Source organism: Moschus berezovskii, chromosome 16, assembly GCF_049115385.1.
Source record: "Moschus berezovskii isolate FMDL1 chromosome 16, NW_MosBer_1.0, whole genome shotgun sequence".
NCBI lineage: Eukaryota > Metazoa > Chordata > Mammalia > Artiodactyla > Moschidae > Moschus > Moschus berezovskii.
In genome coordinates this window covers 68,884,388-68,956,476 of record NC_142475.1, presented here as the reverse complement: position 1 = coordinate 68,956,476, position 72,089 = coordinate 68,884,388, and the positions used below count along the sequence as shown (strand labels likewise).

At 39.0% G+C, this 72,089-nt stretch overlaps 1 protein-coding gene across 3 annotated transcripts; it reads right to left on the bottom strand.

Annotated features, from left to right (window-relative positions):
* Nucleotides 1-26,100: 26,100 nt before the first annotated feature.
* Nucleotides 26,101-63,751, bottom strand: MYBL1 (MYB proto-oncogene like 1). Of its 3 annotated transcripts, XM_088844446.1 has the most exons (17): nt 63,454-63,751; nt 54,320-54,425; nt 53,923-53,994; nt 52,395-52,487; nt 49,232-49,452; nt 46,850-47,024; nt 44,471-44,545; nt 43,763-43,867; nt 40,417-40,650; nt 38,836-39,204; nt 35,145-35,287; nt 34,430-34,544; nt 30,797-30,913; nt 30,603-30,707; nt 29,983-30,162; nt 28,606-28,730; nt 26,101-27,389 (listed from the first exon to the last, which is right to left on the bottom strand). In XM_088844446.1, exons 1-17 carry the CDS (start codon nt 63,471-63,473, stop codon nt 27,329-27,331), a joined length of 2,316 nt encoding a protein of 771 aa, XP_088700572.1. In that variant the 5' UTR covers nt 63,474-63,751; the 3' UTR covers nt 26,101-27,328. The 3 variants fall into 3 exon arrangements, with proteins under 3 accessions (XP_088700572.1, XP_055288486.2, XP_088700571.1); XM_055432511.2 differs by having other exon boundaries at nt 26,101-28,730; XM_088844445.1 differs by lacking the exon at nt 29,983-30,162 and having other exon boundaries at nt 26,101-28,730; nt 63,454-63,750.
* Between the last annotated feature and the right edge of the window lie 8,338 nt (nt 63,752-72,089).

The following is a 72,089-nucleotide window of genomic DNA, read 5'->3' as shown; positions in this document are numbered from 1 at the left end:
AGAGACAATACTCCGGATGACAATGCTCTTCGTGAGGGCATATAACCACTGTGTCATCACTATTGACTTTCTGTCAGCTACTGCCTGCCTTGATGACCTGATGCACCCCTGGTCCCCAGCTTAGCCCCAATCCCTATGTCAGAGAAATTCTGGAGATAAGCATGGAGGTGAGGTTCTGGGACTGAATAGACTGCCAAGGATGAAGCTCTTAGTCTTTATTTATTCTTTATTATTGTTTTAAACATTTATTTATTTGGCTGCGCTGAGTCTCAGCTATGGCATGCTGGACCTTTTGTTGCTGCATGTGGGAATCTAGTTCCCTGACTAGGAATCGAACCCAGAGTCTCTGTATTGGGAGCAAGGAGATCCACTGGACCACCAGGGAAGTCCCTCTTTCTCTTGCTTTATTTGGTAAGAAAACAACTAAAAAATAAGAGATTTTTAAGGCTTTTTCTAGGCTTCATTTTAAAGCCTGTATCAAATATACTTGCATCAAAACAACAGTGTCAAAATGCCAAGTGCCCTCCCGCACTTAATAGGATCCTGGTACACCCGTGGCTCCAAGGAGAGGAAATGAAGTAGGCACAGGTGGAAGGACCATTCGGTGCCACCTGTCCACTGCGGCTCCCACAGTGCATGTCTTATCCTACACAAACCGATTTCCTTGGATTAAATACGTTCCACCCAAACACAGCCAATTCATTCATTTTGTATTCCCTATATAGACCATCAGAATGTCTGAATTTTCTAAATCAATGCCAGATAGCAATATCAGAATTATCAGAATGAATCTTCTTGCTTGCTTCTAGTCACAGCCTGTGATTTAAAACTGTGGTGCTGTAATTCTAGCATCTCCATGGTCTTCCTTCCAAAACACATGGCAGTCCACCACCTCCAGGCTTAAAAGGTGTGGGTATAGGGACTTCCCTGGTGGTCCAGTGGTTAAGACTCTGGACTTTCAATTCAAGGGGCGCAGGATCAAAGCAGGGATACTGGTTCTCCATAGCACCTTTCGTTAGTAAATTTTCTGAATTAAGAAAAGCAGCTGAGTCACCCTGAAGTCAATGCTTATAAAAATCACCTGATGAGTTTGTCTCTCTCAAAAGTTACATCTCCTTTCTTGATACTCACCCAAAATGTAATGCCCCTCAGCCAGAGATTATCCTAGGTTAGGAAGGGGCATTAAAACAAAAACAAACAGGGGATTCCGATGCGAATGGTCTAAAAGCCTCACTGAGTGAGTTTCAGTCATTTTTATTTTTACCTTTTTTCTCTGTGGTCCACATTTTTTTGGAGAAGAAACAGAATTCCATAAGGGCAATCTTATTCAAATATTCAGATACATCGCTGACTGCTTGTAATGTATACACAACCTGTTTCCAGAATTGCTGAAGCACTTCAGTACCTGAGCAGATTTCAATGAGAAAGAAGTGCTGGGGAAAACTAAATGACCTGAGACCCTAGGTCCCGCAAACATTTGTGAGCGGCTACTATAGACTAAGCCACTAAACATACCCTATAGGCTCTGGGCTTCCCAGATGGCTCAGTAGTAAAGAGTCCATCTGCCAACCCAGGAAACTCAAGTTCAAGGAGGGCATGGTAACCCACTCCAGTTTTCTTGCCTGGAGAATCCCAAAGACAGAGGAGCCTGGCCAGCTACAGTCCACGGGGTCGCAAAGAGTCAGACATGACTAAACAACAACTTTAGGCTCAGCACCTGTTTTCACAAATGCATGCTCTCAGCTATCCCCCCAGGAACCTCATTTTCTAAATGAGGAAGTGGCGGCTCAGAGAGCTTGTCCAAGGTCACATAGATACTAAGTATGTGTTGCATCAATCGTAGATTAATCAATTACCCACAGATGCAATAGGTTTAAAGAGTGAAACAAGCAAACATGAAATCACCTGTCTTTACATTCAATGGCAAAAAAAAAACCTCTTGAAAATGTTTTGAAATGGTGGCTCTGTGATTATGACCCACAATAACCTCTCCTGAGAGGGGGAAATAACTTGGCTACTTGTGGTTAGAAAATGCTGCCCCACCCTCAAATTCATGCCTACCAAGTCAGTGAGCTCCCTTGCTTACCGTGCCCACCTCCTGAGTCATATTAATGTACCAGGGGCAGGAAGGAAGGGGAATTCCTTTCCACACTGAAGTCTTATTTCAGGAATGAGTGACTCAGATGACATTGACAGACTTCCTACCCAACAAACAGCCTTATTAAGGAGCCATAGTCTTTCAGCACATACTTATGGGACTTGGGCTTCCAGAACCCCAATTTTTAGCATATGGCTAAATTCTGGGTCCCAAGTCTGCAAACAAAATCACCAGAAAACTCTGGGGAATCGCTTCTCGGCCTTTTGGCTAAGATCAAGTGTAGAAAACTCTGGGGACAGAGATTTAGCTTCCCTGATCCTAGGCATTTCTGTGAATAAAATAAGGATATTAACACCTACCATGTAGAGAAGTTGTGAAGAAGAAATCAGACAGGAGGTCAAGAAGTTGACACCAGCAGTTCCGGGATTGATGGGAATTCCTGCTGGACGGCCAGGAGAAAGGAAAGGGGATTGTCATGAACTGTTGTTGTCTGGTAATGTTTGGCTCTTTTGCGACCCCATAGACTGTAATCTGCCAGGCTCCTGTGTCCTTGAGATTTTTCAGGCAAGAATACTGGAGTGCATAGCCATTTCCTCCTCCAGGGGATCTTTCTGACCCAGGGATCAAATTTGAGTCTTCTGCATTGGTAGGCAGATTCTGTACTGCTGAGCCACCTTAGAAGTACTTTATCATCAATAGCAATAGCTAAAGTGCTGTCCCGGTGACTGCATTTCTTCAAGGAGCTTGAACTGGGTGCCCACAGTGGGCTGGAGATGCCAAGGAGAAGGCAGGTGTCCAGAGTAGGGCTCCAAGGACAATGCAATGGGATAAACGAAGAAACGGAGGAGCAGCAAAGAGGCTGGGCCCCCAGAAGACTGACTTGTTCTTTTTGGAGTTTGAGGAGGATCCCAGGGGAAGGTGGGATTGGGTGATTGGATAGGAGCGAGGAGAAGGAGAGGTTGCCAGGTGGAGAGATGGCATTTTAGGCAAAATGAACAGCATAAGCAAACACACGGAGCCTAAGAATGTGCTTAGGGGTTGGAAAATAGTCCAGTTGGAGAGTATGGTGGAAAAGGAGGAAAGATAAAGCTGGGGAAAGGGCACAAGGTGGGCAGCTAAGGGCTCAGCAGGTATCTTGATTCTGGTTGGCAGTGGGGAAGCAAGAGACGAGGAAGGTGAGGGCTCTGGAGAGAGCTCTGTTACAGAAAGCGCTCACTAACGGCTCAGCATATGACATGATGAATAGTGCCAAGATGTTGAAAAGAAACAAGGAGGGAGGACCTCCCTGGCAGCTCAGTGGTAAAGAATCTGCCTGTCAGTGCAGGAGACATGAGTTCGATCCCTGAGCCAGGAAGATCCCACGTGCCAAGAAGCAACTAAACCCCTGCCCCATGACTACCGAAGCCCCCATGCCTCAGAGCCTGTGCTCTGCAACAAGAGAAGCCAGCACAGTGAGAAGCCCATGCGCCACTAGAGAAAATGCCTATGCAGCAATGAAGACCCCGCACAGCCAAAAATAAAATATTTTTTTTAAAAAAGGAGGAAAAAGCAAAAAAGGCTATAAGCCTGGATACTATAATCAGCATTTGAATAATGACACAGATTATAGTGAGAAGTTCCCAGAGGTTCTTCATACTAAAACCCAGTGTATGGTGACTGCCATATGCTAGATGGTGTCTCCTTCCTAGCAGCACATTCCAAAGTGTGACTGGGAGCCTATGGCATCCAAAATGCATATAGTTCAGTCAGTTCACAAAGGTCCCTCTCTCTAAGCAATGAGGTCAGCTCCTGAGAGACGTCAGTTCCCATAGAATACCTTGATTTCTTTTCTTGGACTCAGCTTTCTCTGAAGGGCACAACTGTGCACTTGAAAATAGTTTTATAGTTTTGCTTTGCCCATTCACTCACTTACAAAACATTTGTGAAGACTTACTATGTGCTGCTAGTAGTAGGAGTAGGTTAGTCGCTAAGTTGTGTCCGATTCTTGTACCCTCATAGACTGAAGCCTGCTAGACTCCTCTGTTCATGGGATTCGCTAGGCAAGAATACTGGAGTGGGTTGCCATTTTCTTTAGAAAGGTTATAAAATATGGAGATAACAGAAAGAGACGGCTTCTACCTTCATGCAATGGATCCTAATGTATACATAGCTATAATAAAATGAAATCTGCTAACTAGGATGAACCAGAGGGATGGGATGGGGAGGGAGGTGGGAGGGGGGTTCAAGATGAGGAACACATGTACACCTGGGGCAGATTCATGTCAATGTATGGCACAACCAATACAATAATGTAAAGTAATTAGTCTCCAATTAAAATAAATAATTAAAAAATAAAAATAAGTTTAAAAAATTAAAAAAAGAAAATTAAAAAACATTACTGAAAAAAGTAAAAAAAAAAGAAGTAGATATAATATTTTCATGGTAAAAATTCATGATTATAAAGATGTAATTTTGACAATTTTAATAAAGAACAGAGTGAGAGAAAATAAAATAAATGGGCCTTAAGAATGGCAACAAAAAATTTATAATAGCCAACACATGGAAGCAACTTAGATGTCCATCATGAGATGAATGGATGTCCAACTTAGATGTCCATTGATAGATGAATGGATGAAGATACACACATACATATATATATTCCACTATATATATATATATATATATATATATATAATGGAGTATTACTTAGCCATGAAAAAGAATGAGGACTTCCCTGGTGGCCCAGTGGTTAAGACTCCACACTTCCAACACACAGAGTGTGCGTTTGATCCCTGGTCGAGGAGCCAAGATCCCACATGTCATGTGGCATGGCCAAAAAATAAAAATAAAATAACAATAATAAAATCATTTTTTTAAAGAAATCATTTAAAAAAGAATGAAATAATGCCATTTGCAGCAACATGGATGGACCTAGAGATTATCATACTAAGTGAAGAAAGTCGGATACAGGAAGATAAATATATGATGGAATATGTGTGGAATCTTTAAAAAATGAAAAAGTGAACTTATTTACAAAACAGAAACAAACTCACAGACTTCAAAAACAACTTTATGGTTACCAAAGAGGAAATGTGGGTGGGGAGGGATAAATTAGGAGTTTGGGATTAACAAATATATATTCAGTTCAATTCAGTTCAGTTCAGTCTCTCAGTCGTGTCTGACTCTTTGCGACCCCATGAATCACAGCACGCCAGGCCTCCCTGTCCATCACCAACTCCCGGAGTACACTCAAACTCATGTCCATCGAGTCGGTGATGCCATCCAGCCATCTCATTCTCTGTTGTCCCCGTCTCCTCCCACCCCCAATCCCTCCTAGCATCAGACTCTTTTCCAGTGAGGCAACTCGTCGCATGAGGTGGCCAAACTATTGGAATTTCAGCTTTAGCATCAGTCCTTCCAATGACCACCCAGGATTGATCTCCTCTAGAATGAACTGGTTGGATCTCCTTGCAGTCCAAGGGACTCTCAAGAGTCTTCTCCAGCACCACAGTACAAAAGCATCAATTCTTCAGCGATCAGCTTTCTTCACAGTCCAACTCTCACATCCATACATGACCACGGGAAAAACCATAGCCTTGACTAGACGGACCTTGGTTGGCAAAGTAATGTCTCTGCTTTTTAATATGCTATGTAGGTTGGCCATAACTTTCCTTCCAAGGAGTAAGCGTCTTTTAATTTCATGGCTGCAATCAGCATCTGCAGTGATTTTGGAGCCCCCAAAAATAAAGTCTGACACTGTTTCCACTGTTTCCCCATCTATTTCCCATGAAGTGATGGGACCAGATGCCATGATCTTCGTTTTCTGAATGTGGAGCTTTAAGCCAACTTTTTCATTCTCCTCTTTCACTTTCATCAAGAGGCTTTTGAGTTCCTCTTCACTTTCTGCCATAAGGGTGGTGTCATCTGCATATCTGAGATTATTGATATTTCTCCTGGCAATCTTGATTCCAGCTTGTGTTTCTTCCAGCCCAGCGTTCCTCATGATGTACTCTGCATATAAGTTAAATAAGCAGGGTGACAATATACAACCTTGACGTACTCCTTTTCCTATTTGGAACCAGTCTGTTGTTCCATGTCCAGTTCTAACTGTTGCTTCCTGACCTGCATACAGGTTTCTGAAGAGGCAGGTCAGGTGGTCTGGTATTCCCATCTCTTTCAGAATGTTCCACAGTTTATTGTGATCCACACAGTTAAAGGCTTTGGCATAGTCAATGAAGCAGAGATAGATGTTTTTCTGGAACTCTCTTGCTTTCTCCATGATCCAGCGGATGTTGGCTATTTGATCTCTGGTTCCTCTGCCTTTTCTAAAACCTGCTTGAACATCTGGGAGTTCACGGTTCACATATTGCTGAAGCCTGGCTTGGAGAATTTTGAGCATGACTTTACTAGCGTGTGAGATGAGTGCAATCGTGTGGTAGTTTGAGCATTCTTTGGCATTGCCTTTCTTTGGGATTGGAATGAAGACTGACCTTTTCCAGTCCTGTGGCCACTGATGAGTTTTCCAAATTTGCTGGCATATTGAGTGCAGCACTTTCACAGCATCATCTTTCAGGATTTGAAATAGCTCAATTGGAATTCCATCACCTACACTAGCTTTGTTCGTAGTGATGCTCTCTAAGGCCCACTTGACTTCACATTCCAAGATGTCTGGCTCCAGGTGAGTGATCACACCATCGTGATTATCTTCATCGTGAAGATCTTTTTTGTACAGTTCTGTGTATTCTTGCCACCTCTTCTTAATATCTTCTGCTTCTATTAGGTCCATACCATTTCTGTCCTTTATCGAGCTCATCTTTGCATGAAATGTTCCCTTGATATCTTTAATTTTCTTGAAAAGATCTCTTTTTTTTCCTATCCTGTTTTTTTACTCTATTTCTTTGCATTGATCACTGAGGAAGGCTTTCTTATCTTTCCTTGTTATTCTTTGGAACTCTGCATTCAGATGCTTATATCTTTCCTTTTCTCCTTTGCTTTTCACTTCTCTTCTTTTCACAGCTATTTGTAAGGCCTCCTCAGACAGCCATTTTTCTTTTTTGCATTTCTTTTTCCATGGGGATGGTCTTGGTCCCTGTCTCCTGTACAATGTCACGAACCTCCGTCCAAAGTTCATCAGGCACTCTGTCAGATCTAGTCCCTTAAATCTATTTCTCACTTCCACTGTATAATCATAAGGGATTTGATTTAGGTCATATCTGAATGGTCTAGTGGTTTTCCCTACTTCCTTCAATTTAAGTCTGAATTTGGCAATACGGAGTTCATGATCTGAGCCACAGTCAGCTCCTGGTCTTGTTTTTGCTGACTGTATAGAGCTGCTCCATCTTTGGCTGCAAAGAATATAATCAATCTGATTTCGGTGTTGACCATCTGGTGATGTCCATGTGTAGAGTCTTCTCTTGTGTTGTTGGAAGAGGGTGTTTGCTAGTGACCAGTGCGTTCTCTTGGCAAAACTCTATTAGCCTTTGCCCTGCTTCATTTCGTGATCCAAGGCCAAATTTGCCTGTTACTCCAGGTGTTTCTTCACTTCCTACTTTTGCATTCCAGTCCCCTATAATGAAAAGGACATCTTTTTTGGGTGTTAGTTCTAAAAGGTCTTGTAGGTCTTTATAGAACCGTTCAACTTCGGCTTCTTCAGCGTTACTGGTTGGGGCGTAGGCTTGGATTACTGTAATACTGAATGGTTTGCCTTGGAAACGAACAGAGATCATTCTATCGTTTTTGAGATTGCATCCACGTACTGCATTTCGGACTCTTTTGTTGACCATAATGGCTACTCCATTTCTTCTAAGGGACTCCTGCCCACAGTAGTAGATATAATGGTCATCTGAGTTAAATTCACGCATTCCAGTCCATTTTAGTTCACTGATTCCTAGAATGTCGACGTTCACTCTTGTCATCTCCTGTTTGACCACTTGCAATTTGCCTTGATTCATGGACCTACCATTCCAGGTTCCTATGCAATATTGCTCTTTACAGCATCAGACCTTACTTCTATCACCAGTCACATCCACAAGTGGGTATTGGTTTTGCTTTGGCTCCATCCCTTCATTCTTTCTGGAGTTATTTCTCCACTGATCTCCAGTAGCATACTGGGCACCTACCAACCTGGGGAATTCCTCATTCAGTATCCTATCATTTTGCCTTTTGATACTGTTCGTGGGGTTCTCAAGGCAAGTATACTGAAGTGGTTTGCCATTCCCTTCTCCAGTGGACCACATTCTGTCAGACCTCTCCACCATGACCCGTCCGTCTTGGGTGGCCCCACACAGCATGGCTTAGTTTCATTGAGTTAGACAGGGCTGTGGTCCGTATGATCAGATCAAAGTTTTCTGTGATTATGATTTCAGTGTGTCTGCCCTCTGATGCCCCCTCGCGAAACCTACCATCTTATTTGTGTTTCTCAACAAATATATATATATATATACTACTATATATAAAATAGATAATCAGCAAGGACCTACTGTATAGCACAGGGAACTCTACTCAATATTCTGTAATAACCTATCTGGGAAAAGAATCTGAAAAAGAATGGAGATATATATACACACACACACACACACACACATATAAATCATTTTGCTGTACACCTGAAAATAACAACTATACTGTAATACAAAATATAATTTTTTAAAAAGATCAGCATCAAGAAGATATTATAAGGGCTCAAAGTGGAAAAGGTGATTTGAAAAACTTAGTTACTGCACATAATTTGAAAATCGTGCATAAATCCTTCCTTCTCAAGGTGTAGTCCACAGAACCAAAGCACAGGTGTCACCTGGGAGCTTGTTAGAATTGTAAAGATGATAAACTCTGCTCAGACCTTCTACAATTTTCTTTTTTGACCCTGCCGCATGATTGCAGGATCTAATTCCCTGACCAGGGTTAGAACCCATGCCCGGTGAAATGGCAGCATGAAGCTCTAACTACTGGAGCCAGGCAGTAGTTAGAGCCAGTCAGGTTCTGCATTTTAGTGAATCCTCTGAGGGGGTGTTTGCTCATCCAAGCATGGAAGATACTGGCTTAGTGCCCACAAGGTCCTAAAGCTTGTTTTAAATATGATGGATGTCTTTATTTTTTTTAAGCAAATGATAAGCAGAAAGTGATCAAAACTAAACTCCTGGGATTCTAAGATTAACCTAACCACAACATAATCTTTCAAAATTAGTACTTCTTTTATTTAAGCGTGTCTTTTATTTCCAATTCTTCCTTTATTCTATATGAGAGGGATGCAGGTGCCTGGATCTCAAAGAAGAAAAGAAAAGGTTTTGGGTGGAGGGGCAGAAATCAGTCCCCTCTGGGAGGCAGAGAGGGCCGGCAAGCTGCCAGCAGATTCTGTTCTGGAAAATAGAGCCTGTGTGCTTTGAGGTGGTCTGAGGCCATTTGCTCTTAGATCTTTGCCTCACCTGGCCTGGCAGCTGTCCTGCCGCACTGCTACATCAGCATCAATACATGGACTTTCTTTTGCCAGTTTCATTTTATATGTGGTCCAAGAAACATCTTTTCAGCACCTAGTAAGGGCATGTTGCCAAGTTGCTTCAGTCGTGTCCGACTCTGTGCGACCCCATAGATGGCAGCCCACCAGGCTCCGCCACCCCGGGGATTCTCCAGGCAAGAACACTGGAGTGGGTTGCCATTGCCCTCTCCAATGCATGAAAGTGAAAAGTGAAAGTGAAGTCGCTCAGTCATGTCCGACTCTTAGCGACCCCATGGACTGCAGCCCACCAGGCTCCTCCGTCCCTGGGATTTTCCAGGCAAGAGTACTGGAGTGGGGTGCCATCATCTTCTCTGAGTAAGGGCATAGCATGAGCTAAATAGCATAGCATGAGTTAAATAGCAAGAGCTAAGGTCTACCCCGGTGTGGTCAAAGATGTAGAAATAATTAGAAGAATAGATAAAAACAAGTTGTACCAAAAGAGAGATACGAACTGAAAACACTGAAGACTATGACTGCTCAGATAAGTGAGAGTGGTGGGGGATGGAGAATTTCCAGCTTAGGGAATCCGGGAAGGCTTCAAGAAGGAGGAAGCCAAACCAGTTGGGCCTTGAATGATGACAATTTCAAGAGGCAGATCTGGGGTTAGAGCTTTTTTTTTTTTTTTAAAGATTCTGATGATTTTTTTATGTGGACAAATTCATTTTTTAATGAATTTGTTACAATATTGCTTTTGCTTTTATGTTTTGGGGTGAGGCATGTGGGGTCCTAGCTCCCTCACCAGGAATCTAACCTGCACCCTCTGCATTGGAAAGTGAAGGCTTCACCACTGGACCACCAGGGAAACCCCTGGGATTGGAGCTTTTGAGAAAGAGTATCTAGTCCAGAAAAAGTAAGGCGGTAGGAAGATGAAGAGTTTCTCTGAGGATGCGTGTCGGAGAGAAAGCTGGAAAGAAGGCTTGGGATTAGCCATGCTGCTTGCTAAGCAGTGCTCAGTCACTCAGTTTTGTCCAACTCTTTGCAACCCCATGGACCACACCCTGCCAGGCTCCTCTGTCCATGGAATTTTCCAGGCAAGAATACTGGAGTGGGTTGCCATTTCCTGCTCCAGGGCATCTTCTCAACCCAGGGATTGAACACATGTCTCCTACATCTGCTGCATTGGCGGGTGGATTCTTTACCACTGAGCCACCTGGGAAGCGCCTGGAGTTAGTCATAAATGGCCTCAAATGCCCAAATGTGGGCAGTAGGGAGCCAAACAAGAATTTTTGAGAGGAGTAATGACATGACCCTATCTGTGCTTTGGACATTTTATATACTAGGCATTCTTTTCTGGGGAGGGAGGGAGGAAGAATTTATGAGACACTCCTATTGCTTCCCAAATTCCCAGCTGAAGACAGAGTTATCATCCTCTTCTTTTCTGTCTTTCCATCTCCCCACAGCAGCACCACCCTTGCCTTCCTGCAAACCATGCAGTTAACAGATGCTCAGCATCTCAAAGTTACCGGGGGCTGGATAAGACTCCAGCCCCCTGGAGGCCTGGCCTGTGGCTTGGGAAGCGGCACCAGCCGGGTGCCCAGGAAGACCGGCATGGAGCATGGGTGTGCTCTGATGACAAGTGTTAAAACCACCTATTTATCAAAGTCTGAGGTTAGAATGATTATCACTGGACATGTTCGCGGAGAGTCAGACACGACTGAGCGACTGAACTGAACTGAACTGAAACTGAACCATCAGAAAGGAGAGGCTGATCAGATAAGAAGCCCCATTTGACAGCAATCTGTACTTGTTTCTGGGTACTTATTGTTCTAAGAAGAAATGCTCAGGTTTTTTTTTTCTGTGAACCTGGTTCCTCTAAGCCAGATGTTTCCTCTTTCTCCTAACAGCATCACAAAACTTGGGGGCTGGATGGAACTGGAGACTCCATCTTGCCAGTCCCCTTACTTAGTGTGAAGACTGAATGACTTGTCCAATTGATCTCTGCAAAGCCAGAGGAGAGACTTTTTAAATATATATCAAATGTAAGAGCTAGAGTGCTTAGTCGCTCATTCACGTCAGACTCTTTCCTACTCCATATACTGCAGCATGCCAGGCTCCTCTGTCCATGGGATTTTCCAGGCAAGAATACTGCAGTGGGTTGTCACTTCCTACTCCAGGGATCCCTCACATCCCCCCACCCTTGTTGGAAGCAAGGACTTGTCTGTGAACCATGTCCCCAAGGCTGTTTTTTTGTGCAGGAACAGCCAGCTCCAGCCTCATTCTGGACCACAAGAGGGGCCTCCCACGAGGCGCAGGGGTGGCAGCACCTCTGACGGCAGAAGCAGGCCGCCCATCTGCGGGACCCAGCTTGGACATCTCGACCCCGCAACCGAACCCTCAGTCCAGTGAGTGTTCTGAGAGCCTGTTTTCACTCAGAAAAACAGAAATGTAATGGAATTTTTAAACTGTCTAGAAGACAATTTTAAACTAAGAAAACAGAACTGAGTCTGCTTGGCCGAGGCCAAAGTACACAGAAGTTGGTGTGAAGTCATTTCCGCGGTGGGAACTCAGTGAGACACGCTCGGTGGCTTCCCGGAGGAGGTGAGAAGGAGGGATTCTCCATCGTCTGCGTCCTTGTGGAGAATCACTGTATGTAGGGGGTACAGCCCCTCCCCATGAAGTGCTCAGAGTGGATAAGGATTATTTCTGAGAAATGCAGGGTTAGGTGGGAAGGTGGGCTCACCCTGGGCAAATCCTCTCTTGGCCCCCTCCCCTGTCCCCCTCCCCTCCCCAGTAGAGACCTGGTCTGCCTGTCCTTTCATCCTCCCCCCAGGCCTCTCCCAGCTCATCTGGGCTGCAGACACAGCTCTCTGCTTGAGTGATAGGTGTGCGGTGTGCTGGACCCCACTGTGGGCACAGCAGGGGCCTCTGCAGGGACAGAGACCTGGAGAGGGCGAGGCCGTGGAGCAGACGGTCACAAGACAGAGAGGGGTCTTCACGCAGCGTCCCTCCCTGCTTGTCTACTGACTCAGGACAGTGGTGTGCTAGATCTCAGCGCTCCTTTCAGACCCAAACAACGGGGCCTTTGCCACTTCACCTAAGCAGTACTCAAGCCTCAGGCCTGAGTAAGTCACATTTATTCTAGTTAGAAAGGGGCACCCAGGTGGTGGAGGCCCCGGGGTCTGTGGCTGCAGGTAGAGGAAGAAGGCTCCGTTCCACCTCCCACTACCCGCTGCTCATCTCACACACACACACACACACACCCCCTGCCCCATCTTCTCGTGAACTCTGGATTAAGATGTAAATCGGGGGATCCGCCCTGGGGGTCCCGTGTCCCTCCCTCTTCACCACAATCTTTTTTCTCTGCCGGTGCACACCCCCTGGATCCCGCACAAACCCGCTCCTTGCTTGACATCCTGTGCATTGAGTCCTCCTAACAACGGCCAGCCGTGCTCACCCGAGCGCAAACATCGCTCGGCTCCCCGAAAGGCCAGATGGAACCGCCCCCCGCCCCATTTGCGGATCCACATCTGACAGCGCACAAGGCTTTTATCTCAGAAGGAAAGAGCCGGGTTCTGAGCGGCAGCCCCGCCCCCAAGCACACACGGAGTCAGACATTTGTCCACAGGGCCCATCACAGGGAAAACTTTTGTTCTTTTTTTTAAAAAAGAATTTTCTCTTCCCGCCAAAATGCCTGTCCCCGATGCAGCAGCAGCAGCAGGTCTGTGGAAAGCCTGCCATCTGACCTGCTCGCACGTCCCTCGCCTCCTCGCGTCCCATCTGGTGTCTGGTGCGCACAAAGGCCCCCGGCCGCCTCGCCCAGGCCTTTCTGCAGCCGCCACCGGCCTTCAGGTCCCTGCGGCCCTCCCCGCGCGAGGGTCTGGTCCCCGGGCGCCCCGCGGCCCGAAGACCAACAGGTGATGTCAGCGGGTGTCCGAACTCTGGGACCCACCAGGCGCCGGCACTCTCCGATTCACACGTGCGCGCGCCTCTGACTCAGCAGTTTCCAGCGGCCGGGACTGCAATTCACAAGGAAGGACCCGGGCCACGACTGCTAAGGAGCCGCAGCACCACCTTTCTGCACAACAGCAGAGAACTGGAAACAACTCCAGATTACCTCGATCATGGAAATAGCCACACTATTTAAAAAACAACAACAACACACACAACTGTGTGGCGACTGAAGACAATGTTGGAGACCTGTGTCTTTTGGCATCAAAGGCTATCCACAAAAACATTCTTAAATATAAATAGCAAGTTTCCAAGTAATATATATAATGTGATTCTACTTTGCTGTATAAAATATATATACATTTATACATACGTTTATATAATGTACATAGAAAATGTATGTATACCAAGATGTTAACTCATTATTTCTGGATATTGAGTTTATGACTGACTTTATCTTCCTATTTTTGATTATATTTTCTTATTTTCACATATTTTCTATAATTGTATAGTAAAAAAAATTTTTTTAATGAATGCTGGAGACAACTTTCTCATTTACTTATAGATATTATTTAAAGCTATGAACTGCTGCTGCTGCTAAGTCACTTCAGTCGTGTCCGACTCTGTGTGACCCCATAGAAGGCAGCCCACCAGGCTCCCCCATTCCTGGGATTCTCCAGGCAAGAACACTGGAGTGGGTTGCCATTTCCTTCTCCAATGCATGAAAGTGAAAAGTGAAAGTTAAGTTATTCAGTCCTGTTTGATGCTTAGCGACCCCATGGACTGCAGCTCACCAGGCTCCTCCGTCCATGGGATTTCCCAGGCAAGAATACTGGAGTGGGCTGCCATTGCCTTCTCCAAAAGCCATGAACTAGACGAGGGGAAATATACAGAAGAGAAGGGGGTCCCGGGCTGAGGCCTGGGGACTACAGTATTTAGAAATTGGACAAAGGAGGAGACAGGAAAGCAATCTGAGAAGGAGTAGCCAGTAAGAAGGGAGGAAAAACCAGAAGGATCCCAGAGGCCAAGAGAAAGAACTGGCTCAGGCTCTGCCGCGTGTCCCTAAGAGGTCAGGAAAAGAAGATTAGGACAGCAAATGGGGCAAGGTGAAAAACTGTCAGGTAAGAGGGAGAGCGAGGAATTGGAGTTCTGCAAAGAAACGGGAGATGGAGGGCCGTGTTTTCTCAGACATGGAAATATTTCAACTTTGTTGTAGGATGATGAGAACGATCGGGTTAACGAGGGAGTCAGTGATCCAGCAGCCAGAGATGATGGGCAGAGGAGGATCTGCAAGCCCAGCCAGCTAGGGTGGCTATTCAGCTCCTAGGACAGCCCGCCCCCAACATGGAGAAAGAAAGCAGAGTTTAGGTGAGCACCAATGCAGGAAGCATGGTAGGTGTGGCAAGGGGAGATGAGTTATTTCTAGGATGTGTAGCAGCTGCTTGAGGTGGGTGACATCGATGGACATTTTACAGAAGATCAGTTGGCACCGTTGTGTGTTTGCTTGTACGTCCCTATCTCCTTCATTTGTATGATGGCCTAGGGAAATAATTCTCTTTGCCACTCTTTCTCCATCAGCAAATCTTTATCAGTACATCGTGAAGAGTTACAGCAAAAGAAACTCAAAAGACTCAAAACCACACAAATAAGTTCTTACGAGATCTACAGGGCTCAGCCATTGCAGGAAGTATAGATGTTATCATTCATTTATGTCTCCCTGGTGACATCATACACTTTCTCCTTAAGAAAGTGAACTGTAAACCAATATGAAAGTATAAATTACATTTACTACTTTATACGAGCTAACTGATGTTTATCAACCACGCGCTGTCATGTTGCCCTTCCTGGGTCCTGGGAGGGAACAGACATGAATGTGATGTGGAGGAAGATGAGCTGTGGACCCAGAGCACAGGACTTTCAAGCCCAAAGATGGGGGCTTGGATAAGAGCAAAAGTTTTACATTATTACAATTACAATTCTCGTATCCAGCTTTTTTTTTTTAACTTGATGTTCTGTTTATAATTTTCTGTTTCTACATGGTCTGAAAATAGAACAGGCTTTGGAATCAGAAGTTCAAAATATAGTTCTACCTCTCATCGCCTATCTTCAAAGGCAGACATAGGTCTTAAGGGGCCCAAAGCTTAGGGGCTTCTCTTTAAGAACACAAACTTGAGAGCAGAATTGAATATTTCTTTGGAATGAAGAAGGAAATCACAACACATTTCCGGAGATTTCAATCTTGCCTTCTGAGATCTCTTAAGACAATTTATCAGAAACATTTATGCAGAGATGCTCTCTGATTACAATCTGTTTCCACCCCACCCCACTGGGGTCCTGACCCCCCAACAATGTGACTACCACACTTCTGAGGCCCTTGCAAGTGGGAGCCCTGAAGTTCATTTACTTTACAGTAAGTCTACCTCTGTCTGTATGATCTGGGGCAGGTCAGACTTCTCTGATCCTCAGTTTGCTCATCTACAAAATGGAATCATAATAGCTACCCACAAAGGTTGCTGTGAGGACCAAGTGAAATAGTTCAGAAATCAGGGCTGGAACCTATGGGGATTGCACACCCTGATTCTTATTCCTCTAATGCCAGTGACTGGGAGATGGAGGCGAGGTACGGGACACTGTACTGTGCTGGCTCTTCAGAGACCAGTTTCCTTCCAGTTAGTTTACAGTCATTTTTTAACAATCGCGACCTGCCTTTCTTATGCCACTTGTAATGGATTTTTAGACTAATAGATTTTGTGAGCTTTTATAAACTCCTCCAGCAATTTAGAGTTAAAGGAGGAACTAGGTAAAGCCACCATTTATCTGGCTCATCCCCCTTAATTACTTCTTCTAAAATCAATGGCCAAATTAAAAAAAAAAAAATTTTTTTTTTTGATGCATTGACGCAATTAGAAAAATGTTAAAGGACTCAAGAGATTCAACGGCTCTGGCCTGTGAGCAGACGGACCATTCATAAGTTTGTAGTTTCTAATTCAGAGCAGTCTCAGATGAATTTCCTGCCCAAGCTGGTCTGCTTAGGGAACAAAAGCCTGGAGATGTGTCTGCTTCACGCCCCACTGGCAGTGCACACTGCCAGGACTGGCCTCTCTGGTGGCCCATACTCATCAGAGGGACCCGCCGCCCTTAGTGATTCGGCTTTTACAAATCACTGCAGGGAAATCCAGTTTGGACAACACAGAAGCGCGTCCCTTCATACCTGTGGGACTTCGCCACAGTCCTTTATGTCTTGTAAGTAACTCACAAAGGGTTCAGTGAACTATTTCCAATTCTTGTAGCCTCATCAAGAAAAGTACCCCCTTCTGGGGCCAACTTTCCCAAGATGCTAAAGTCTCAAGGTGACCACAAAAGTAGTCCCTCAGCGACTGATTTCACACTTTATAACATAGATCCCACCAAGGATCAGTTTCATGCAGCTGTATTTCACCTGATAGCCTCTGGCTTTGATAAACAGGGATTAATTAGGCATCTGTGAAATAAAACACAACCTGGGCACCCCACCAGGCAAGAGATTCTAAATGTCTCATTTTAAACGACTCACCTCGGTTTTAGTTCTGCCTTTAATGAGAGAAAGAAAAAAAAAAGCTTCTGCAGTTACATCTTCTCCAGTCTGAAGAACTTCTCCAGTTCTTATATAAGTTATGTAAGAACTTCTCCAGTTCTTATATAACCCTGTCTTGTATAACAAAGTAAGAAGGAATGGAGCCAGAAGACTACACGCTGGGTGGGAAAGATGAACAGATGATCTTAACTAGGAGGCTTAGCCCCATCTTCCAAGCAGATCAAACTAATGGGAGGGAGGATGGGAGAGATACCACCTCAGTGCTGGAGAGAGGAGACAATAAACCAGTTCACTGATTTTAAAGAGTAGGTGGTGAGGTGTAACTATCACTTCCCAGGATTTTTCTAAGACTACAGTTTTCTCTTTCATAATGAAAAAAAGAAGAGTATGTTTTTAAAATATTTGGAGATAACTGAATACTTATAAGCAAATGTCCTTAAATACGGAAAGAAAATGCCTGGTAACGGCGCCTTCTGTTAGAGAGAAAATTGACCTCAAATTTTAAATTAAATTTTCCAAAAGCTTCAACCCAGGTTTCTTCCCCACATCTTGAATTTTGGCTTTCATATTCTTCAAACGTTAGGCTGACCTGATTTTTTCTTTCCGGTTACATCAGTGTTACTTGATGAATAGTGATTCCTAATAAGGAGAGTGTGCCCAACCTTGTAAAAAAAAAAAAAAAGTTAAGAAAGAAACTAAAATACCATAACAGAAAAAAGAGCATTTAAGATAAAGTCCAAATAAAATTTTTAAAGATAAAATTTATCTTATAAGGGGCTATCTGGATAGCTTCTTTTCATTGACTACAATTTCTGAGCATTGTGTGATTTATATATTTACTCCATTATTAAAAATTTGTCCATGGCTACATATTTGCTACAAATGCAACAGTTCACACTGTTATAGCAGCCTAATGACTGACCCCCCGCCAATACATCGATGTGCAAATCCCCAGAACCTGTAAACATGTTACCTTACATGGTGAAACAGACTTGGCAGATGTCATCAAATTAAGGGTCTTGACTTGGGGAGATCAGCCTGGATTATCCAGATGGACCCAATGTAATCACAAAGGAGACAGAGGGAGATTTTGTCCAGATAGAGGAATGTCTAAGGGATGTAGCAAGAGGATGATTCTACCAATCACTCCTGGTTTTGAAGATGGAAGAAGGGGCTGTGCACCAAGGAATGCAGGCTGCCTCTTGGAGCTAAAAAATGCAAGGGAATAGATTTCCTCCTAGAGCCTCCAGAAGCAGTGTAGGCTTGCTGACACCTTGACTTTAGTCCATTGACACTGACTTCAAATTTCTGACTTCAAGACTGTAAGATAATAAATCTGCATTATTTTAAGCGACTAAATGTGTATTTGTTACAGCAGCAATAAGAAATTAATACACAGAGTATAGTATATTAATTCCCATTTTACAGAGAGAGATCTAAGATCTTCCAAACTTCCATGATCCAAAACGGTTAGCACAGTGACTTGAATGAGCTGATATTGTTACCAAAGTAGGTCTGTTGGCCAATGCACAGCAAACCAAAGACTGAGATGTCAAGTTTCCCAGACAAGAAAGAATTTATTACAAGGCAGCCAAATGAAGAGCTGGGAGAACAAGTCTCAGCTTCACCTCTCTGAAGTCAAGGGAGCTGGGATATTTATGAGATAAGCAGGGAGGTCTCAGGTGTGGGGAGAAGTGATTGGAGGCAGGGGGAAAGACACCGGTATATTTGGGTTACATATTTCTGCACATCCAAAAATGAAGGCACTTAGCAGGATCTTAGAATGGAGTTTCCCAATCCTCTGATGGTAAAAGACCATTCATCAGGCACCTACAGAGGCCCAGTGTTAGGGTCAGTGGTCCCAACCAGTCTTAGCCAGTTGGCACTGGACAAGAGCTAACTCCATATTCCTGTAAAACAACTATTCTATGTGAACCTAGGAAGGCATAAAATTAAAGAGAGGGAAAAAAGAAGAAAATAGAACAAAAATGAGCTTAAGCAGGGAAGGCAGTTTACAAGCAGAGGAGTTTTAATAAGCCATTTCCCTAACTGTAGCTCTGTAGGACAAACTCAAATCCTGGTAGCCACCAGCTTCCATTCACTCTCTGGGGTGTGGTTTCAATATTTCTTGAGCAGGAATGACAAGATTATGGGCAAGAGCCAGGTGGGTGATAAAAACCAACCAACTTAGAAGTTAAAATTGTCTAAAAAAATAATCCATAAACATAATCCAATGAGACCCTTCACTTATTATTACATTGGGTATTAGTGGGTTTTTTTTCACATTGTTTTTAACAAAAGAATTTACCCAATAACTCTTTTTGTCTTTCAAGTCATTTGAAAAAAAAACCACACTATTTCAATAAACTCTAGAGTTCTATGGGAATTAATGATAATAGTAAACACAATATGTTGACAATTAAAATAACTGATAAGGCCCTAATAGTATATGTTGGGCTTGATTTTTCTAGATTCAATATAGAGTGACCAACTGTACTTGTTGGGAAGGAACGTTCTGCCAGAAGCAGCTAGAGTTGGTAACTGAGAACCAGGAAAGTCAAAGAACTTTCCTGGGAGGTGGCATTCCTTCTTCCAACACTCCCCAACCAGGTGACCTCCTGAAACTTTGAAAGATGTTGAGGTCACGTTCAGGCATGCACCTTAAACATCCTGTAGTCGTGGCCTCTGATCTTAGAATGCAGTGTTTCAGTGGATGCAATAGAAGCCGCCAGAGCCTGCCTGCTGAGGGGGAGTGCAGACTAGAGGTGTGTTCAACATGGAGCCTGTATAGCAAATGCCAGCCAATAAATAATTTTAGCCTCATTCTGTTCATATTCTTATATTTTATCTCCCTATTTCTCTCAGGAGAGATTCTGCTCAAACCTCATTTCCTTGGGGAAATCTCCTCTGCCTGACCACCCATCTAGTCAGATCCCTTCATTAGAGACATTCATAAAACACTGCATTCCTTTTCCTCAGAATGTTCCTCATGGTTTGTGGTCATATACTCTTTAGGTGGTTATTTGCTTAGTGTGTCTCTCTCCCCACTAAGCGTTAAATCCTGAAAGATTGGAACCAGGTCCAATCTGTCCCTACTAGGTCACGGTTATGATTTAACATCTGTTGAGTGAATGAATGCAGAGAAGGCAATGGCACCCCACTCCAGTACTCTTGCCTAGAAAATCCCATGGATGGAGGAGCCTGGTAGGCTGCAGTCCGTGGGGTCGCTCAGGGTCGGACACGACTGAGTAACTTCACTTTCACTTTTCACTTTCACACATTGGAGAAGGAAATGGCCACCCACTCCAGTGTTCTTGCCTGGAGAACCCCAGCGACGGGGGAGCCTGGTGGGCTGCCGTCTATGGGGTCACACAGAGTCGGACACGACTGAAGCGACTTAGCAGCAGCAGCAGCAGAGTGAATGAAAGAATGAGGAGCCTGCAGTGTGGATCCAGGCTCCCCTCCTCAGCTCCCAACAAACATTTGGCTAACCTATAACGCAGTCAGCGTAGGTGAGGCAAAATAAAACCAGAAGACAACACTAGAACAGGGAGTCCCCAACCTCGGGGATCCACTGCCTGATGACCAGAGGTGGAGCTGATGTAATAATAACAGATATATAGTGCACAAGAAATGTAATGCACTTAAATCATCCAAAAACCATCCTCCCCCTCCCCAGTCTGTGGAAAAATTGTCTTCCATGAAACCGGTCCCCAAAAGGTTGGGGACTGCTGCTCTAGAACATTTAGAAAATATTTGTTGAGGGCTCAGTGGGAGCTGGAACTCTTCAGAGAGCTGTAAATACAGGAGAGGAATTGAAGCACACATAAAAAGCTATGCCAAAAAACAGAAATGACAACCACCAGGGAGGGGCAATGAGGACTCGGAAGAGGCAAAGTGAGTTCCAGCGGACGTCATCCTGCCTAGTTCACGAACCACCTTTCTTGATAGCATTCCATACTCCCTTGCCCCTCGGTCCTTCAGCCGCACCCATTTGGCAGATGGACGTGCTGTGGTCTTCCTCTGCTGCTGCACCCGATCACCCTGCCTCAGTGCCGGGCAGGGCAGACTCACATCACGTCTTGGTGCAGAGCCCTGCCTGTGGCCATGCACTCAGCCCAGGGGATGAACACAAAAGATCACGACCATGACCCACCTAGCCCAAGGGCCTGGACTCACACCTGCCAACCTGAAACAAGTCCTCGAAGCTGCCCAGCAGTTCTGCTGGGTGCCCCTGATCAAATCCCTTCCCCAGTCTTCTCAAGGATTGTTTCAGAAACCCTTTATTCTCCTAAGACTTCTGATGGTGCCTCACCATTCCTCTTTTTCGCTCTAGGCAGAAGACTTCGACTCTTGTTCTGCAAAGAAACTGAAGTCAAAGAATGTCCTCTGCTGAGGTGAATCCTGGCCCAAGGCAGGCCCCCTTCCTGGGTAGCCCATTTCTGGTGACAGGCCTGAGAAGACCTGGGTTCCGCTCCAGAGGAGCCTCAGAGGTCCCCATGGAGATGGCAAGGCCTGCATCTCCCTCTGCCCAACCCTGCCTTCTTCCCTGCCTCCTTCAGGCGTTAGGGAGAAGAGCACCCCCTAGTTCATGGCCTGCCTGCCAACCTCCACTGTGGTCCGCTTCCCAGGGAATTCGGGTTCTCCCCACTCTCCCCTCTTCCTCAGGAGCCTTCTCTGCATAGTCTCTTCCTCCCTGCATCTCACCTTCAGCCCCTCTGGCCTTGGAGTCTGCATGTGGACTCTAGCTCCCTTGGTGGGGCTTTAACCCACAGGTCCTCGCTCTTCTTTACCTGATTACCTCATGCCTATCCATCTGCCGAGCTTCCCAGGTAGTGCTAGTGGTAAAGAACCCCACCTGCCAATGCAGGAGACACAAAAGACGTGGGTTCAATCCCTGGGTCTGGAAGATTCCCTGGAGGCAGGCATGGCAGCTCACTCCAGCGAAGAGTCGGACACGACTGAAGTGACTTAGCACTCACGCACACACTTTCTATCTGCCAGGTCTCCCTTCAAACATAACTTTCTGCTCAGGAAAACAGATCAGTTTCCTTTGTCACAGCCTCCCATGGAAGGTGTTTCTCTCCTTCTGAAGTCATTCTGCTGTGGCCTAAAATAGGTAGTGTTTCTTCTGAATTACAAAACATTTTTTTCTGTAAATTCCTAGTGATTGAGAACTGCACTGCTTAGTGTGGTAGCCACTGACCACATATGACTAACTGAGCCCTTGAAATGTGGCTGGCTGGGGCTTAGTTGTGTGTGGATTTCAAAGACTCAGAATAGAAAAAAAATGCAAAATACCTCACGAATAATGTATATTAATCATGTTAAAATGATAATATTTTGGACATATTGGGTTAGATAAAATCTTATTGAACTTTTTTAACATGTAGTAGAAGCCCTCTTAGCTGACATCATTTGCATGCATTGTTAATCAAGTAAAAGTGTTAAATAACCTGGAGAAGGCCTGTGTGGGGAATTTGGAAGGAAGGATGTGGGTCAATTAGATGGGTGAATTACGTGAATGCTTCCTTATAGAACATAACAAATAAACAAGGTAACAACACATTGTGCTATCAAGAGATGCAATTGACAGAGTTAACTAACTAGTGGACTACATTAGACAGAGCTGTAATTCGTTGAATATGGAAATTTCAGTGGGGTGGGAGTAAAAGCTTGAACTTTAAGGTGGAGGCTAGGTTCAACTGTGGGCTTTTATGAGGGATTATAACAAGAGTATTCATTCAGTGGAGTAGAGAAAGCTCTTACACGTAAACTTTTGGTATATTTGCTATATACAGACCAAAGAATTAGTCCATACAGTTCACTTATTCCATGCAAAATTTAACAAAAATTTACCAGAAGAAATGGGCCCAACATAATGCTGGAGGATAACAGTGAGACACCCATAATAAGGCTAGTGTTGTAGATGCTTAAAAGTACAGAAATCATAGGAACAGGCAAGGAATAATTCATTATATTTGTATTTTTCTCTACTATCCAAACTAGGATTTTTTTTAATGTGTTATTGAAGTACAATGTATATAAACACAGAAAAGTGCACATGTAATAGTACAGCTTGACTCCATCCATCAAATCAGCACCCAGAGAATTCCCTGGCGGTCCAGTGGTTAAGACTCCACACTTCCAGTGCCAAGACCCGGGTTCAATCCCTGGTTGGGGAACTAAGAGTCTACAAACCATGGGGTATGGTCCTTCCTCTTCCTCCCCACCCCCCCAAAAAAAAACCCAGCATCCAGAACAAGAAATGGAGCATGGTAGCACTCCAGGTGCCCCCCCTCCCAGGCTCCCTTCAACAACCCCTCAACCCTACTATACACTAGTTTTGTCTGTTTTTATACTTTTATAGGAATAGAAATACATATATATTAAGCCCTGTACTTAAACAATCAACCCAAATCTCCGATGTCTGAATGAATCTCAGCTTAGCATTGTACTGAGTTTGGACAAGTCTCTTAATCCAAGCCTGCTTCCAAATTCACAGAAGTGTATTATAAAATGTTTACCTAATAGTTGTTGGTAGGATTAAATGAGGTCATGTATGTTACTGGCATATGGTTGTAACTGTTACTTATACTAAAACTTTTAGCCTGTGAACTTCCTGGGGTAGAAGGCACCTGGACGCAATTCTCCACAGTTTAAAGGGAAAATCCACACTATCTGGGCAATGACCCGCCATTCCCTTATTCTCAAACAAAACTTGGCTACTTGATCTGTCTCACTTTTGGCCAAAGGGAGTAGAGATGCCATTTGTTACATACTTATTCATCTCCCCTTCTAAAACATCAGCTTCCTCAAGGGAAGGATCATGTCCTATTTACCACAGTTCACCTAGTGCCAGGTACTGTAAGCTTGCAGGTAAGCACTGGTTGCTAGTTGAACAAATAAGTGCTAACTGTATTGAGTCTTAGGAAATTATGTCAGAATGTTATCCAAACTTTTGAGCTATGGTTGGCAAAATTACAGTAGTAAAACCAGAGTAGTCAATCTCCCTCCTTCTTTCCCTGTGCTGGCCAAAAAAATCTACTCAAAGCACATTCTGTACTTGGAACTTGAATAAGCACACCAGATCTGAGGCCTTTGAAATTAAGGGCAGGAGAGTACACTGCTTTTAACATGGAGTTTGCTCAAACTCAATGTACTGATGCCAAGATTATTAAAGTTTTCAAAAACACTCTCTTCCCAACATGTCAGCCATGAATAATTTTTTTTTCCTGCTATACTTTATCTTGGTTTTCTACCAATATTTTTAACATCTTCTTGACCGTGTTTAAAATAAAAAACAGCCAGGGAAGGGGAAGTAATGCTCCCCTTCCCTGCTCTTATGGAACTGCACTTGGTTTGTTTTATCCTCCACTACCTAATTAAAAATAACTTTTCACTTCTCACAGAGTCACAGAGTGGGAAGTACCTCTTCAAAACCTTCCATATGTTTTATATTACAATTAAAAGTCTGATTGGCTGGCAAGCCTACTGCTCAATAACTAGATAAATTAGGCAGGGAAATCACATGGTTATAAAAGGACCTCAAAAGATTTTTAACAATAGTTGACTATAAAGCAAAACTAAGAAACCCAAGCTATTCACAACCCATGTGTAAAACAAATACGGTTAACATTTCCTGAGTCATGACTATTTTTTAACATTCTTTTAACACTTCCTGAGACTTCTCAAGCACCACACTAGATGCAGAAGTTATAAAGAGCAATTCCTACTCTTCAAAACATAAAGTCTAGTGGGAAAGTTTTATGGAGGCACCAGGATAATCAGGAAATGACACATACCTGTACCCTGAAGGCTGCGTAGGAGTCTAACAGGTAGGGAGACAAAGAGAAGCAGCAATGAGAGGAGGCATGAAGGCAGAAGCATGCATACACTGTTCTTGAAAGATCCAGGTTGCCAGGTCCAGATTAGGAAGTGAAGGAGAATTTTTGTTATTTATGCAACAGACAACTGTGGGTCTGTGAACAGGAGAGGTGATCAAATCTCTGTGTGTTTTCATATGTTTCTTTACCCTCACCAGAGAAGGAAATGGCAACCCACTCCAGTATTCTTGCCTAGAGAATCCTGTGGACAGAGGAGCCTGGTGGGCTGCTATCCATAGGGTCGCACAGAGTCGGACATGACTGAAGCTATTTAGCATGCACACATGCATTGGAGAAGGAAATGGCAACCCCCTCCAGTATTCTTGCCTGGAGAATTGCAGGGACAGAGGAGCCTGGTGGGCTGATATCTATGGGGTCGCACAGAGTCGGACATGACTGAAGTGACTTAGCAGCAGCAGCAGCAGCTTTACGCTCACATGTAAGCAGTTGTCTTTCCTCTCAAGACTTACATTTCACACTGTAAATTAAGTTTTCTGAGTTCATGTGTCAGTCTCACTCACTTGATACAGACATTCCAGTGAGGGGTAAACTCATTTTAGTCTCTTAATCTGATGGGTTAATCCATCAGATTTCTGAGCCTAGAAGGCTAATGGTAAAATCTGGATGGTGACCTTGACTAAGGCGATATAACACTGCACAAACCTGTCTGGGTGACCGGTTGGCCATGCCTAGGTGACACCCTGATGTCACAAAAATTTCTTGATACTTCTGGAGAATGGAGAGCAGAGTGATAAGTCAAATAATCTAAGTCAGAGATGAAGGAATGGAATTAGAGCTGAGCCTTTCAGTGGGCTGAGATTTTAAAACAGATTTCAACGTGGAAGGTTAGGGAGAGGCGCAAGGTTTGTCAGTGAGCGATCAAGGGAAAGTAACACCACTAAGAGAACAGAGGGGCAGGTTCAAGCTGGAGAAAAGGAGAGCATCCTACATTTAAGGTGTTGACGGAAGAGTCATTGGAAATCTCTAAAGGCAGTTGAAAATACGGCTCTAAATGAGGCTCAAGAAATGGAAATGTATTTTCATTTCTTGAGTAAAGAGGTCAAGTTGTGTTAACGGATGAAATCACCTGAAAGGAGAAAAATGGTCTAAGAACAGAATATTGGGTTAAGTCCTTCTAGGGTCAGTCAAAATACAAAATCTGAGTGAAATGAGCAATGCCATGTCAGCTTGTACACAGATGCTTTATTTTGGATGTTAACAGTCAATATTGTATGCAAGATTCTCTTACAATGGAAAGTTTTTTCCCATACATCAAAAAACTCAATTTAGTCAGGGTAATGGCTGTATTAATGCAAAAACCTTACAACAAAATGCAGTATTATATGTGTAGTCAGTTTCCATGCAAGTATGGCTGCTACATGTTATGTCTGGCATTTTTAACATACTGAAAGAAATTCAAATTGAACACAACAGTATAAAAAGTGATTTAAGATGTCTGACATGTTTAAGATTAAAAAATCTTCTTGCAAAAAGCAACAAAGCAGTTAACTGGAGGATTCAACCAATACCAACCGAAATATGTACTATGTCCAAAAATCCCAAGCTTATCTGCAATATATTACATGTGGGATAATTTAATGCTCAAGAAAAACTATGCTTTAAAAAAATATAGCTCTTCCAAGATATTATACTTTGGTAACTGGAGACTATGTACATCCAAACCAGCCAGGGGCTACATTAAAAAAAAAAGAAAAGATAAAAGGGAACCATTATGTGCTATTAGTTCAAGGTAACTGAAATTGAAATGATCCAGTATGATTTTGCTACAATCATTGGTTTTACAAAGTGAAATTTCTGTGAGAAGTTCACTAATTAGAAAGCAATCAACATACTTAACAAACATGCTAGGAAGATTCAAATTGGTTCATCTGTTATCAACAAGGCATAATCTTAGTACCACACATTTTCTTCACTTCTCACTACATATAATATGCAAAAATGAGCAAGTAGATTTAAATAGCTTAAAATCCTTTTAGGTCTACTGTTCAAAAGCTAGGCATTAAAATACTTTGTATTTCCATTTCCATCAACAGAGAATCTTAAGCTGTTTTTGTTTTAAGGCAGAGCATTTTGGTATTTGCAAGAATTTGCCTGGTAATGGTTGATTCCATTAAGTTAACTTGAGAACTTGCCATCATCATACTTTTTATGTTTTCACACAGTGCAAGTGGTGGTCGCTCTTTCCTTCTCTCATAGCAGCAAGCCGATTCTGCTATTTTCTATAGCAGCATACTTCAGGAGTGGAGAGGGAGAGAGTGTGTCAATTACAAATAATTACAACTACAGTGTACAATTCTATTTACCTGTCAGTGTTTAAGTTGACAGCATACCATTATATGTTTCAAAAAATTACATAAAATCTCTACACAAAAGCAAATAAAGACATTCTTTCAAGAAGAAATAAAGTAAGTGCAAACACCTAAAACAGGCAACTGAAGCAACTGTTGTAACCTGTAGAGAAACACAAAACATTTATAAAAGGACAAATATTTTTATAAATAAAAGATAATGTTCTCTACTTCTTAAACATTGAGTAAATATAATAAACTTCTAAGTGCAGGCTGTTTTTAGGGACCAAAGTACCATATTATTTTTTTAAACAAAATGCAAAAATTTCAAACACATACACAAATCACCAGATTAATTTATATGACCCCCCCATATAATTTAAAAAGAAAATATTAAATTATTATTTAGTACATTTTTAGAACTACTTTATAACCAACATGATTTAAAGGACATAGTGCAATATTTAGGTAGATGTGACATACAGTATAGATACTGAATTCTTTGCAGCTATAACTTACTACTGTTTCATAAAGTCAAAATTGTTCTTTACTATGTTATCTGTAATAACAGGAAACAACATTGGCTTCTAGACACCCTGTATAGGTATAAATATCTACATTTAAGCTTTAAAAATGAAAATAAATTATAAAAACAGACTTCTTTCCAATTTACAAAGTTTTCCTGCTCCTACATACTGTACAATACATTCAACAAAACTCTCAGCTCTTCTGAGATTTATGGAGAAAATACTGACTCTTTACCAATAAGGAAAAAACATTTTTGCAATGCCTTCTGTTTTGAGGACTATGCTCAAATAAATACATTTAACACTGTAGTTAATTTTACTATTTTTTGAAAAATACCAAAAATTAGTAGTGCAACTTTCATTCTTTTAAATGCCTTCCCACTGTGTTTCTCTGTAAATGGTAGCCTAAGTAAATCAGAAGATAGGCAAAAGTACTTCATAAGGCCATGTGTGCTTTCTGTATAGAGACTAACTTCAGAAATCACACATACTCATAAGACCTATCTATAACAAAACTGCAGCATCAGGAGAGTAGTAACATATATCTTCTGAAGAAAAGATGTGAGAATTTACTTTCAGAATATCCTTGAACATTCTAATATGATTTCTCCATCTTGTTCTTTAAAAAGAATTTTTAAAAATCTCATGTCTTAAAAAAATAAACTATGAAATTGCCTACCCCTTACTTAAGTGCCTAGCTTTCTGCTTGCCCAATATGAAAAAGGATGCAAACCGTTCTAGGGCTGTTTTAAAACTTTAAAAACAATCAACAAAAACATTTCATTGCAGCCTAACTTAGTACAGAATCTAGTAAGGGAGTGGGGGCATTTCATCAGTCTTAGTAACAATCACAGTATGAGAGCTCTTGAAGTGCTGCCTGTAGCTGTATAAGTACTCAAATATCTTCTTGCTTGTTCAGTCATGATAAGTTGGTCTTCTGTCTTCCCATAAACCACTGTTTCCCATTCACAAGTTGACTAGGAAGGAAATATTAATAGTGATATGAAAACTACTAAGAAAATTTTCCATTCTACTTCACAATTAAGACTTTTAAAAAATCAATTAATTGACTGGATATTTGATAAATAATTACTATAAAATGTTTTTGACAATGGCATTGTGATTCTTTTTAAATAACGATGTTTCAAAATCATATACTAAAATGTTTATGATCAATTGTTAAGTCAATGTTTTAGCCACATATAGGCCTATGAAGGCAGTTTAAAAGTTCTATTTCCACAACTGCCCCTCAAATCAACTCTGGTTTATTTTTAAATTGGAGTATATAGTTGTTTTACAAAATCAGTCTGAGCACAGAAACATCAGTCTTTAGTGCTTCAAAGTTTGGCAAAAGATTTAAAGAGGATATAATGTCAAAAAATGAACCGAAAATGCTTGATGTCTTGCAAATTAGGAAAAATAATACAAAGTCAAGTTTACACTTATTTTCCTCTATTATCAAGGTTACTACTGTATAGGTATGCCCTCCTATGTAACAGATTTTCCTGAAAAGTTCTGTGTTAAACACTGGTAAATCAGATCATTTTAAACGGATTCAGAGAATGTGCTACACGGCTCTGTGAAGAGCAGCGGCTCAATAAAGAGGTGCCACACATCTGACTGCCAAAGATGTTTTCAAGGAATGCTTGAATGCCAGGAATGCTAGTTCTGTAGTCATTGTGGCATAAAGAAGAGAACTTTTTCCTCAGTGACCTCTCAAATTCTCTAGGTTGAATTCTTAAGATACAGTAAAAAATTTTCCAGCTTTCATTTGCAGCGACATAATGGCTGCACAGTATCTGAAAAAAACCATTTTATTTTACAACTATGAGCCAGAAAGTTCACTGGAAACCATTATACCAACAAAATCAAGTTGAAACTGCTTCCAACCACTTACCCTTTAAAAGTTGCAATTCGGGCTACAATTATTTATTACAGAAGAAGTGCCAGAAGTAGATTTAGGTATTTTTAGTTTAAGAATGAAATAGTGCTTAAGAAATCACCAGGAGAGTCCCCAACTATAAATCCAGGTGTTTATATGTGCCCTGATGAGTGAGTCTCTCAGAAACCCAAATCTAGTTTGAGTGACAAAACAATGGTGAATGTCTAGTTACTGTTATAGTCAATTTTGAATTTAAAAGAAAAAGTATGATTTGTGATCAGTAGGTCCAAAGTGATAACTGAATACACAACAACGAAAGTCACTGAAAGAAATTTATAAATTCATACCTGAAGATTCTTTTCCAATGTGACAACTTTGGAAGTGTTAGGGTTTGGTTTCTTTTTATTAAGTGTATATGTTTTGTTGGTTGAATTTATATCTTGTTTTTCAGGAGTCAAGTTGCACCTATTGTCATGTATTTCCAATAATGGTATCATTAATAAAGATGTTGTAAATATATTTTCTGACTAAGAGAAAAAAGAAAGAGGAAAATAAAGTAACTAATTCAAAAATGGAGACAAACAGGACTATGGAGTAAGTGGTAGTGGAAATCCTGTGCATGTCCCTCCAAGAAAGCTTTCGCTCCGATGAAATTTCTAGCAATGTAATGAAATTAAATATTTAAGAGGTGAACCAAAGATAAATACTGAAATTTCAAGCTTTGAGGACTACCACTCTTTGACAACATCCGTAAGAGAGCTAACTTCTCTGAAAACAAAACAAATATAAAAACCAAGGACGTGAATGAAATATTCTCTACAGTTAACTGTTTCTCTCTGAATTAGGCTGAATAACACCAATGGAAACCCTCTATGATCTCTAACGAATTAACCACACAATGAGTAAAGCACAAGAACCACTAGAGTTTAAAGCAACCATCTTAATATAAGGAAAATCCTTTACAAACCTGCAAGTCTGAAAGGTCTTCATTTAACAGTTGAGTACCTGGTTCTTCTTTTTCCCAATTATCTAAGATTAGTGATTTTCTGACCTTCTTGACAGAAGCAGTATGCTAGAATGAATAATTTACAATAGGGACATTATGGCCAAGTCACTGGAACATGATAAAGATTTTTATCAACAACAATACAAAAAGGTCACCTCTTGCTTGCAGCTTTTGTAAGCAGGTTCATCTTCCTCTTTGAGGAATATGTCTGTTCCAGTTTCTTCTTTTAAAACTTCCCGAATGTCTTCCTCCAAGAAGGCAAGTGGCTGTGACTAAATTATTTTTAAAAGGAATTTTAAAAAGCCTTTTATAGCACTTCCTTTTTTCTCCCCTTATATAGAAACCCAACTTTTATACTTTTTCACTATTGGCATAATTTTCCCCCAGCCCCTAGAGATATATAAGTTGAATAAATTAACGAATCCATTCAATGGCAAAATAATATTGCACACTGCAAGCACTGAATGAAGTGTGCCACTTCCTTCAGGGCAAGGCACTAAATAAAATCTTCCTTTGCGGGAACCCATTATAGCTCCTGCTTCAAACAGAAGCTTCAGAATTAAAAAGAAGAGAGATTACTTCCCTATTTTTACATAAAAATAGGAAACAGAATAAATCTGGACGAGAGTAGCTCTCCTTATCCTATTTTTATTGTAGTTATTACACAGTGTGTAATTACTAGTTTGCATGTTTGTCTTTCCACTACATGTGTGAGCTGTTTCAGAGTTTTTTCTTCTGTATGCATCTCTCCACACCTAGCCTTAAGCTGAGAGCTGAGTCACAGTGCTCAGGAAGCGTGTGTGTGTGCACGGGTGTCTGTGGCTGTCCATGTGTGTACTGGAGTGTGCGAAAGGAAGTAAGAGTGAAGTCGCTCAGTCGTGTCCGACCCTTTGCAACCCCATGGACTGCAGCCCACCAGGCTCCTCCATCCATGGGATTTTCCAGGCAAAAGTACTGGAGTGGGGTGCCATTGCCTTCTCCAGGGGATGTTCCCAACCCGGGGATCAAACCCAGGTCTGCAGCATTGCAGGCAGATTCTTTACCATCTGAGAAGCCCTCAAATAACTAAGCACACTATATAACTCAGAAAAAAATGTAAATTATATTAAGACATACCATAGGTCTTAAGATCTACCATAACCAAGAACTGTTTTAAAAAAAAAAGTAATCAAAGCTCCACTAAATCAAAGAACAAACTGGTAGCATGTAATGACCAACAGCTTACGTTCCCAGTCAACAAAGTTACAGAGAATAGCATCCATACATAAACGAGATTTCACAGTACTTACAAAAACTTTAAAATGGAAACAGACTGTTTAAAGTGTTCTTATCTATATCCTGAGACATGCAGGAATTATGAGTATTTCTATGTGTTGCTCTAAGCGCTCTTGTGTTAAGGATTACGTTTCACAAAGAACATGGGTTATGTGTTCTTAGAAAGGAATCTGGAATCTGTTCTTTCGCCTATAAGAATGCAAGTGCCCAAAGATGTGGTGCATATATATATTATAATGGAATACTACTCAGCCATTAAAAAAGAAAGAAAACAACATCATATACAGGAACACTGATGGATTTAGGAGATTATCATACTAAGTCAAGTCAGACAGAGAAAGGCAAACACCATATGATATCACTTACATATGGAATCTAAAATATGACACAAAGGAACTTACATATGAATCAGAAACAGACTCACAACAAAGACAACAGACTTGTTGTTGCCATGGAGGAAGAGGGGTTGGAGATGGAAAGACTGGGAATCTGGGGTTGGCAGATACAAACTATTACATATAGAAAGAATAAAAAACAAGGTATAGCACATGGAAGTATAATATTATTCAATATCCTGTAATAAACCATAATGGAAAAGAATATGAAAAAGAATGTATATATATGTAACTGAATCACTTTGCTGTACATCAGAAACTATCTTGACATTGTAAACTGACTATACTTCAGTTAAAAAAAAAAAGAATACAAGTGTCCTAGAAAGCCAAAGTCTAAGAAGCACATTTGATCCTCAGTAAGACACATAAGAAAGCTGAGTGGCTAGCACACAGTAGGTGCTCAGGAAACAACTGGAGAAATGAAAAGTCAGCTCGCTGCAAAGGAGCCTGAAGATATTTTAGAAATTTTACTTATAAAATCCATACTTTCCTTTTATCTTAAATTTTTGATGAAAACGACCTATTTTGGCAATGGATAAATTTTTCCCAAACATGAACAAACTGATAGAGACTTTAGATACCTGAAACCTAATTTCTTGTGCACTATTATTAAAATAACAATTTTTATTCAAAGTATATGTTGACGAAATGACCCTGAGGAACTGTCAGAATTTTTCAAATGTTTTCAGATTATTGCTTATTTTTAGAATTCTCAATTAGGCCACACACCCTTATAAAGGCAGGAACCACACCTGACATGTTTAACATTACATCCCCAAAAGACCAGCCCAGCAGCTGGCACCCATGAGGCACTCAGTCAGCATTTGTCAAATTAATGATCTTTTAAAAAAAATGAGTAACAAAATGCTGAAACAAACTAGTTAAATCAACTAGGTAAGTCCATACAATGGAACAGTACAAAACATTAAAAGTTATACGATAAATGAAAGGTAATTTCTTTAAATGAATGCAATTTATTAAATTTAAAAAGGTTACCAAAAAGTACACAATGTGATCCCACTATTATTATGTATATGCATAAAAACTAAGAAGTTTAGAGAACGCTAAACTTTTTTTTCTTATAGCAGTATATGGAGCTAAGTGGCAAAAAGACCTGATCAATCCTACTATGTACCCTCTAAAACAGCATTTCTAAATAAGGAAAAGACTAGAACATTTGAGTGCGATACATGCTTTTTCGTAGAAAACTGATTAGATCAAGTAAACCAAAATTTATTAACTGATTTACATAACTAGAGTACCCTGCTGCTGCTAAATGACCATTTTAAAAATCATATTTTATTTTTAATGTACCTAATTTGTCAGAAATCTATATCTGCCTAGAATCAGAATGCTCATGGCTCACCTAAGGTACTTCAATATTGACAATATATATATATGAAAGTACAGATAACCCTTCCCACTTCCATTAACATACTACTGCTGTTACCCATCATTATTAAAATAATAATAGCAGCAACTAAGCACATATTACTTGAATCTTAGTACCAGCCCCTTTATTTCTATTATCTACCTTCATAAATAACCTGCTGGAGTGTTTTGTAATATCCACTGAATAAAAGAGGTAACTGAGCCTTAAAGAGGTATCGTGATCAGTTTCATAAATATTACTAGGAATGTGTTTATGTAATTTTGTTGTTTAAATCGTTAAGTTATGTCTGACTCCTTGTGACTCCATGGACTGTGTAGCCCACCAGGCTCCTCTGCCCATGGGATTTCCCAAGCAAGAATACTGGTGTAGGTTGCCATTTCCTTCACCAGTGCTTATGTATATCAAAACATTAAAATTATCTTATTATACTGTAGGTAACTGCTACTGAAACTACTAAAAGGTAGGTTTTAGTATTAAGAAATGAGTTCTACTGACACTTGATTTGCTCTCTCTGGATGACATAAAGAAAGTGTGAATTCAAAACAAGCCAAGCAAGGGTTTATTTACAAGAAGAAAGATTAATACAAATTCAAACTTATAGGAGGTATGTCTTTTTAATCCAGTTCACTGAACATCTTTTTTAAATGTTAAAAATCAAGGATAAAAAAATCTAAATTTGTGTCTTATTAAAATTAGGAACATTTTTAAAAATAAAAGATACATACCACAACTTTAAGAGGTCCATATTTTTTCTCCTGAGCAGCAAGCGCATTCTTAAAAGGAGTAGGAGTCCTTGGTGTAGTACCCAATATAGATCTTCTGATAGTAGGTGTTCTAAACCTGTCCAATCATTCAGATATTTGTATTATAGTCAAAATTTGATTTCATGTAAGAAAGACAAAGCCATCATAAAAGCACACACTGAATTTTTCTTGTATATATACATGCTTTAAATATTCCAAGACTTTCAAAATATGCCTGCCTAAACTATTCTTTCCCAGCATCAGAGTCTTTTCCAGTGAGTCAACTCGTCTGGATGGCATCACCGACTCTGTGGACATGGGTTTGAGTGAACTCCAGGAGTTGGTGATGGACAGGGAGGCCTGGCGTGCTGTGATTCATGGGGTCGCGGAGAGTCGGACACGACTTGAGCGACTGAACTGAACTGAACTGAAACTATTCTTATTCCAATCATCTTAAAACAGAAAAAAGATTAATGTAGAAATAAGTACTAAAAATGTTATTTGCTTAAGATCAAACTTCTATACTACCTTTAGCTGATTTCAGGTCTCCTAGGGATAAAATTCAAGGTTATGATTTTTTTTCATTCTAAATCTCATATGAAAAGGATTATGATATACATATAAATGGACAAAAAGTTAATCTACTTTTGAAACTGCCTCCCATTTTCTTCAACACAATTATTTAGTATCTACTTACCCTACATTTTCCTTTTGATCTTTAGGGGTTGTTTCCTTATGAAGAGGAGTTGTAATGAGAACCTTCTGCCCACAAATAGGGGTTGATGTGAATGAAGGATTTTCTATATTAATTTGTTCATTTCCAGGACATGTGTTGAAAAACTAAAAAAGAGAGTGTACAGACAATTTCTAAAATGTCAAAATCCTACACAAATATCAAACTGATTAAATTTTCAAGATATTTCTCCATTCCTTTTAGGAAAAGATACCAATAATAATATATTTACTTTCCACTCTATAAAAATAAAGTTCCATGAGGGCAGGAAATTTTGTTTTGTTCACTGCTGCCTCCCCAGCTCTGAGAACAGTGTTTAACACCTAACAGGTATTCCAAAAATAGCCATTTAACAAAAATCCAAAAGTGACAAAACACAATAAAAATTTTCCAAACAGTATATCTTACCAAATGAGAATCTATAGAAGCCATTAACTAGCTGCTTTGCTAAAGGTAAGCTTTGTACAATGGTATAACTGAAAAAAAGTTTTATGATTTTATTAATAAATTATCTTAAATGCTCCTTTCTATAAGAACATACAGAATTCAGAGTAAGTTTGTGCTGTGCTGTGCTTAGTCACTCAGTTTTGTCTGACTCTTTGCAACCGCATGGACTATAGCCTGCCAGGTTCCGCTGTCCATAAGGATTCTCCAAGTAAGAATACTGGAGTGGGTTGCCATGCCCTCCTCCAGGGGATCTTCCCAACTCAGGTCTCCCCGGGCAGATGAGCGGGCAGATGAGCAGGCAGATGCTTTATTGTCTGAGCCACCAGGGAAGCCCAAGAATACTGGAGTGGGTAGCTTATCCCTTTTCCAGAGGATCTTCCCAACCCAGGAATTGGACTGGGATCTCCTGCATTGCAGGCAGACTCTTTACCAGCTGAGCTACCAGGGAAGACCCAGAATAAGTTTAACTAATAAAAAATACAGCTGTCTGGCAAATGTGCCTATTTAGAACACAGATCAGAAACTTTGAGCAGTCAAAATTGGTATCATAGAGTCCATTTTCCAAATGACACAATTTACACACTGGATTTTAACTTACATACAATTGTGAAATACTCATTTATTTTTGTAGCCAACAGATTAGAAGTAATGGTAAGAAAAAGTAGAAACTGCTTTAAGGCTACTTATAATTGGAATGAGTTCTAGCTCTATCACTTCTGATGCCTCCAAGTCAAGGGATAAAATCTAAGATCTTTGCTATGGAATATATGTTCTTTATGGGCTTCCCAGGTGGCTCCAGTCGTAAAGAACCCACCTGCCAATGCAGGGGATGCAGAAGATGCAGGTTCAATACCTGGGTTGGGAAGATCCCCTGGAGGAGGAAATGGCAACCCACTCCAATATTCTTGCTGGAGAATCCCATCGACAGAGGAGCCTGGCGGGCTACAGTCCACAGGGCACAGAGTCAGACACCACTGAAGCAACTTAGCACACCACAGCACAGCAGACAGTCTTTATAACCATGCCTCAGCTTCTCAGCCACTGTCCATCTTAGAATTTACTCAACAAAAATTGCAGGTATGCAAAACTCCAAAGACAGAAAACTGCTAGTGAGATCAACCCAGGTTCACTTTCCTCAGGACCCTGTGTAACTCCTGAGGGTGCACTGGGTGAGGTGGTAAATTTTCAGAGAAAACAGTGGCTGTGTAGTTACTACCAGATATTCATCTTCCCAGCATCAAAATGTACCTCCAATAATATCCCAACAGCCTCCAACTTTACTTGGCCATTAAACTTCCTTCTTCTTCCATAAAACTTTTCACCTCTGTCAATACACTTGAAGCAAATACCAGCTTCATCTCTTTCTTACTGATCTTGGACAAATTGCTTAACTTCTGAATTTCATTCTAACTACCTCCAGAGGTTTTTTGCAAGAGCATTAACTAAGATACTATAAGAAAAGCATTTAGCACACAGCCTTGAATATGGCATTCATTAAGACAGACAGTATTATAAAATCAAAGAAACAGTTTGCCCCAATATAAGTTAAGTATCTGCTGCCCAAAGATATAACTATAGGAGAAAGCAGGTAATCCCTGACATCCCTAGATGACCTTCTAACACATGCAATTCTTCTAAGCAGCAGCTGTCTAGGAATATATACCTGGTACCTCTAGAACAGTCAGTCAGGAAACTGGCTGTCTGTCTCAGTCCTGCCATTAGATAACTGTGGGCAAGGCATTTTCCCTTTCTGGGCCTACTTCCTGATGAGTTCTACAAACATGTGGAACTATGTATCTAAGATATCCCTTTCAGCTCTAAACAGTGTAAGATAAAATGCAACTACTTCACTTCCTGGGATATTTTTCTGATTTATCATAGCTCAGCACTCTCCTATATATACATCTGACTACAGTATACATTTTTATGTGTTACTAAAGAAAAGACAGAGGAACTAGAGATCAAATTGCCAACATCCGCTGGATCATGGAGAAAGCAAGAGAGTTCCAGAAAAACATCTATTTCTGCTTCATTGACTATGCCAAAGCCTTTGACTGTGTGGATCACAATAAACTGTGGAAAATTCTGAAAGAGATGGGAATACCAAACCACCTGACCTGCCTCTTGAGAAACCTGTATGCAGGTCAGGAAGCAACAGTTAGAACTGGTCATGGAACAACAGACTGGTTCCAAATAGGAAAAGGAGTACCTCAAGGTTGTATATTGTCACCCTGCTTATTTAACTTCTATGCAGAGTACATCATGAGGAACGCTGGGCTGGCAGAAGCACAAGCTGGAATCACGATTGCTGGGAGAAATATCAATAATCTCAGATATGCAGATGACACCACCTTTATGGCAGAAAGTGAAGAGGAACTCAAAAGGCTCTTGATGAAAATGAAAGAGGAGAGTGAAAAGGTTGGCTTGAAGCTCAACATTCAGAAAACGAAGATCATGGCATCTGGTCCCATCACTTCATGGGAAATAGATGGGGAAACAGTGGAAACAGTGTCAGACTTTATTTTTTTGGGCTCCAAAATCACTGCAGATGCTGATTGCAGCCATGAAATTAAAAGACGCTTACTCCTTGGTAGGAAAGTTATGACCAACATAGATAGCATATTGAAAAGCAGAGACATTACTTTGCCAACCAAGGTCCGTCTAGTCAAGGCTATGGTTTTTCCCGTGGTCATGTATGGATGTGAGAGTTGGACTGTGAAAACAGCTGATCGCCGAAGAATTGATGCTTTTGAACTGTGGTGTTGGAGAAGACTCTTGAGAGTCCCTTGGACTGCAAGGAGATCCAACCAGTCCATTCTAAAGGAGATCAATCCTGGGTGTTCATTGGAAGGACTGATGCTAAAGCTGAAACTCCAATACTTTGGCCACCTCATGCGACGAGTTGACTCACTGGAAAAGAGTCTGATGCTAGGAGGGATTGGGGGTGGGAGGAGACGGGGACAACAGAGAATGAGATGGCTGGATGGCATCACTGACTCGATGGACATGAGTTTGAGTGAACTTCAAGAGTTGGTGATGGACAGGGAGGCCTGGCGTGCTGTGATTCATGGGGTCGCAAAGAGTCAGACACAATTGAGCGACTGAACTGAACTGAAAGCAATGAAATAACTGCTAGTATGGATATCCAAGATCTAATTCAGTCGAGCTCATCAACAGTTGGAAACATGAACAAAAACAACATGACTACCTGTGAAGGAGAAAATGGTAGTGTTTTCACCGGTGTGTGTTTTAGTGCTGTGTTACCACCATCGTTGAATGAGCCATCGCCAAGCTCGCTGCCTGGGGACTGGCCTACTCGCATTCTTCTCTTCTTTCTGAGGATGGTTGGCGGAGTGCTAAACTTAGCCACACTTGGGGAGGTTAAAGGAACAGCCTCGCCGTCTGCCCCGTTACAACCGTTTTTTTTCCCTTCGAGTACAAGACTGACGTTAAACTGACATTCCATGGCGCCTTCGTTGTGCTGAATTCGCATTAGTTTAACTGGGGTGGACTTGACAGGCGAAGCAGCAGGGTCAGAAAGATCGAAGCTAGTAACATCACTCCATGCTACAGGATCCTGCAACAGATTAAATTCTTAACTAAAGTTATTAATATTAAAACCTGGTTACATCTAGTCTTGAACATAGGATGATGATTTCCAGAGTTAATTAACTACCCATTTTTATCCACAGAAATAGGTTCTCCTTGGTTCTTTTTTTTTTAAGCAAGACCATCTGAGAGGAACAGATTATGGTTTTACTACAACTCCAATTTGGAACATTACAAAATAACACTTCATCTAATTCAGTAGCTGAAGCTTATTAACAAAGTATTTCAAACGAAAGGAACAAATTACATTATTTTCATAAAACAGTATAGTTTGTCATAAAATTCCACATTCTATTCTATCAGAAAACTTTATCGTACATCTACATAATCATTTGGTAAAATATACGGCTTCCCTGGTGGCTCAGATGGTAAAGAATTTGTCTGAAATGCAGGAGACCCGGGTTAGATCCCTGGGTTGGGAAGATACCCTGGAGAATGAAATGGTAACCCACTCCAGTATTCTTGCCTGGAGAATCCCATGGACAGAGGAGCCTGGCGGGCTACAGTCCACGGGGTCGCAAAGAGTCAGACACGACTAAGCAACTGACACACACACAAACACACACGGAGTATCTTCAAAGTGGTCACATACTGTGATTCAAAAATTCAATTTAACCTAAGGACATAATCATGATTTTGCACAAAGCTTTTTACACATATCCTTTAATTTGTAATACTGAAAAAACACCACCAGATAAATGTCCAATAATAACAGTAAGTTGGATAAATAAAATTTGCTACGTTCATATGATAGAATACAATCAAAACATTTATATTCAAGTTTAAAAACAAGTTAAGAAAACAGGGACATGATCATGGTATACTGTGGGAAAAAAATTCACAAGCATTAGTGTACATTTGCATTTAAAAATATATGCATATGTTTTATATGTATAGAACAGAGCCTGAAAGGAAATACCTCAAATTATTAACTCTAGACTTATGGAGAATTTTCATTTTCTTCTTTAATTTTCTCTACTTTCCAACTATCTCTAATATACAACTTGTATAATAAATATACACATATTTCTTGCCAAAAACCACTGCAAAATATCAGAACAAAATTAACCATAAGGTAATGTGCAACATAAAACTGGTGAGTATCCATTAAACTGTTTCTGAATATGAAACCACATATCTAAAATTGAGGTTTTTGATAATTTCATAATTTCAAACTTACAGATTCAATAAGTTCTAGAGTTTCTGCAAATTCTGGGATGGTCTGTAGAGAGGACAGCACGGCGTTTGCCTCCACGGCCAGGAACTTTGTAGGTGAGTTCTGCTGAGCAGACACAGTCTGATTTTCATCCATACTGTAAAACTCACTAGCATGCTCCTCAAGGCTATTTAGAGTATTAGACATGCTGTCATCCATGAGGAAACTACCAGGCCAGTTAGAAAAGCTTCCAGGTTGCTGAAAGTACAGAAGAAATTTGAACATTACTTGTCATTCCCAACCTAAGCAAAAATGTGGATTTTAAGTATGAGTTTTTCTAGGACAACATACTTTGCAACATTTCAGCTAAAAATATAGTAGCAAATATACCATCTTTCCTTAAAATTGATGCAAATTTTTTTTTCATTAAACCTCATGCTGACTATATTTCTTTTGTCTAACTCACATTTTTTTTTAAACCTATAAAGTCATGGTGAGATCAAACTAGTATGTATATACTACAAAATAAGGTCCAAACTCCTAGAATCTAACTTTTCTCTACCTTTCAAACGCCATCTCTCAACACAAGCCCTCTTCCCAGGGAATACTGAATACCCAACTGTAGTACTTGCAATTCCTGTGAGTTTTGGTCTTTTACCCTAGAAAAAGGGAGCATTCTCTTTATTTAGAAGGCTCAACCTACTGACCAGGAAAAATTCCTATCCCTCATTCAAGATACAGTTCAAATATTGGGAAGTACTCCATCCTATTATACACTATTAACTGTTCTGTTTATAATAATGTCCAAGTTCATCTCTTTTGCTAGTATATATTCACTGCCTGTCTTTCAAGACTAAGCTCAAACAGGAATTCTTCCAGGGAACCCTTCTGACTACCTAAATGTCAATCTTCTATGAACCCCCATAAAACTGTGTGACTTATTTTATCACACTGTTTCCCCACTGCAAAGTAAATCCTTTGAATTCAGGGACTGTGCCATTTTTCTTGATCTCACTAGAGATGTACACTGGCCAATTTACTTATCTCTTGAGCCTAGTTTTCTAGTGTCTCATAACGAAAAACAAGAAGCGAGATCTTGAAGACCCATGGTTAAGAAACAATACATAATCTGAGAACTGTTAAGAATGGCAGATTCTAAGAGCTTCCATCATTAGGAAAAAGAAGTTTTTTTTTTCCTTTGTCTTTTTCTTTTCTTTTGGTATCTATATTAGATAATGGATGTTCACTAAACTTAACATTATGTAAGTAAAATCATGATGCTGTACATGTTAAGCTTATACAGAGCTATACATTAATTATATCTCAAAAAAATAGGAAAAAAACAAGAAGCTACAGGACGTAAAGTGTACAGCATGGTCCAAAGACCCTCTGAGGTGATGAAAATGTTCTGCACTGGAGGCTGCTCAACATGGGCGCCACCAGCCATAAGAGCAACAACAGTGTGGCGAGTGCAACTGAGGAGTTGAATTTTTAAAATTTTGAATTAAATGTGGCTAATAGCTACCATATTTTAGAGAACATGGTGCTCAGCCCATTGGAAGCACTCAATAAACAGTACCTATTACTATTAAAATTAAAAATCACTAGATGTAGTAGATATTTACAATAGCAAAATGTTAAGTCTCGAGTTAAGGTGAAAAAAAAACTTTCCAACACTGTTTCAAAACAAGTTCCTATAAAGAGTCCTATAAATAAAAGAAATTAAAGCAATCTTATTTCACTAGTGTAGCCACCTCTGAGTTTACAATCACTTTTTGGAGATAACTTCCAAACCACATACATTTCAACTTAGTTTTCAGGCAGGAAAAAGATTCAAAGAGGGAGCTTACTAGGCCCACTGGCAAAACCATAGATTTTTTGTAATCTCAAACATCTGATTCTGAATGCCTAGTAATTAATTTGCAGAGTTAATACAAGGATTACCAGGAATACATCTAGCACATCTACAAGAGTGGAACATAATGAATACTCAGAAAAATGGCAATCATTATTACCACATAATTGTCTAGAATAAATACTTTATATGAGTATAGAATCTGTTATACTGGGTGCAGCAATTTCCCTCTAAAATCGCCAGTCTCCTTATTCAACCAGATCTTTATGACAGTGGATTTTAGATAGCAAGTTTGGAAAAAAATAATTAGTAAACTTTCTCCTTTTTTAATGCAAAATAGCAATTCTTTTAGTTAATTATATTTTCCTATTAAATTACAAAATTACACTATTATCAAAAATTTTTAATGTGCTTAAACCTGAATATATTATCTATAAATGTGGACCCTCTAATCATGGTTATTTATTTGCAGTTTCTTAATATAACTGAAATTAACTTTAAGTATACTTAAGGTATCCCTATTTGCCCATGGTATTTGTAGTTTCAAAACAAAAATTACTTTTTCCATGGTATTTATCTCATCCACTACAATTAACAAATGTCATTTTTATTAATATTCTCTGAAATGATTTAAAGAATCACCAGTTGCCTCATAATACTATTTCAAGCCCTGAGGTTATTCTATTTAGTGATTTTGTATTAGTTCCCATCACTCTAAATATACTGTCCCCTGACTCAGCCCCAGATCAAGAAAAACTTTCCTAAATGTAAAAAATCCCAGGATATTAAACTTTCAAAATTGTCACATTTAAATACAAACTTTTTTCCTTCCTAGCACAGCCTGTTTAACTTACCCAGAATCATTGTCATGTATCCTGATTTAATACTCATAGTTGTTCTCATCAACCAAACCTCAGACAATACTTTTCATACCTGATAACCAAAACCCACTTCCATTGAAAGATTTCTTTAGACAGCATAAAACTTAAATGTTCCCTTTTCCTATATTTAAAAAATTATTACTTTTTCCAATGTACTGAATTTGTGTTCTAATACAGTAAACAAGAAAACGTTTTCAAAGGGAGAATAAAAATAATTTTGAAGCACAGAAATCTCTTTACATATCTAATTAAATTCCTTAAGTTTCTTTTTTTTGTCTATTAAGGCCATTATCACATGGAATGTCTAATAGAAATCAAAGCCTAATCTAATCCACACATTTTCACAAATATACATATTGAAGATTATACCTTAAGTTTGTTTGATATTATTCAAGAAGCATCTTAATACAAAACACTGTGAAGTATGTTCCAAGAGATGCATATCAAAAATAGGCAACTTCAAAGTTGCAAATTAGAAAAACTATTTTCAGTCCATATTAAAATCTGAAATCACAATGAATATGCTTTCCACTTGCTAGCATACAAAAGTTAGTGCTGATTAAAACTATAAAAGCATATAAAGCACATAAAAGATTCTAACAATAAACTCTAAACACTTTAGAGTATTTCTTACTGATGGAACTCGTTTTCTTCTAACTTCATTCTCAGCTGACATAAGAAGCAACTCAAGTTCCTTTATTTTTTTTTCCTTATCAGGATCTTCATCTACAAAGGGTTGCTAAAATAAGTTAAACAAAAGAGAAAAAGCAGATTATTTACAAAATTGTTTTATTATTACTAATGCTCTAAGTTTTATTTTCTTCTATGCAACATAAAGTCTGTTCTCTCTAATAAAGCTTAATACTACAAAATCCCAAATACTCAGTATCACACTTCTTCTGGGACCTTAAAGAGGTGCTGGTAAATATTTTCAATTTAACAGAAAAGACTTGGGAAATTTAAATGTATGAAAAAACTTACACTGCATCATCTAATCAATTTAAAAACTTATGTGTGGAATTTGTTTTAATTTATTGAATCTGAATACATACATTCTATCCAGTTTAGTAAAAATATGTTCATTCATAACTTGAATGTTCTAAATTAGAAGAATGAAAGAACCACCTCACTGGTGTTGTGAACTACTTTACATTGGTACAGTTTATAATTCTCAAACACACAAACTTTCTCCTTTAATGTTATAATACTCAAAATAAGTAGTTCAGATAGTATTGCTTTTGCCAAAATTTTATAGATGAGCAAACAGGCACTATTAGAATTTGAAAATGTTTGAGTGTTTCCTTTGGGGTTTTGTTTTGTTTTTTAATAAATAAAAAGTTACCTGAATAAAGGCAGAAGAAGCCTGAACATGTTCTACACAACTGCCTTCAGGTGATACATACTGATAGCCTGGAATCTAAAAAAGTAATTTAAAATTAATATCATTAATATCATGCCTATAACACTATAAACTTTAAAAAATCTGAGGCAAAGCACAAAAACTGAATAAATATCAACATGGAAGTCAGTATCTCTGTTAACTTTGAGTATTTACACATATAATAATTTCTTAGTAGCTACATCTTACTCTTAAAATCTATTGACTAAAAGGCATAACTCTTAGCAAAGACCTATTTTCCCCTAAATGAAATATGAGAATTACTTGGGCTAGATTTATCATCCAACCAGTCAACTTATTATCTACAATATCTACCAAGTGTTTTTTAAAATCCGCTATTAAAGGATTGCTCTATCTCCTGGAGAAGACAAAGTAATTATTGTGTTTCTATTGTTCAGGGGAAAGGACTGATTGGTTCATATGAAGCACTTATGCAGCTGGAGACTAAAGCAAGTCTTCAATATTCACATCTCCTACTCCTACCACCTCCCCCCATGCCAGTCTCAAAGATATGAAAACAGAGGCTGCTTCTATTATTTGTCTCAGAAAAACAATCAGAATCACTCATGTATTTTTAATACTTTGACAATAGACAAAGAATTATTCTATCTCTTTTCTAAACAATCTGTAATAAAATTTTTGAAGTTGCATGCAAATTTAGTGTGCAGTGGTAGGGAGAAATCTGAGAAGAACCGCATAAGATTTTTTAAAATCTTAAAATCTAATAAGTATAAATAGGAAATTGTCTATCTTCCATAATGGTCTATGTAAATCACTAATGCAGAAGCATTATATATAACTTCTAACACAGAACTTAATTTTTACATTTGATTACTATCAGTTATTGCTCAACTTCCAATGAATTAGAAACATCTTTCTCAAACTTTTCATTTTAACCTGTGACAGTACTTCATACCAATCCATTTTTTTCTTTCAAGTCAAAATTAGAATTAGCTTTTCAGCAGTTTAAATGACTTAAACTATGAATACCACAAATCTTTCAAGAATCATTAAAAGGTAAATAATTCTTAAAGTACAAGAGATACTCTCTTTCCAATATGTTCTGATTGAGAGTATTAAACACTCAATTGGCCCCAAATAATTTAAAAAATTATCCTATGAGTTAAAAAAACTAAATTTAAAGAAAGTTTCAGTTTATGCTGCTGAAATCTAGGACTCTAAAGAAAAATGTAAAGAGACAACAGAAATCTTAAGGTACTAAACATCAGCAGATAACTGTACTGTCTTTGCAAGTTTTCCTATTCGTAAATTAAGATGTCACTACCTTTTTAAAGAGGTTCTTTGAAAATTATGTCTAAAAAAAATAATGTCCATTTAGTGGAATAAAGTTAAATCTGGAATAAAATTAATAAAATTAAATACTAAGCACAGATTGTTAACCAAAGCCAAATTTTATCTTGCAGTAGATACTTTTAAGCCCTGACTTAATCTTTACATTCTAGGTGACAAAAATTAAGAACTGCTCAACATGAAAAACGGCACGACAGACAAGTAGACAGGGAAAAGGTAAAACAAAGCTCATGAAAACTCCTAATTTCTTGCAGGTAGGAAAATGCTTTGAAAGAAAAACAGAGCCTGCCCTATGATGAATGTGGGTAATCTGCAATGAACCTGCCTGAACAAAGGCTGAATTCACTCAGTCAGCTAAGTGATGAGGGAACAGCAAAGTTGAATGCCAAAGAACCAATTATTTGCCACACACCCCTAAATGATGGCTTGAAATATTTTTGACTGTTTTCTCCTTTAAACCATTATTTATATACACTCACCTCTTACAAGCAAGCTATACTACAATCACGCAAAAAAAATTTTTTAAAGAAAACTATAATTGATATTAAAGCATAAATGATCATTAGTTTTGAATCATGAAGATTCAGAGAATGATAGTTAGGAAATGTACACACTAAGTTTTGTAATTAGATACTGTAAAAATGATATATAAAAGGAAATATTTTAATGAATTTGTTCCCAAAATATTTATCAATCAAAACAAGCAGAGATAAACTTCCACTAATGGAGAAAGAAATGGCAACCCACTCCAGTAGTCTTGGCTGCAGAATCCCATGGACAGAGGAGCCTGGCGGCTACAGTCCACGGGGTTTCAAAGAGTTGGACATGACTTAGCGACTAAACAACAACAACAATGATTTAACAGCTAGTAATGACATATTTTTTCAACTTTGAAATTTAAATGTCTATTTCTCTTGATATATTTTGTTCTTATCCTACTAAGAAACTAAACACCTTCCCATACGGCAACTAAAGAAGATTTTTAAACAAAAAAGTATTAAAAATATGTGCCTGAACAGGTATGTAAAACTGATTCTGGGTTTGCAAATGGTCCATAGTTGCACAAGGTTTGTGTTGAAGTTTAGATGAAGAGCGTTCTGATTTTATTCCATCTTGTAAGTAGCCTTCCTGCTCCACTTTTCTTCGCATAGTAGAATTCCAATGATTTTTGATAGAATTATCAGTCCTAAGAAATTAAAGTGTATATTTAAAAAAGAAAAAGAGGACTCCATAAATTTTTAACACCATATAAAGTATACAAAGTACTTAAACTTTTACAACTGGTAAAATTAGACACTTTTTTAAATTAAAAAAATATACTATATGTCTGTATGTCAAATACACTTCTAAACACTGGAGATAAGGCAATAAGATAAAGTCCCAGCTCTCGTGGGGCTTACATCTTCACAGGAAGCATGGCAGCAGGGAAGGAGGGAAGAAAATTAAAAATAAATAAATAAATAAATAAGAAGAAAAACGGTGAAATGCAGATCATTTAAAGTAATAAGAGAAAGTGAGTAACTACAGTAATTTTGATTTTGAGCAATTTTGAGGGGACAGTGAAGCTAAAATCTGAAGGACAAGAATGAACTAGTCATACAAGAACAGAAAAAAATATAAAAAAGAGCATTCCAGATAAAGAGCATAACAAGGGCAAAAGCCTTGAAGCCAAGATCAAATATGGTCATAAAAAGACAGAATCACAGTATTCATCTTCACTTCTTATCAACAAAACACCTATGGAAGAAAAAGTTCATTGGCTCCCCTTTTACCTAAGTCCCCCTTGCAAAAACGGAAGCCTTCAACCTACAGCTACTTATAGCATACATTTAAAAAAATACACAAACATTTACTGAGAACCTACTTTATGCTAAGCACTAAGCCACGTTCTACGGACAGTAAAAAGATGCATCAAAGACTGAAAACATCAGAAGTTCCTAAACCAGCTTCAGTAACTTGGATAAAAAACCTTAACACTATGCTTCAATTTCTCTAAGACAAATATAGCAATGTTGCTCTGCATTATTTCACAAGTATATGAAGATTAATTAAGAATATATAGAATATAGTGCTCTATCTGCAAGTTTCATCAGGAAAAGAGCTCAACTTTAGCTGACCTGATTCCAAGTTGTAAAACTACCTTCTAACAAAAAGATATGAGAAGTGTGTTTTTCCTTTACATAAAGCCAATAATTGACAACAGATGGGCACTCCAATTGTTAGGTAAATATAGGAGGATGCTGCTGCTGCTACTAAGTCGCTTCAGTTGTGTTGCGACTCTGTGCGATCTCAGGGGCTCCCCGGTCCCTGGGATTCGGAGTGGGTTGCCATTTCCTTCTCCAATGCGTGAAAGTGAAGTCGCTCAGTCGTGTCCGACCCTCAGCGACCCCATGGACCGCAGCTTTCCAGGCTCCTCCGTCCATGGGATTTTCCAGGCAAGAGTATTGGAGTGGGATGTCATTGCCTTCTCCTAATATAGGATGAACTACATGAAATAAAATGGTGCTGTCAAGTCTTCTGACTTAGGACTAAATATTATCTTGAGAATCTACATGTAATGGATCGTATCTGCTTGGTTATGTGGGTGAAAGGTGAGATTTCTCTTTTTTTTTTCTCTCAGTCTCTTATCAGATTGCCTATGATGGGCATCACATTCTGAGTTAATGTTTATTCAACAATAAAAGTGTTTTATTTCTGTAAAAAAAAGGATACATGTAAATGCATTTAATTAACTACTACGTACTATACAGAGACTACAACAATAACAAGTGCACACCTTTTGAGTGAGGAATGGATTTTCCCAAAATTGCTGGTCTACTATACTACAAACGGCTAGGCAATGTCTGAACCATGCAATGTATAGCGTATATGTAGCCCATCACTGCTCCTGATGGAAACTCCATATTTTAGCCACATGGATATATATATACTACTTAGGATCTAAAGCATTAATTAGAACTGAATTTTCTCTAACGCACCTTCAGAGCAATTTATTTCAGCCAGTGTATTTGTTATTCTCTGGTCTTATTAAAAGAATCCAATATGAAAGAAATCTCTTCAACTTAGATTCCGTTACAGCTTATTTTGTACAAAGACTGCTTGATTGGCACTGATATGTAACCATAATTTGGGGAAGTGCATTAAATGTTTACATAATCTAAAGGTCTACCATTTTGTTGCACAAATTACCGCTATAAAATATTTTGTTAAAAAAGTAATTATATCCCTTCCCACAAAATGCACTACAAATATCACAAAGGGCTGCTTGTTTTCTGCAGTCTAAATTTTAATTATAAATAAAAGTCATGGGGTATCTATAAATATATTTAATAGTAACCATAATAAAGATCAAGTTTAAAGTACAGGAAAATATACATTCATTTGTATAAGTACCTTCCAGGAAGTAGTTTGGCAATTTCTGCCCAACGATTTCCCAACCGCTTATGTGCTTCATAGATAATCCTGTCCTCCTCTTCTGTCCAGGACGACTTCTTTACCTCAGGATTCAGATGATTATGCCATCTTTCTCTACACTGCTTGCCTATTCTTCCTTTTAAATGTTTTGCAATTAAAGACCATCTTTTTGGCCCATATTTCTGAACTAATTCAATAACCTAAGAAATAGAAAAACAAAGTTTAAAAAGCATAATTTTTTAAAAAATAAATAAGTCATGCAGATATACTGTACAGTACAGTAGCCATAGTTAGTAATACTGTATTGCATATTGAAAGCTGCTGAGAGAGTAGATCTGAAAAGTTCTTACCACAAGAAAAAATATGAGTAACTATGTACGGGGATAGATCTTAATGACATTTGCAGTGGTCTAGATAACTCAGCATAGGACTGGAAAAGGTCAGTTATCATTCCAATCCCAAAGAATGTTCAAACTACTATATAGTTGCACTCCTCTCACAACAAAGTAATGTTCAAAATTCTCCAAGCCAGGCTTCAACAGTACATGAACCGTGAACTTCCAGATGTTCAAGCTGGATTTAGAAAAGGCAAAGAAACCAGAGATCAAATTGCCAACATCCGTTGGATCATCGTAAAAGCAAGAGAGTTCCAGAAAAACATCTACTTTTGCTTTATTGACTATGCCAAAGCCTTTGACTGTGTGGATCACAACAAACTGTGGGAAATTCTTAAAGAGATGGGAATACCAGACCACCTGACCTGCCTCTTGAGAAACCTGTATGCAGGTCAGGAAGCAACAGTTAGAACTGGACATGGAACAACAGACTGGTTCCAAATAGGAAAAGGAGTACGTCAAGGTTGTATATTGTCACCCTGCTTATTTAACTTCTATGCAGAGTACATCATGAGGAACGCTGGGCTGGCAGAAGCACAAGCTGGAATCACGATTGCTGGGAGAAATAGCAATAATCTCAGATATGCAGATGACACCACCCTTATGGCAGAAAGTGAAGAGGAACTAAAGAGCCTCTTGATGAAAGTGAAATAGGAGAGTTTTAAGCTGGCTTAAAACTCAACATTCAGAAAACTAAGATCATAGTATCTAGCCCCATCACTTCATGGCAAATAGATGGGGAAACAATGGAAACAGTGACAGACTTTATCTTTGGGGGCTCCAAAATCACTGCAGACTGTGACTGCAATCACGAAATTAAAAGACGCTTGCTCCTCGGAAGAAAAGCTATTACTAACCTAGATAGCATATTAAAAAGCAAAGACATTACTTTACCAATAAAGGTCTGTCAAGTCAAAGCGATGATTTCCAGTAGTCATGTATGGATGTGAGAGTTGGACGATAAAGCTGAGTGCCAAAGAATTGATGCTTTGAACTGTGTGGTGTTGGAGAACTCTTGAGAGTCCCTTGGACTGTGAGGAGATCCAACCAGTCCATCCTAAAGGAAATCAACCCTGAATATTCATTGGAAGGACTGAAGCTGAAACTCCAATACTTTGGCCACCTGATGCAAAGAACCAACTCACTGGAAAAGACTCTGATGCTGGGAAAGATTGAAGGTGAGAAGAGAAAGGAACGAAAGAGGATGAGATGGTTGGATGGCATCACCAACGCGATGGACATGAGTTTGAGTAAGCTCCTGGAGTTGGTGATGGACAGGGAAGCCTGGTGTGCTGTAGTCCATGGGGTCTCAAAGAGTCGGACACAACTGAGTGACTGAACTGACTGTCATAATATATATATTATGTTGTATATCTGAAACTAATATATAAGTGAAAGTGAAGTCACTGAATCATGTCCCACTCTTTGCGACCCCATGGACTGTAGACTGCTAGGCTCCTCCAACTGTGGGATTTTCCAGGCAAGAATACTGGAGTGGGTTGCCATTTCCTTCTCCAGAAACTAATATATAATTATATCCCAATTTTTATTTATCCATCTTTTTAGGTCACTCCCTATGGCATGTAGGATCTTAGCTACACAACCAGGGATCAAACCAGTGCCCCACGCGTTGGGAGTGTGGAGTCTCAACCACTGGATCACCAGGGAAGTCCCATATATCTCAATTTTTAAAAAGCACTACCTTGATAGAATCTTAAAACATAACTCAAGAATGCTATTTTAAATGCATTAAATCCAAACCACAAGTATAATTTAAAAAAACAATTTTACTAAAAATATTCCTTCAACATTTTCCAAGTTCAAAAACTGATCCCAAACTTATCTAAATACAAGGTATTAAAGTGACCTGTAAGTTAAATTGTTTCAAACAAAATTAATATGAAATAACAGTAAAATGTTGAGACTTAAAGATTTTCTACTCTTACATTTTTTTTAATGCTTCAGCTGAAAGCCAAATAAATCATTTTGGAAGCAGAAAGGATTTATAGTTATTGTCTATTCATTACTTTCTTTCTCAAACTGAAAGGATACAAATCACACATTTTAAAACTTACCATTGGCCACCAAGTAAATCAGATCAGTTCTGAGCCTAGTGAATTTTTTTTTTTTTGAGTGGAAGTAAAAATGCTCTAATTTCCCAACTACATTAATAACATGATGCCATAAAGAGCATGAACTAAAGGGTAATTCTCAGAAGAGGATAGTAACTCTCCCATTCTTCTCACACTTTCATAACACAAAGAATTACCTTGGTTTTGAATCCTCCATCTCTCTGGGAACATGATGATAAGACATCTGTCTTATGTGGGAGCCCATTTTAGGTTAAGAGGGAAAGTTAAAGAATAACTTCCTTATACCTCAAATTTTCAGATAAAATAAGAATAAAATTAAATTCTGTTTTTAAAATGCTAACTGAATTTTCAGTAAGAAACTATGCCCTAAATGTTGCTAACCTAAGCTCTAAAAAGGTGACTAAGCTGACAGTATTTTTTATTCTACAAACTAAACTTTCAGACAGCAAAAGCTATATCACATTACACTTGGTTTGACTCAATTCTGAAAAATCCACATCTCAAAATACTCAATTTTCAATTCTAGTGCAAGCAGTACTCAGAGAACAAATCCAGGTGATTTAAACATGTATTTATGTGATCAAAAAACAAGTATTAGTAAGAAAAAAAGCAAGTCCACCTACACAGTGAAAATAAAGAATATGAACATGTTACCCTCTGATCTTCTTCTTTAGTCCAGGGACCCTTTATCAATTCTGGATTTAAAACTTTCTGCCACCGATGTTGGCATTGAAAATCAGAACGATTCTGAAAGAATTCAGATGATTTTGTTAATGAACAACTGTCTTCCAAACTTTACAACCTTAAGAAGAAAGTTTCCAGGAATAATACATTCAATAGCATTCTCTAAAAATGCAGTATTTATTTTATATGCCTGTATCTCAATTCATTTTTAATTAAAGTTGTCAGCATTGCTTAGAGTATAAATAAAAATTATATATTTGAAATTAAAATTATTTATCTCTATACCCTGCCTGATAACACAGCAAAAAAAGCAGAACAACACAGATACTAACATAAAGAAATGTACTGATGAATAAAATGGAGTAAACAGACAACTAAACAATGCAGATGTATAAACTCAAACAGCATAGCAGCCTGGATTCATAGAGTATAGCAGTACTAACTTTACACAATTAAAAAAAACCCAAAAGGCATTACTAGACTACTGCATGGTATTTAAAGGCTGTTTACAAATGATAACTCCAAGTTATCAAAACTAAATATATCCAGATTGATATACATTATATATCAGTTAAATATTTAAGCACTGAAGTTAAAAAGGAAAATGAAATTTATCAGAGTAAAGCCTTATGTAGAAACATGTCAAACTCAAAAAATGATTAGTAAGTGTAGCCTTATTTTTAGTCAATTCATGACCTAGTAAGTCCTGTGTATTACAAGGATAATACTAATAACACTTTTCTTTTAGTGATTTGGTTTCTAAAGATATTAGTTCATATACAAGATTACAGATAATTTAGAAGGACATAAATACAAATACTGTATTTAACCACAGCTCTCTCCTGGTGCCTAGTGGACTTGTTTTTATTCATACTGAGTGTCTTCATGTATAGCTTCGGTACATCAATGCTGATCCAATTTAAGGTAATCATTTTCTCAAAATAATCAGGTACGTCCTTGTAGCATTTCTCTGTTGACTACATTTGCTGTTATACCACTGAAGTTAAACTGATAAAGCTAATGTAAGCAGCTTTTCTAATTTAGATTCTATTTATTGAACATGTGCTAAATGTAAGGCACTGTGCCAAACATCCTATACGTTACTTCTAATTCTCACAGCAACACAGCTTCTTCTGGTTTTATTGGTTACCAAACTATTTCAGTAGATTTAACTTCTCTCAAAATGTTTTAACTTTGATTAGCAAATATTTATAAAGCCCGATCCAAACTTGGTATCAGTTTTGCTTTAGGTCAGTCATCTTTTTAGGTCTGTCCTCTCTTTATGTCAGTCATCTTTTTAGATCCTCAGATAAACTAATCACTAAAAAAAACCCCAGACTTTCTAAGTTTCCAACTGTAGAAAGAGAAGAACAAAACAGTTGTTTTTAGGACGGGAAACTAAATCTAAAATAACGTAGACACATTTCTGAAAAACAGCAAATGTAACCCCATGGCCTAAATCATTTGTGTTAGCAGTATAAGATAGTGTTTTACTTACTTGAAGATGACTAGCAATTAGAGTCCAATCATCAGTTCCATGTTGTTCAACCAACTTCTTTAACTTGTCATCCTATTAAAACAGGTTTATGAAAATGAAAAAGCTTTCCCTCACCCTATTTCCCTATTCCTGAATATACTGTCCAATTCTTTCACGTCATATCTGGTGGCCATTTTTAGAAGCACTGAAGCCATTATCACACATGCTCTCCCATTTACTAAACTGATTCTGTCAGTCTCAACATCAACCTGCTCTTCATGTATGGTTGAAAAGAAAAATGTGCAAGTTAGTTGAGGAATAACTTTTCTCATGTTGTGTTTTTAAGTATCTTTAATATATATCTTATTAATCAACAAATACAAGTATGGAATTAGTAAACCTTATTACACATAATCACCTCGTCTCTTGTCCATTTTACTCTGTTACAGAGTTTCTTCAACCCTTTTTGTTGTGGTACTTCATAATCATGATCAGCATACTGAAGGTCATCATCCTCATCCTCACTGAAAACAACAGAATTTGAAATCAAGAATTTTATTTAAATATGTAAATTCAATCACTAAATCTGAACACATAGATACAACTAAATAAGCCACTCAGACTAGCAGACATATGTCCAATGAGATTATTCAAAGTATAAAAATATTAACAGTTACATAATGGACAGGGGCTATAGTGCTTACTGATACCAGAGGAATGAAGCTAGATATGTCAGCAAGGGCCAAGTGATAACCTTTATGTCATGCTAAGGAGTTTGGCCTTTATTCTTAATCTGATCTTTAACCTACAGTTAAAGGAATTTAAGCAAAGGAGTAAAAGACAATATCTTGTGTTTCAGAAAAAAATCACTGGCAGGAATGTGGAGAGATGGAGGAAGATCAATTAGTAATATTTCACAAGAATCCAAGTAAGAAATTATTAGGGCCTGGAAATGATAATGGTAAAATACAAAACACAGTCAGTTAAAAGACATAATGTAAGAAATGAGCCATTTACAACACCAACAGCAAAAAATTTTAAATATGTAGAAATAATTTGAACATACAAGATCAAGATATAGTAAACTATGAAACACGATCAGGAGACACAGAAGAACAAATGAAAAAACAATCAGACCACATTCTTGGGCACGAAAACAATATTACAGATGTCCATTACCTGTAAATTAATTCATAAATTTAAATTAAATGAATAAAAATACCAATAGATTTTCAGAGGAGCATAGACAAGCTGATTCTATAGTTCATATAGAAAAAAAAACAAGCAGTAAAACACAGAAAAGCTCTAAAAAGAGAGAGAGAATTAGCACTACCGAATACCAGAAAATACTGCAGAGAAACAATAAGTAATACTCAAATCAATGAAACAGAATAGAATAAAAAAAAAAACTCATGGGAATTTCATCAATTATAATATCATTCAGTGTGGTAAAGATGGAGTTTTCAACAAAGGGTAAGACAGTGGGTAGTTATTTTAAAAAATAAAGCTAAAGTCCTACTTTAAAATAAAAGAATTCAGATAAAGCAAATATTCTACACTTTTAGAAATGAAAACATAACAGTACCTATTAGGGTGAAAGTGAAAAGTGTTAACTGCTCAGTCCTGTCCGACTCTTTGCGACCCAATGGATTGTAGCCTGGCAGGCCCCTTTGTCCATGAATTCTCCAGGCAAGAATACTGGAGTGGGTTGCCATTTCCTTCTCCAGGGGATCTTCCCGATCCAGGAATTGAACCTGGGTCTTCTGCATTGCAGGCAGAATCTCTACCGTTGGAGCTACCAGGGAAGCCCTATTAGCCCTATTAGTTCTACCTTTTAGGGTAGAACTCTTACTTATTATATCCTTGAGTAGAAGAGATCTAAATGGAAAAAAGTTGAGAAACCATAAAGGAATACACCAACTAAGATCATGATAGTAGCAACAGAAAGACACACGTAAAACTGAGAAAAAAGTAGAAACAAAAGGATTTTGTTCAACTGATGAATATGAAAGATATGGGAAGAAGATTCAAGGACAACTCCAAAATTTTTGGCTTTGGAAACATAGAGCTGTCCGCTGAAATAAGGAACAGAAGGAGAAAAAGAACTTTGGGAAGGAGAAGGGAATGAGGAGAGTAAGTAGTTTGGACTGATTTCAAGGTACTTGAGAAATACACAGGTGGATACTAGATATATCTACAAAGCATTGTCCAGTAGAAACATAATGCAAGCCACTTAAGTAATTTATTAGCAACCACAGTTTAAAAAACAGGTGAAATTAATTTTAATAATAAATAATATTTAACCCAATCTATTTTTAAGTGATCAATTCAACATGTAATCACCATAATCACAAAATGTTTTACATTCTTTTCTTCTTACTTAAGTCTTTGAAATCTGGCATGGCATTGTCCAGGAGAAAAAAGAGCCAAAGGCAAAAGAGAAAAATAACCAGAAGATGAAGCTGATAGAAACAGCCTGGGAGCAACAAAGTGAATTCCTAGCTGCAGACACAGCTAACCAGAAAAATAAAAATAAATTTTTTTAGATGTAATAAAATAAAAAGTACACAGCAATTCAGACTTGTAGTACATCAAGAGCTCAACAGCCACATGTGACCAGTGGCTCTCCTATTGGGCAGAGCAGATCTTGAAGACAACTGGGCAAATGGATCTTCTGCTCATCTCTAGGTCTAGGGGAGACTTAGTTTTGCCAATCACTAGCACACAGACGAAAGTTAAAGCCACGAGAGCACAAAACCCTAGAAAAGAGAGAAGGTCTTAATGATAAACTGAATTAAGAGAATTCTGAGTAGTCAGTGGACTGAATCAAGATATGAACATCTGAAAACAACATGAGCTAATATTTATTTAACCTTTCTGAGTAAGAGACATAGTGGAAAATGACAGCCTATATTTTTAATATATACTGTTTACAGAGCCTTTGCAGGAACTTCTAATTTCCTTGATTTGTCAATTCCATCTGACCAAAAATTATTATCTAACCAAACAAGACACCAAAATTCCCCACCCAACTAGCTATGACACCTAACTGCTTCTCTAGTTCAGTGCACTTCAGTACTCCAATGCTTTCTCCCCTAAAGCCAATGTCTATTTAATAATCTGCCAGTCCTACATTTCCACATATGATTGTTTTGATAAACTATGCTGAAAATAAAAGCACAGGTTTAATTAAAGAAATACCTGTTATTTGCAGCCGTCTTCAGCTATCAGAAATATCACCTGATTAACTATGATTGAATTGTTAAGTTGGAGACGGTTCAGGATGCAATGACTTCATAAATTTCTAGGCAGCTATTAAACCTGATAAAACACCATACCGAAGCTTACTCTCCACTACATGCACTCATCGCATCTATGCTTCCCAACCAAACAACTCAGGAGTGGAAAGACCATGTCTAATGAGTTCACCTCTCTGCACCAAGCCCAAGACTTGACCATTCAAATGTCTGTAAAATTACTGAATGATCTTGCTTACTCTTTCACCTCCTCCAACTATTCTGTATTCCAAAATTACCTCACTCTTTCCCAACCCAATCAAAACTTCCACCTCCCTCAATATAGATGACCTCAAATTGATATGAGAAAAAAAAAAAAAAAACTTTGTTAAACAAATTAAAATATCCCTAAGAGGAGGTGAAAAATACTCCCTTAAAAAGAACTTTCAAAATCCAAATGCACCGCCAAGTGGTAGAATTTTAAGAAGCATAAACCTGCTGAAACAAATGTAAAGAAAATATTCAGTATAGAAGGTGTTCTTTGAGGTATCTACCAATACAGCCTAACCTTTCCTACAACTTTCCTCCGCAACATTAACACTTCCAGCCTTCCCAAACAGCCCTCAGTTATGGTTTTTACAGGTACCCTCTTTTATTCCCTTTTCTCAGACCCCAACAGATTCCCCAACAGCATATTTTAAAATTATGCTTTAAAAATTAGGTTATTTGAAAATAACTTAAAATTTGGGGACTCATTCATATAAATTTTTATTATTCACAAAAATACATTAATCTGTACAAAATTCAGGGTAAGGCTCTTATCAAAACATTTTAAAGATATGCGTCCAAAAATGTTGTTTTGGTCAAAAGACTAGTTTCCAAGGAATGATCTTCCTGAAAACGTGTTCATTTTAACTTTAAAAATCTGCCTTATTTTTTAACCACATACTTGATTTGTGAGAAATTTCTATTTCTACAAGAAGTTTCATTATCTGTTTTGCAAAAGCATGGCCATCATGTTCAGGAAGCTGGGTTTTTTGAGTGGTTGAGAGTGAGCGAGGATTAAAGCAGAATTCTTAGAATCCATTTCTCTACCACTGGGACTTCCTAGAATCTGTCTACCTAACTACTTCTTGGTGCAAGCATTATTTCTGTATTATTTATAAAATTGTTAAAAGGATGATAAAACTTTCAAGTAAGCATGACAGAAAAGATCCTAGAAAATTATCACTAGCTACTCCTTGGAAGGAAAGTTATGGCCAACCTAGACAGCATATTAAAAAGCAGAGACATTATTGTCAACAAAGGTCCATCTAGTCAAGGCTATGGTTTTTCCAGTGGTCACGTATGGATGTGAGAGTTGGACTATAAAGAAAGCTAAGCACTGAAGAACTGATGCTTTTGAACTGTGGTGTTGGAGAAGACTCTTGAGAGTCCCTTGGACTGCAAGGAGATCCAACCAGTCCATCCTAAAGGAGATCAGTCCTGGGTGTTCAGTGGAAGGACTGATGCTGAAGCTGAAATTCCAATACTTTGGCCACCTGATGCGAAGAGCTGACTCATTGGAAAAGACCCTGATGCTGGGCAAGATTGAGGGCAGGAGGAGAAGGAGACGACAGAGGATGAGATGGTTGGATGGCATCACCGACTCAATGGACAAGGGTTTGGGTGGACTCTGGGAATTGGTGATGGACAGGGAGATCTGGCATGCTGCGGTTCATGGGGTTGCAAAGAGTCAGACCCGACTGAGTGACTGAACTGAACTGAACAACATAAAGATGCCTAAGGATGCCTATGCTTTGCAAAGAAAAATGGGAAGGGATAAAACCCCACAAATAACTTCACCAATGTTCTACTTTTACCACTTAACAGTGAAAAAGTTTCATTTGTTAATAATGGTTGAAGTGAAGTGAAGTGAAGTGAAAGTTGCTCAGTCATGTCCAACTCTTTGCGACCCCATGGACTATACACAGTCCCTGGAATTCTCCAGGCCAGAATACTGGAGCAGGTAGCCTTTCCCTTCTCCACAGTATCTTCCCAACCCAGGGATTGAACCCAGGTTCATTGCAGGTGGATTCTTTACCAACTGAGCTATCAGGGAAACCTTAATAATGGTTAGACCACAATAAAAACATTAGACACCACCAAAACAAATCATATTTCATTTGCTTTCTCTTTTAATTTCATTTTTTAGGATTTCTGTATTGTAGCAATCAATGCTAGCAATTTCTAATAGCTAAATAAAGTCAATTTTATACTATCTATCTATAGACAAACCAGTTCTAGCCTAGAGTGACTGATTTAGAAAACAGTAAAAATAGGTGAAATTATTTCTCCAGTCACAAGGCAAAAATAGAAGAGGAATTTGGCCTCTGAATCTCTCTCCAGGAATTGGTTTCCAGAATCATTCTGCCAGTTTTATTTTTTAAGTCAAAGAAAATATTTATTCTGTAACTTTCTAATATATAACCTAAGTACTATGTTCAAAAACTTTTGTAGATTATGAACAAAGCGATTAGGGTAATTATGAAACAGAAAAAGGAAGCACACATGCACACACACAAAAATATTATGACCAGGAAAATTGTTTAAAAGTAATTCTACACTAGGGTTAAGCTAATAGGATGTGATATTCATAACTTTCCCTGTGAAATAATACACAAACTATTCACACTTGGCAATATCAAGATAAAACATTCAAGAGAAGTTCAATTTTAAAGGACATCAATTATTCCACCTGAAAAGATTAAAATGAGGTGTGCCAAAGGAAGAATTTGAAATTGTTTAAAATTTATTTTATTTGAATAGAAACTACAGATTTGAAATTAGAGAATTATCAGTAGTTCTATAAAATCTGTTCTAGCAAAACCACTTCAACTTGACAGTATTTTAAATTAAACTGCATCAAGCCTAAATATTATCATAATCAAAAAAATACATCTTTATTATACTGTCTTGACAGGATAACTGTGCATTTGCATTTTTTTAAGTTCAATCAAATTCAAGGCATGAAAATGTACCAGCTTGATTTAATAAAGTGAAATCAGGCCACCCAGTGGCTAACATGATGTACTGCATGCATGAATATCTTACTTTCAAATCTGGACTGCAACCTAGCGTTATTAAAGTAAGACAAACTGGACTTCATCTGACCATGAATAGCAATAATGAAATATATACTGAAGGGAGTTCTACCCAGCGATCCGTAAACAAAAACAATGCGAGAACATTTCTATTTTATTCCATTAGTGTGTGTGTAATTTTAAATGAGGAAAGATGATTACAAAAAGAGTTCAAAATAGGAAATATATTAAAAGACTTATAGACCACAAAATCCAAACCTCTTTTATTAAGAGACAAAAAACTGGGATATAGCGTTTACTTGCTTTCTCCAAATAATATTGTTAATTACAAAGTTGATTAAACATACCAGTTCTCATATTCCAGTATTTCACCCACGACACCCATCTCACTAGAAGCAACACAGTAAAATTGCTTCCTATGCACACATATACCCCATGGAAAAACATCTAATTCAAGAGTTGGCTTTTGTCTTTCAGTTTACTGTAGTTGCCAGTCATCTCAAGGGTAAATACCTGAATCTGTTACTACTTAAATACTTATATCTTTTAGCTTCTAAATGACATTTTTTAAAGCTAATTTTTAAGAGTGGAACTGGCTTTTAAAATCTAAAATTACTTACTTAATACATAAGTATGGTTAAAAATCAAGTACACATTAATAACATATATACCAATTTTAGTACTGCCTGTAAATTATGTCATTAAAACCCCCAACGGGACCTAAAACTATTTAAAGTCACAACACTAAATAAACTTTTTCCTCTATGTAAATCCAGACCAGAGATACTACAGCTATCTTAAACAATGATCAAAAAGAGTTAATATCCTTCAGCTGTTCTCCCTGAGGTAACAGTTTTTTTACTTTTTTTTTCAGATCATACAGGAAAGGTTATTACAGGATTTATGCCTGTAGTCTTATGCAAAACTTTTATACAGCAAAGTATAGTTTTCAATCAGTTCAATGGTTGTATAGTGGAGACTTCAAAGTGACTGACTCATGTCCTTTCTCATTCAACTATAAATTAGATTCATATTTATTAGCAAGACGCTTAAAGGCATGAGATTACGCTGAATAAAGAAGATTATTTATCCTTCAAAACATTTCACATTCTATTATTTTCTAGGGCAAATAAGTCATATTTACATATACATGAAATAGAATTTATAGAACAAAACACATTCAAGGATGATGACCCTAAGAAATACACCATTCAGAGATGATAGTTTCTCACATCTACCTGTATATTCACATAGGGAGTGTAGTTTCACTACATTTAATTACTCCAGACTTATGAATCTTTCAATCATTCTATAATACATTTCAATTAATTTATACAGCTGACAGGAATAAAAGTCAACAGTACAATTAATATTTAGATCTCAAAGCTCACAATATTGTCAATAAAACAAAATAACTTACACCAGCAAATTAATCACGAAACCACTTTCTTATTAGCCTATTATTATGAAGTATACACAAATTATGGAAAAAAACTAACTGAAGAAGGCAGGGTTCTGACATTCAAGCATCCATGTCTAACCATAACTAACTGCTGATGACAGCATTAGCCAAGAAACTGTTTCAAATAAGACTAACATCAATACAGACAAGTAGATAATGCCACCGCACACTGAATACAAACAAACTCCTATTACTGAGTTGACAATATTCATTTGTCACCTTGCTTAAAAAACGTATGTTTAAAAATTCAAAATAAAAGGCCTAAATCAATACCTCAGTAATTATAGTTACAGGAGCTTTTAATATCTATCATTTCTGAAGACTGAGAAGTCAGTCAAGTCCCTGATGTTCTAGAGCAGTAATTCTCACCTGGGTGATTTTGCCCTTCAACAGACATTTGGTGCTAATATCTGAAGACATTTTTTGATTGCCACACGTGGGTATCCATGGGACAGAGGCCAGGGATGCTGCTAGACATTCTACAAAGCACAGGACAGCATTCCCCACTGCCCCCGCCACTGCCTTCCCAATACAAAGAATTATCTGATCCCAAATATCAATAGTGCCTAAGTTGAAAATCCTCTTCAAGAGAAGTGTGTGTGTATGTATTTGTGCCACTTCAAAAGTTTGATCTATTCTGTAGTTGGTACAAAATAATAATCTAACAGGGACTTAATTATATTCTATGCTGATTTCTGCAAAAATACCTTACATATGGCAGATGCTTAATAAATGAATAGAGCAACAAATACTATGGTGAGACTGACTGTTGACAATTTTTAACAGACATCTGCAATGAATGAAGTTACTACTAAATTTCAACTTGGGAAATACACCTCTAGTTGAGACTTTGAAGTTGTGGATCCAGATAAATAAAACCGTTTGGAAACGCTGTCAAACAACTTTTCATATTTATTGAATAATACTGACAACTAAAAGACACCCTAGTGTTTTTTGTCATATGAGTGATTCCTATACACTCAGTTTAGGAGTAGCCACTAGAGTGACCTTTAAAACCGAAATGCATAAATTCATCCTAGCAAGTTTTCCAAAAACCACCTCCAAAGAAATGCCCTACCTCTATGCAACACTCAGGTACAGTCAGAGTCCAACGGACACACAAAATATTAAGTGAATCAAACACATTGTTTTAAGATCAAGCTACTGGTGTTAACAGTGTGACATCTTCCCAGTAGAAGGAAACTGAGACCATGGGTATGGTAATCACAGTAAACATCAAAGAAGTACTCTCTCCTCAGCTATTCCTCAGAGGACTTCCACACCTTTCAAGGTAGCAGAGGGGTCCCCAACCCAGGGTATCACAGAGCCCCTATTTGTAACTGGCTCAGGAATTCAGAGAGAAAGAGGCCCTAGGAACAGCATTTTCAGGCTGTCCGGGCAGGACACCACCACCTTCCGGTGCGCAGCGTATTCCCTGAAAGCGCACCGACTTACCTGCCAACAAATCGCAAGAGGTGGCTGTGGGACAGTGGGGAGCTGGACGTACGCTGTGGGGAGAATCGACTCCAAGGAGCCGCCTGGGCATCTGTTACTCACTTTCTGAGTCCGAAATGCCCTGGTCCCCAACTCTCCACAGGTCACGGCTGCGCTCTGGCCAGAGGGCCGAGGCGGGTGTAGGGCAGCGGGAAGGAAAACTTCTGCCCCGGCCTCGGAGGGCCCGGGAAGGCGCAGGGGGGAACTCAGCGGGAAAGGAATGGGAATCTGAGCCGAGGCTGTGCCCACAGGCCTGGGCGAAAGGGATGTCACCCACCTGCGCGACCTCTTCGCCATCCTTCAAGTACCGCATAGGCGCGGGCTGGGCGGGGACGCGGGTCAGCCTCCTCCAGCCTCGGGCGAATGCTCCTTCTCCCGACCCTCCCCCGCCGCTTCCCTCGCTCTCGCTCCGAGGTCGACCTAGTGCGGATCGCAGGCCCCCGGCAGGGCAGGACGGAGGGGCGGATCGCGACCCGCCCCCGGCCCGCAGCGCTGCTCCTTAGCCCCGGCCCTGCCCGGTCAGGGATGCCCCCAACATGTTAGCAGGCGCGCTCCCGCCCTCCCCTGGCCCCTCCCGCCGCCTCTTAGCCTCCTCGCCTCGGTCCCAGCGCGGCTCTGCCGCGGGCGCCGACCCCCGCCCCCTCCCCGCAGCGGGCAGCTCTGCAGGGATCGTAGCCTCCTGCAGGGTTTTGTCCGCACCGCCGAATCTCGCGCCCAGCCTCCCTCAAGAGCCGCCGTTTGAATCTGCGCACGCGGCCCCGAGTCTCATTGGCTGTGGCGGCCGCACGCGGGGGGACGAGGGCGGGGCGGGGAGAGCGCGCGCGACTGAGGGCGGGGCTGGGGAGCTGGAAGCCGGGACTGGAACTCGCGGGAGTCCGGGAAGGAGCTGGGAGCCAGTGGGTGTGGCCGCAGGCCCGGCTCACAGGTCTTGATGTGACAGGACCCGGAGCGCGCCGAGCGCCGCACCCGAGGGGGCGGGGCGCCAAGGGCCGCGCGGGGCCTGCTGGGAAAGTGAGTTCCAGGCTCTCCGAGAGGCGTGTCCGGAAGCGGCGGGGAGAGTCCAAGCTTCTCCGGGAGCGCAGACCGTGTCTCTAGGGGTTGAGCAGTCCCGTTCACCGCAGCCTTCTCTTGGTCAAAGCGCCTCAGTTCTCGGGGGCATCCCTCCTCACTAGTTAGGATGCTCAGTCTTTGGCTTTGAGACAAACCTAACCATAAAATTTGCGCGGCCATTACTGTTTAAGCAAAAATGCGATCTTTTTTTTTTTTGCCAGACATCATAACTACTGATCTAGCGAAGACTCTATAGCGGGAAGGAGCAGGAGTGTGACAGGTGAAAAAGTTTTTAGTTGGACACATGGAACGGGAAAGGGAAATAATCCGGGTCTGCGGCAGGCCTTCAAAGTACTTTACTCTCCTCTCCGACTCCGGGAGATAACTGCTGCGCTCGGTGAAGGAGCCCTGGTCCAGAAGGAGAATGCAGGAAGACAGGAGCGGACTGGGAATTTCGCCCAGATAAATGAGTAGTCAACGGTAGAAGATGACCTTCTCTCGCAAGAGAGACGGGAGGAAGAGGGGAACCGCACTGCAGGACCTTCTAGCAGTTACAACCAGAGGTTTCAAGTCTAATACCGACGAAATGCTCAGTTCAAGCAGCATGAAAGTAGATTAACTACAGTAACGATTAGAAATGGTAAAGGATACAAATTTGCAAGGTAACATGCTCTACTGCATAGAGCACGAAACCACATGTTAATATTGTAACAGACTTATATTTTGCTATTTTGAAATTTTACGCATCAGTTTTTGCAAATCAGAGATGCAGGTGCAAATGTGTACCAAGAAGAGCTTGCATGCACTACTTTCAAAACTTAAAACACCTGCCTTTTTATAGTTCCTTTTTCTCAAGGTATGGATTCTGGTAAGGTAAAACAGCCTTTCTTTCAAATCATTCCTTACTATGTCGCTAGTTCACTTAAAAAAGGAAACCTAATTTAGAAAGTAATGTCTTTTGAAAACAATGTTTTCTTTACTCCTGGGCCATGCATTACTCCGCTTATTTACATCCTAACAAGCAGCAGAGTTTCTGCTATATTTTAGGCTGTTGTCGGTTTTATACAGAATACTATTTTAGAGCTTGAAGAGAGTTATTTTAGATTTGACAGCAAAGCGAATTCTTTTCATTTTAGAGACAGAGAAAAATATAATTCCTCAGAAAGATAACATTGCAGATTCATTTAAATTAGTTACAAAAAAACAAAATGTGGGCTTCAAGTGGTACACAGTTATTTGAGTACACATAACTCAAAGATACCATAACCTGTGACTTGTTTTTTTATCAAAACATATCTTAAATAAATTTTATTTCTCAAAACTCAATAATGAGAAAAGCAATAAAAAATGGGAAATTAGGGCAGACATTTCACCAAAAAAGATATACAAATGGCAAATAAGTAGCATGGAGAGGTGCTCCACATCATTAATCATTAGAGAAATGCAAAGTAAAAGCTCAGGATGTACCACTGAACAGCTTTTAGAATGGGAAGGGGAATACTGTACTAGTGTTGGTGGAAATGAAGAGGCCAAACAAATTTAACTTTCATACATTGCTGATAGGAACGCAAATGAAACAGCCACTTTGGAAAACAGATGTTTACAGTGGCTTTATTTGTAATCACCAAAAGCTGAAAACACAAAGAACATTGTCACACATGTACTCCTCAGCACCCCAGGAGTTTGTTTTGAATAGTCTGTAAATGCTTCCCAAGTCTTTCCACAGAAGTATAGGGGAAAATACCAAATGGTGCAAAGGCTGGGGACAAGTGCTGGAAATTTCCTTGAAAACTGTCTTAGTTTTAAAAACTTATTTGTAACTATAAAAATGAGTTTTAATTATGTACTGATTTACTTTCTCACTCCAAATCTTTAAATAAATCGCCTCATTATTACTAATAGTAAATAAATGAGCAGAATGTACACCATGCTTATCTTTCACATGACTGTATCAGCTTCTTAAAGGCCAAGTACCCCAAAGATTTGCCAGTGTTAGTGTGAAAAGCTTATGCTGGTTTAATATAGTACCTAATACACTGTAGTTTCAATAGAGCTGTATCAACCATTTCCATGATTAGATTTTTGTCTGTCGTTAGATTGTCCAGCCCCTAGAATAGTGATGCACTCTGATGCACAATATAACTGCAAAATGAATGGAAAAATATAAATAAGTACATAAGTAAATATGCTTACCAGGATGCAAAAAGTACAAATTAAACCAGATTTGAAATACCATTTTATGACTACTAAGGTAGCAAAATTTTTCTAAATCCTGCCAACAAAGTTTGAGTAATTGTTTGATGTTAGTATTGAAACTGGTGTAATCTTTTTGGAAAGCAATATAGAGCAAAAGCCATAAATGTGTGCACAGCCTTTGACAAAAATTTAGCTTTAGAAATATAATTCACTACAAGCAAAAAAGATGGGCTTCAATGCTAATTGTAGTATATTCCATTAGAACCCCAGATTGGAAGCATTCACATTTTTAGACTAGTTTAAATGGTTCATCGGCAGGAAAAAAAAAAATTGTATAGCCAGTAAAAAATAGTGTAATATTAAGGCAGTGCCATTAAACAGCTATTACACTACTAGGCCCTCCTTGGTGCTTCACATGCATTAAGTAACATCCACAATTGCTATAATCGTAACAACCCTATGAGACAGTTACTGTTATTTTCATCCACTTTATAAATGAGGAAAATCGGGGACCAAAAGGTTAATTTGTCCAGGGACATACCTTGACAGAACCAAGATTTAAATTAGAACCCAAACTCTAAATCACTCTACTACCTTAATATCTATGGGCATTCAACTATAAGTACAGTGTGGGTGTAGAAACAGTGTGATATAGTGCAAAGAAATAGCAGAACTGTATAATTAGTATGACATCATTTACATAAACAAAAATTCAGGGGAGTGTATAGTGAAGATGTGTCTAATAGTCTAGAAGGCAATCTGTGGAGCTCTATGGAAATCACTCCAAACTGTTATATCACTCAACAGTGTTATATTTTGCAGAGAGGAATGAGACGGGAACAGAGTAGGCTTTAATTTTTTGCCACGTGTACTTTTGTATGATTTGACTTTGTTTTTAATCATAAATTCCATGTTTCTTTTTTTAATTAAAAAAAATTAGTTGATAAACTCTAAAAATTGCTGAAAATCCTAGAAAGAAATAGAACACATATGGTATATAAAACTTGTTCCAGTATTGACAATGCTAAATAAGCAAACTTTTGCAGAATAATGAAACCATATATTATGTATTCAATATAAAAACCAAATCAGGTTTAGAACTCTATTTTGAGGGACTTCCCTGGTGGTCCAGTGGCTAAGTCTATGTATTCCTAATGCAGGAGCCTAGGTTTGATCCCTGCTCAGGGAACTAGATCCCACATGCCCCAACTAAGAATCCATGTACAGCAACTTAAGACCTGGTGAAACCAAATAAGTATTTTTTTAAATAAATGTTTTTAATATGGAAATGTATTCTGTACAACATCTATCTCCCCAATTTACATTTACATTACAAATCTCTACTATACATTTAGGGTGCTATTTTAAATTTAATGGAAGTTATAAATAGAAACCATAGTAACATAAGCAGCTAGAGAATTCTTAGTTTGGCGTTTAAAGGCAAAAAATAAGGGTGGTTGAACTGCAAGAAAGAAATACTATAAGAAAAAAAAAAATATTTTAAAGTATCCCAGTTTCAACTCCGTATTCCTTGCTTCTATCCTTTTCTGGTAGATAGAATAATGGTCCCCCTACCCCCCAAAGAATTGATGCTTTTGGACTGTTGTGTTGGAGAAGACTCTTGAGAGTCCCTTGGACTGCAAGGAGATCCAACCAGTCCATTCTTAAGGAGATCAGTCCCGGGTGTTCATTGGAAGGACTGATGTTGAAGCGGAAACCCCAATACTTTGGCCACCTGATGCGAAGAGCTGACTCATTTGAAAAGACCCTGATGCTGGGAAAGATGAGGGCAGGAGGAGAAGGGGACAACAGAGAATGAGATGGTTGGATGGCATTCCCGACTCAATGGACATGGGTTTGAGTGAACTCCGGGAGTTGGTGATGGACAGGGAGGCCTGGCGTGCTGTGGTTCATGGGGTCGCAAAGAGTCAGACATGACTGAGCGACTGAACTGAAGCCCCCAAATATGTCCACTTCCTAACTCCCAGAACCTCTGAGCATATTACCTTAATGGCAAAAGAGATTTTGCAGATGTAATTAAAGATCTTGACAGAGTCTGGAATATCTACATGGACCCAGTGTAATCACAAATGTCCTTTAAGAGTGGAGGATGTAAGCAGAAGAGTCTGAGAAATTGAAGATGTTATACTGTTAGCTTTAAAAATGAAGAAAAGGGTCATGAACCCAGGAATGCAAAGAGCTTCTAGGAACTAGAAAGTCAGGGAAATAGATTCTCTTCAAGGCTCCGGAAAGCAACACAGCCCTGCTGACACCTTGATCTTAGTCCAGGGACATGCTGTCTGTACCTCTGATTTCCAGAACCTTAGAATAATAAGTTTGTATTGTTTTAAGCCACTAAATTTGTGGTGATTTGTTACAGCAGCAGTAAAACAATAAGAGAAACAGGAAACTACCTGCTCTGAAAACATTTTTTACCTGGCATAATAAAAATGGTGCTTTCTCTTCAAAAAGTAATCTTTCACAGTGTGTAAATTTTAGCCCTTACTTACAGCAAATGAGACTACTAGCTGAGGATTTTAAATGAAAGTTAGGAATCCAAGATAAGGGAGAGGGTACTTCCCAAAGGGAAGTGAATTTAGAAAATTTTGGGAACTTTGTGGGTCATTACTGCCATTCAGACTGCCAGGCCTAGAAACAAAAATGAGATAGTGCACGAGGAAAAATTATGTTGAGTTCCAGTCAAAGTTCAAACAGGCAGTTAAGTGAAAAACCTGATAATTATTTAAGCCTGGAACCAACTCCTTTTTACTTATAAACACAGGTATTCAAAGTATCGGGGGATTTTGCATTCTTTTAAAATACACCGACTATATCCAGAATCACAACTACTATGTAAACCAGGGCAAGATTGCAGTTTACTTTATTCAGACTTAAGAGTTGTCTGCCTATTTTAGAAAATCACACCAGTGAAGGTATTAAGACACTCAAGATTTTGACACTAATACAGCCCACCAATATCTATTTGCAGCTGTTGTCTACATATATATCAGTTGGATTAGTTGTGCTTCAGAGAGGTTTTATTATAAATCTCTTCTGTTTCTCATATTATAGGTACAGCGTTCAATTGACTTTTTAAATTATCTGAATTTTATTTCAGTAGGATATAAGGACTAGAATGTATTATAAAAGGGGGATACTGGCTCCAGGAGGGTTGAAAATATTGATCTAAATATTATCTGAAATTCATCCATATTCCTCTTGTATCTGCAGTATTTTGTTCTTTTCTTTCAGTCAAACATTTTGTGGTGGGGAGGGAAGCTCATAATTCTTAAAAGGTGTCTTGACTTCACCACCCAATTAGTCTTAAGTCTTTTCACAATCTAACCTTTACTACCATCACACCATTGAAATTGTGGCTGTAAAACTCACCAACCCGTACTAAAACCAATGGACCCTTGAAGAAAGAAATCTCTTTTGCCTGAACTTTCTATAGGATTTGACATCATTACTCCCTTTTGCTTGAAACTTTAGAAGGAACGGGCTCATACCCATGTCATTTGCGTCATCAGCATATGCCGTCAGCGAGTGAGACCACGATGACACAGTCATCAGAACAAGACTAACAACTGTTAACAGCTTGTAGTAGAAATGGAGGTCTTCAGAGGCTCCACGACTCGCCTTAGGTCAGAATGTGTTAGTCACAGAGCAGACTGTCAGTTCAGATTTCCAATGTTCCGTGTGGTCATAAAGTTCTTGCGAAAAACTGAAACACATAACCAGTTTTTAGCTCATTAATTATATACCACAAATAAAGCAAAGTTTAACATAATGTTATGCCCTGAAAGTGAATTTACTCAGTCGTGTCCGACTCTTTTGTTACCCCATGGACTATAGCCTCCCAGGCTCTGCTGTCCATGGCATTTTCCAGGCAAGAGTACTGGGGTGGGTTGCCATTTCCTTCTCCAGATTTTCCCAACCCAGGGATCAAACCCAGGGGTCTCCCAAATTGCAGGCAGACTCTTTACTGTCTGAGCCACCAGGGAAGCCCTAGGTATGATTTATCCCATTTAAATGGCAGCTGAGCTCTTGAGTTAAATTGATGAATAAATAACAATAACAGCAAACATTTTAGTTTACTATATGTCAGTGGAAGTCACTCAGTCATGCCCAACTCTGCAACCCCATGGACTATACAGTCCTTGGAATTCTCCAGGCCAGAATACTGGAGTGGGTAGCTGTTTCCTTCTCCAAGGGATCTTCCCAACCCAGAGATCAAACCCAGGTCTCCCACATTGCAGGAAGATTCTTTACCAGCTGAGCCACCAGGGAAGCCTTTACTATATGTCAAGCACCGTTCTAATCATCTGATATGTGTTTACTGATTTTATCCTCACAAAAACGCCAGGAGCAGATGTTATTATTATCCTCCCAGAGATGAAACTGAAGCACAAGGGTCACATAGTAAAGAGCTGCCAGCGCTCAGATCTATTAAGGCTATTCACTGAGTTAAACAGTCTAACAAAATGGACATTAAGCATATACCTTAAAATTTAAAATATCAGTTGTGTTGATTGTTAAGCTATACAAGTGTTATTTAATACTATTTTCTGTATTTTCCTTCATTACCTCTAGCATTAAAAAACACAAAAACAAGTTATCTTTATTAGAACATCTTTAGAAATGTGATCTGTTAAATCATGTGATTAATCATGTGATTCAGTAAGCATCACATGACCCAATTATGTAATATGTCTAAGGAAATTTTGCTTGCTCTTTTCTAATTGGATCCATTTCATTTGCACTGAAATCTGCATTAAGGGGAGAAATCACTGTCCCTATATGATATTCCACTGAAGGAAGATTTTTTTAAAGAAAACTTTATTACACTAAGAATTCCTTTATAAAACGGAACTATATTTTCATGCATTTTAATAATTAGGTATGATTCCAGGAAACTAAAGAATAAAAAATTAATTTAAAAAGTTAATATGGAGAAGTTGAGAGGGAAATCAGTATGTATTATAGTTTTATTATTGATATAAAACTTTCAAATACTGTACAGTGAGGTGTGCTGTAGAACTCTAGATAGATATGATACACTATTACCAATTATTACTCATGTAATATATACAGGAATCACAAAATCAGAAAATAATGGATAACAGCCAGTGCCTTAGGGATGGTAGAACATCTATACTATTTTATTCAGCAGTTAAAGCACTTGCTACTTAATGTTTTCTAAATATTTACACTATTACACTTATTTTTACATATTCTAAATAACATTTCCCTCCAAAAAGCAGATCCTCCAGCTCTTGGCACTAATTCTCAAAGTCAAATGAACCTAAAAATACTGACAACCTTTTCAGGCTTTTATTGCTCTACCATAGGCATAAAAGCTCAGGATGGGACTTGTGCATTCTAAAGAAAAGTATGCAATACCTTAAAACTTCAAATACTAAGTAATTGATACTCACAAGCACATAACATCAACTAAAACTTTTTACTAGTTTTCTTTTACAAGAGAATAATCATCGTATTAATATACTACAAAAGCATGTAGATTCCATAATTTAAAAAAATTAAATGTCAGATATACAAGTAATGGCATTTTCTCCAATAATTCACAATTTTTACAATTTCTGCTATTTTGGAACAATCATTAAAATTCCCACGATTTAAGTATCATTAAATATGAATTGAAAC

What these genes read in the sequence shown, in the direction of transcription:
- MYBL1 (XM_088844446.1), bottom strand. Translation starts at nt 63,473, where the DNA reads ATGGCGAAGAGGTCGCGCAG. An exon ending in TAAAATGGACAAGAGACGAG is followed by an intron (nt 53,995 to 54,319) that starts GTGATTATGTGT and finishes CTGTTTTAATAG; the next exon opens with GATGACAAGTTAAAGAAGTT. An exon ending in GCCAAACTACTTCCTGGAAG is followed by an intron (nt 47,025 to 49,231) that starts GTACTTATACAA and finishes TTAATTTCTTAG; the next exon opens with GACTGATAATTCTATCAAAA.